The 72089-nt window shown below is 46.3% G+C and overlaps 2 protein-coding genes across 4 annotated transcripts in view; both read left to right on the top strand.

The window, feature by feature from the left end:
* The window catches only part of LOC142923166 (uncharacterized), a 5982-nt gene extending 621 nt beyond the window's left edge, over positions 1-5361 (top strand). The window contains exon 2 of the mRNA XM_076064102.1: positions 2814-5361. Coding sequence (XP_075920217.1) covers positions 2814-3469 — 656 coding nt within the window. The 3' untranslated portion in view covers positions 3470-5361. The remainder of the gene's footprint in view (positions 1-2813) is intronic.
* A 48490-nt stretch (positions 5362-53851) lies between these two features.
* LOC142923161 (ribonuclease inhibitor-like) lies at positions 53852-71542 on the top strand. 3 transcript variants are annotated; one of them, XR_012940566.1, is made up of 5 exons: positions 53852-54622; positions 57669-57755; positions 61872-61955; positions 62539-62781; positions 65543-71542. XR_012940566.1 is itself a non-coding variant. In XM_076064094.1 (5 exons), the coding sequence occupies exons 1-4, from the start codon at positions 54348-54350 to the stop codon at positions 61917-61919; spliced, it is 456 nt and encodes a 151-aa protein (XP_075920209.1). In that variant the 5' UTR covers positions 53852-54347; the 3' UTR covers positions 61920-61955; positions 62539-65181. The 3 variants fall into 3 exon arrangements, 2 of the variants coding, with proteins under 2 accessions (XP_075920209.1, XP_075920208.1); XM_076064094.1 differs by lacking the exon at positions 65543-71542 and adding an exon at positions 60130-60175 and having other exon boundaries at positions 62539-65181; XM_076064093.1 differs by lacking the exon at positions 65543-71542 and having other exon boundaries at positions 62539-65181.
* Positions 71543-72089: the final 547 nt, after the last annotated feature.

Here is a 72089-nt window from a genome sequence, read left to right as displayed (position 1 = left end):
AATAGCTGAGTGATTAGCTTGTACCTGGTCACAGAAATAGCTATGTTAAAGTCAGAGCATATACATTCACCGAGGCACCTAGTACAAATCAAACAGGAGAATTTAGCATTGAAATAACTAGGCGAATTTAGCATTGATATAACTGAGTGATGAGCTTGTGACTGGTCACAGAAATGGCTATGTTGAAGTTAAGGCCTACACATCTGAGCTATTCACAGTAACTGGGTATACAATACAATATATAATGAATACTATATACTGAACCAATAAAAAATACAAAAATTTAAATTACCTCAATGTTATCAATAAACTCTATATTCTCCAATCAGCTAAGCTACCAACAATAAGTCGTTATATATCACAATGCTATATGGCGAAAAATGGGTGGTTTCTTACCCTCAACTTTAGCACCACGGATAGCTACGGGTCCCGTTCAGACGGACGAGTTCATCGATGGTCGGAACAGAGGAGGGGGAGAGAGACAGCTGCGAGGCGCTGTTATACTCCATGTTGTAAACCATACCATTAACCACGGTTAAGCTATCCGTGTTGCTAAAGTTGAGGGTAAGAATCCACCCATTTTTCGCCATATAGCATTGTGATATATAACGACTTATTATTGGTAGCTTAGCTGATTGGAGAATATAGAGTTTATTGATAACATTGAGGTAATTTATATTTTAGTATTTTTTTTGGTTCATGATATAGTATTCATTATATATTGTATTGTATACCCAGTTACAGTGAATAGCTCAGATGTGTAGGCCTTAACTTCAACAGTCATTTCTGTGACCAGTCACAAGCTAATCACTCAGTTATTTCAATGCTAAATTCGCCTAGTTATTTCAATGCTAAATTCTTCTGTTTGATTTGTACTAGGTGCATCGGTGAATGTATATGCTCTGACTTTAACATAGCTATTTCTGTGACCAGTTACAAGCTAATCATTCAGCTATTTCAATGCTAAAATCTATGCTAATTCCTTTGTCAAGGAGTGCCTCTGCGGATGTGTATACTTTAACTTAGCTATTTCAATGCTAAATTCTATGCTAATTCCTTTGTCAAGGGGTGCCTTTGCGGATGTGTATGCTTTAACTTTAATATAGCCTTTTCTGTGACCAGTCACAAGCTAATCACTCAGCCATTTCAATGCTAAATTAAATGCTAATTCCTTTGTCAGGCGCTTTGTTTCTTCTCACACAGCTTAAAGGTCGTGATCTCAGCGTGGCTTTCTCACTCCAGCGCTGTCCTCCAGACAGTCTCGTCCCCTTCACCTGATGAAGGCCGCTTGTGTTGTGGCCGAAACGTCGTGAGAATATTATTGTGTTATTTTATTTTATCAATTTATTATTTTATTCTCATTCTACGTGACTTTACCGAAAGAACCAAAGAAGATGAATCCTTGCAGTCACGAAAACTTTAAATCGAAATTTAAGCTACCATTCTTAGATGTTCTGTTTGAGAGGAGACCTGATGGCTCATTGGGGCATTCTGTCTACAGGAAACCCACCCACACAGATTCCTACTTGAAACCTGATTCCCACCACCACCCAGCCCAAAAGAATTCTCTCATCAAAACTTCATACCATAGGGCTCATTGCATTTCAGACCAACACCACCTGACCAGTGAATTAAAACATGTACACCTGGCCCTCAAAAGGAATGGTTACTCTGACCGTACCATCTGCCAAGCTGTTTCTCCCTCCATACAGAAACAACCACTTGATACTCCGGCCAAAACCATCACACTACCATATATAGCAGGCGTTACTAAAAAGATTTCCAAAATTCTAAACAAACACAAGATCCAGGTCCGGTTCAATACAGTACACAAAATTCGTGATCTGATCCCATCCGTGAAGGATGGCATTCCTGACTTACAGTACCCCGGGGTTTACAAATTGAGTTGTACCTGCGGTGATTGCTATATCGGGGAGACAAAGCGACATGTCTCTGACCGAATTCGCGAGCACAAATCAGATTTGAAACACAGCAAAACGAATTCTTTGCTGATCACTGTTACAACGCTGTGGGTGATCACGATATAATTTTCTCCGATACCAAGGTTCTTTGCAAACCCACAGGTTTTTATCAGAGATTTGTTCACGAGGCAATTCAGATCTACAAACACAGACACAATTTCAACCGAGAAGTTGGTTTCAAATTAAGCAACCATTGGAAAGATGTTCTAAATCGAACTAAACATAAACTAATTTCTGTGGTACAGTATATTTTTCAAGTAGTGGTACCCCAAACTTTCGCAGCTCTCAGCTCCCCCCCCTCTCCCGCTCCTGGCCCCTCCCCCTCGTCCCTCCTGGCCCCTCCCCCTCGTCTCTCCTGGCCCCTCCCCCTCGTCCCTCCTCCCGACTCGCGACGTGGAGTGAACTCGCCCCCGCGCCCCGCGCCCCACCCTGAGCGGCCCCACCGCCCATTGCAAGAATGGCGGGAAGCGGACGCGGGGCCTACCGCGCGCCGCCTCTCGCGTGATTGGCTCGCTTTGCGTCACGTGGGGAAGGCGGAAGAAGAGTATGGGGGAGGAGCTGTGTGGTTAGGGGCAGGGCCGTGGAGTCACGTGGTGGGCAATGATTGACAATAAGTGGGCAGAGATGGCTGTTACGTCATAGTGTACGTCACATCCGGTAATGACGTCACGATAAATAACACGCCCCTTCGTGACGTGTCTCACACTTGCTTCTGTCCCGCGTGCCGTCAACTCGAACTGAGCATGGTGCTGCTGATCGTTGGCGTTCTGGTCTTGGCCATGCTTGGGATGGGGATCTTCATATATCTTCTTTTTACGCTTTCCATTTCAGACTTTGACCATGAGACCACGACGCTGTCTACGGAGAGGATGGGCCTGCAGAATGTGGAGCTCTGTCAGAAGAGCAAGATGCTCCGTCTGGAGCTACAGCATCAGCTGGAGGAGTTCATGGAGAACCGAGAGACTCTCCAGAGAGAGATCAGGAGCCTGGTTCAACAGCTTAAAGAGCGCCAGTTGGAGCTGGAGCCCACGAGAGTGCCTTGCAGGGAGAGCAAGTCTCTCCATGCGGATTTTCTCCGAGACTGCAATGCAGCACAGCGGCAAATGTCGCTGCGCTGTGAAAACGAAGATCTCCGGAGGTCGCTGCACGCCCACTTGAGGAAGTTGAACTTCCTGAATCTGCAGAGAGGGCAGGAACAGTTTAGGCTGCGCGGGAAGCTGGTGCGTCACGAGGACATGTGGCATGGGGAAAAGAGGCTGCAAGAAGAGAACCTGCATCTCCGTAGCCAGCTGAAAGAGCTAATATGGACCGTGTCTCAAATGTACAATGATGCCACCACCACCGACGCCACTTCCACCGCCGCTGCCACAGCTTCCACCACCGCAACCGTTTCCACCACCACTTCTGCCACCACCACCAAGCCCAAGAAGATGAAGAGATTTAGCCATTGGTTCCGAAAATTGCTGAAGCGCAAGTCGGCCATTTAAAAATATTGGGGAAATTGTGAAAATGACACCACCCTAATTAAAACATTACTCAGAAAGACAAAAATACCCCATAGAACATCAACAAAGTCATATATAAGACAAAATATCGTACATTTGCATGCAACACTCTAATAAATACTGTATTGTGAGCAAAACATAAAGTTACTTAAATGGAAAAAAAATCTGTTATTGTCACTTACCTTTAGTCCGGATGCCGGTCTGCTTGTCGGGAGGGGGCGTAATGAGTCCCTGCACACACGGGGGCGGTGGGAGGGGGGTGAACGTCCATACACACACACAACAGCGACAATCATCCGCTGTATAGCCTTACCAGAATGTTGGGGCAAGCGCCTATGAAGCTCTGAATGGCACACGGGGTGAATGGCCAGCACCCTGCCCGGCTGCCTCTCTTTATCTCTCCATACACGAGACTCACAGGCGTACATGCGTCCGTGCACACACGCACAACAACAACGCAACAACCGTCGTTCACCCCTAAGTGGCGGTGACATCACAGCACTTGTGCCATGCTCGGTGCATTTTGAGGCCACGTGAAGTGTCGAAGGCTGGCTGGCAGGAGGTCATGTAATAGACGCAGGTGCCATGGATTGACTCAGGAAGATGATGGGCAGATGCAACAGCCGTGCTCCCCACTGTGCCAACTTTATTTGTGTCAGTTGTTTGGCGCTCTGCTCGTTGTTTTGAGCCTCGCTCCTCTGCCCTATGCTGTTGCTGGAGGGCAACTGCCTCCACTTCCCCAGCAGCACCTTTCATGAACCTCCTCCACAGAAGCCGATCATGACACTGCTGATACCAGTCATCAATAAGTCCAATCAGCTCCACATCCTTCTGCACCACATCAGTCCATCTCTTCTCTACCCCATACCACGCCCATTTAGCACCATCTATCCAGCGAAATTGAAGCTGCTTGGGGATGCCGTGACTGCATACGGACTGCATGACACAACGCAGCCTCGCTTGCTGGAGGAGCCCACAGATGGGCATTTGTCCAGATATTCTAGGAATCTGTGAGCTTACAAAGTCCAGTCTGGTTAAACCCTGAATAGATCGTGGGCAAGCTAACCTTAATGTTCCTTTCGAGAGAGATAAGGAAGGGTATAACTGTGGCCGAGAAGACATGAAGATTTTTATGGAGTGACATGCCAGGTAGCTTCCACACTGTTGAGCAGTTGATGAAAATATAATGCTGCTCGAATTATTTTAAATGAGACCTCGGCTCCCAAAACGGACTTGATCATCAGCACACTGCCCACTCCACTCTCTCCTCAGGTGCCCCAAATACATGAGGAATTGAGGAAGGGAGCATTTTTATGATGTAAAATACCCAGGGTGGTGATTTGTTTTCGTGGGGCTGATGGTAACGGCCCATATTTTAGTAGCATGCTTCATGTTTAGCTGTAGTGTCTCCAACTTCTCCTTAGAGTGCAGTAATCACCAGATCATCCGCATTCATAATATGGTTTAACAATAGAGAGCCATACCATGACCGGCTCAGGCATCGATCAGCCTCCCATTATATCTATACCAGATAAATTCTACTGGTACATCCATGGAAATCGTCGCAAACGACGTAGTCAAAGAAAATGTTAAGTCGTGTAGGGGGCAGAGGACATCCATGTCGCACATTACTCACACATTCTATCATCCCTTAGCTCCATTACGTCGATTTTTCATGAGACAGCAGTTGTCTTTCTATTGTTTATATATGCTTTATCGAAAGAAGAAAATAGTATGTTTGCTTTAATTACTGTAACTCTGTGTTTTATTTAGCTTTGGTAATTTGGGTGATCCAGGTCTCTCTTGCAAATGAGACTCATCCTGGTCGCTTTAGTTCTCGCCTTGTTCAACTCAATAAACTGGTACTCACTCCATTATGAACTCACCCACTTCCTTAAATCTATGACTCACGTAAATACTCCCTCTCTCTCCTCATGAGTCATATATTTACCTGATCACACAATCACCCGATCATTCACTGTGTCAACCTCACGCACTTTTTCATGCTCTCAAGAATGACCCACCCATTCTATCACTACATTAATCATCCCCTTCCCTCATTGACCCAGTGGTAAAATTAACATACTCGACAGCAACAACACGTGAGATTGTACTCAGGCTTACACTCACATGTGTAAAGAAGCTCCTTTGCAGGTTCCATTTGATAGATGATTTATTTCACGATAACGTATTTACAACGCAAGAGTACGACTCACACGAACTTTCCCCCGTACAGTAACCTGTACCTGTTTCAACCCATCTCCACTGCCCCCACTATAAACTTTGCCATCCAAGAGAAGCGAAGTAGAAGACAATAGAGTCTGCTGAGAGAATCTACCGGGGAAAACTGCTGGAAGTTACCAGGGCGTGGCCGTGCGGGTATATAAGGGGGAGCGTGGCCCGCAAATGGGGTGATGCCTTGGGGACTGAAGAACAACTGCAGGTGGACGACATCGGGGCCGACTGTTGGAAATCAACATGGTGGAAACCATCAAGAAAGACTGTTCGAGATTAATCTACTCTATTAGAAACCACCGGGACTGCAGATAGTCATAGCCTTGTGCAACGTGTGAGTCGTACTCTCACCTTGTAAATATGTTATCGTCGGGAATAAATCATCTAGAAAATGAAACCTGCGAAGGAGCTTCTTTACACATGTAAGAATGCAGGACATGCTTTATCAGCAGGCCGTTGTTTTTGTCTACAACAGACCTATGCACACGATCTTGAAAATGGCATTTGATTGGGATTGTCACCTTCAACCCATTCTGAAATCGTCCAACTACCAAAACCCTTGTCTGCATTATACCTAAAACTTGACCAACGTGGCAATGTTATTTTCTCATTTTATTGACAGTAAACAAAAAACATGGCATAGTTTTAAAATTTCCCTGTTAACTTGTACATACGAGTGGAACGGTGTCACAATGGTTTGTGCATTGCACTATGAATCAGGCCACTTGAGTTTGATTCTCGGTTATAGTTAACATCAAACAAACTGGCCATGAGCCTTTTCGTTATCAACCCACGTTGAGAAGCATGATGGCGTATGGTGAAACAATCTCCATGACTGATCCAGTATGGGAAGACTTCACCCATGACAATGGTTATACATTTATTATTGTTTTTGTTGTATATTACCACCAAAGGAGTAACTTCATACCTGTTAGCCAGCCTATATATACTCATAGATAAACTTTCGCCTAAACACCACCATTGGGATGAAGCTGACTTGGTATCTTCCATACTCTTTGGATCTTTCGGTAAAGTCACGTAGGTATAAAATAAAATAAATCACGACGTTTTGGGTGCAACACAAGCGTCCGTCATGAGATGGCAAAGCATGATCTGCTGTTGAGGCAGAATGTTTAAAAGAGTTTGAAATGGGTGTAGCCCAAGGGCCATAAATAAGTGGGCGGGGCCAGTGATGTTAATGTGAGAAATTAGCATGTAAATGTAAGAACGGAGAGCGGCCTCCTCGTAGAGGGCATCAAAGTGGCCATGTTAATGTGAGAGATTAGCATGTTAAAGTAATATCGAAGAGTGGTGGAATCCAAAGGCATGAGAGTGCAATCCAAAGGACATGTAAGCATGAGAGATCTAAGAGAGAGGCATAGAGAGAGACACAAAGAGTCGGAAATAACAGCTGACATAGGCAGGTAGGATGGAAATATCAGAATCATAAAGAAGGTACACCACTCTGTGCTATCGTCTCCACCAAAGAGTATGAATCCCTGCATTCATGAAAGCTTTAATTTAAGATTATTCCAGCAAACTTTAGCGTCTTCTACCTCGAACCTTCCCTCGTACGGTACCATGCACCTGTTTCCACCCATCTCCACTGACACCACTATAACTTTTGCCATGTACAGTACCCTACATCACCCTCTTCTGCCCATAAAAATATCTGTCCCGGCTAAAACTCTAATTTAACAGGTCCCTGCAGGGTGGGCTGGTAGGAACATTGGAATTTTGCGCAATTTTATTTTTACACCCCAATAGCACGAGATTTCACTTCGTTAAAGTATTGAAAGGGGACGGACGGACGCATTAATCTATTGCAAGCTGGTACACTCATCTATTGCAGGCTGGTACACTCAGTTTACAACTTCGTTCCTACCAGTAATAGGGAACTCTATGTGGGAATCAATGGGATCGCACACGGGATTCAGTGATGTGGGCATGGAGTACAAAACATTTAACCTCTGGGTTAATGCTTAACATAGGCGCTTGAATCAAGGGCGGAAGGCATTACAACCCAACTTGACCATTCAGTATCATCACCAAACTCTTACGTGGGCTGCCCTATTGAAGGTGTACATTCTTAGGCAAACAATACGCAACATCATTAGCCCTACATTTACAACAAGCCATCAATATGTACTGTAGGTGTGGTCGAGCAGCACATTCGACCCGGTGACACTCCTTCTCGGCACCTCTCTAAATTAGTCCGTCAGCCTCCCTCATCGTGGCCATCTTCATTCCGGTCGATCCTGAGAGGAGAGTGCAGGGGCAGTATTTCTGTGAGGAGGATGCTCCCCTCCCTGGCATTCATCACGACGCCCCTGGACACGGCTTTGTGAGCCTGAACGATCCCTTGTGACGTCAGTTCTCTATATGGTTTAGGGCGACTCGGATTAACCACCCATCTCTGGCGTCCCATTTGGATGCGAACACTTTGCGGGCAGAGGATTTTAACAATTCCACTGGGCTTTGCCAAGGATGGTGTAGTTTGGCGGATTTTCTAACCCGGACCTCAGGACAGTGTAACCAGGCCCGATCACCCTGTTCAAAGGGTACAGGCGTCTCCGTTCTTTTCCGCAACCGTTTGTTTGCTATTTGCGATCTGCCTGACTCTGCTATCGCGGCTTCACGAGCTTCACAGAGCTTTTTTAGTGGCAGTCTGAGGGAGGCTGGTGACGACACAACTTTAGCAGGGAAAGCCACCAGTTGGTCCTCAATAGGTGGCTCCGGGTCTCTCCCATACATCAAAAAGAAGGGGAAGAGCCCGGCCGATGCATGTGGCACTCTACAATATGCCCCTAGGACCCCTGGGATGTGCAAGTCCCAGTCCATCTGATCACCATTTACAACATGGCACAACATTGCGGACAGCGTGCGGTTAAGCCTATCTACTTGTCCATCACACTGCAGGTGGTACGGTGGCGTTCGAATTTTTCTTAGTGCCCACGATATTACAAACCTCTCGAAACAGATTACTAGAAAAATTCTGACCCTGGCCTGCTAGACGTTTCTCAGTGGGGCCCTTGTCCAATACATAGCCATGGAGAAAGGCTTCTGCTATTATTGCAGCCGTTTGGTCATGTATCGGCCATGCAACGAGCCAGTGTGTGCAATACTCCATCCTCTCGAGCAAATATTTATTTTATCCTTGCTGTTTTAGGAAATGCACCCAGGATATCCAACGCTACTAGTTCGTTTACCCTCACCACTGCGATCGACTGCAGTGGAGGCTGTATAGGATGGGGAGCAGGTTTCCTTTTTGCACACTCCTGACAATGATTACCCGCTCGCGTACATCTTTTGACATCACTGGCCAAAAATATCGAGCCTGCAGTGTGAGCAATGTGTTTCGGTGGCCCAAGTGGATTTGTTGTTTGGCGTGCACTTCTAGTAGCAACTGTTTTTGCAAGGGTTTTTGCACCACTAGGCAACAACGCTGCATCTTCATGTCCCACCTCATCAGGAGTCCTCGCCATGGGATGAATGGCTCCCCATTTTGACCAGTTTGAGCACATTCAGCTGCCTGTGCAGCCAATGACTGTATAATTTCATCCTGTTTTTGCAATCGGATTCATTCGGTCCTTATCAGCCCAAGATCATGATCTGTGGGTGGTACATCATTTTCTATCGTTGCTGTGTTTATTGACATCACCTGTCTCGGCGAGTCAGGGAGGGTCGGTTTACACCATGCTGCTCCTGTCGCTGCTGCTACGACCGATCTCACTAACTTTTTCCACTTAGCCCGAGATGTTGGCCGAATTTTCCCTGTTGTTTCACTCCAGGTCGATGTGATCGAGTGGTGTGCTAGTGATGTTGGTGATGAGGGTTTTGGAAATGAGGTGCACGTGTGATCTGGCTGGGTGTACAGGCGACACGCCTGGGTGTTTCTTGGTTGTCTCGGGATGACTTCCCCTCGGCAACCTCTCGCGATGTGGCCCGACCTCCCGCAGTGGTAGCAGTACATCACCGCATGGTCCTGAATTCCTCCGTGGTTGTGCCATGGTCGCTGATGCTGTAGTTGACACCTTGAATCGTTGAACCCCTGGATGGCCACAGCCATCTCTTCCAAGGTCGCCTGCAGATCACCCTCCATGCTGGGCATTGCGGCGGTCCCTGTTGTTGCTGTCCCTGTTGGCTCCATTGGTCCTCCTGCTCCTCCATTCTCCATCACCCTTGTCACATGGGCTGCTACTTCACATGGTGCCCTGGGATCTGTGTGTGCCCAGAGGCATTTAGCAAACTACATTGAAGTTTGCTCACTCTCTGGCAAAATCGGCAATGTAATGCCACTTTGATAGAGGAGAGTTTGTAGCCGCTCCGCCACTAGCACGTCTCAGGTTGTCATGTCCATCCTTGGAAATGCCACATGTGCAACCGCATGCAAGGTACTTCTATAAGCCATCAGTGGCTCGCTATCTCCTCTTCTCCAGGATGAAAATTGCTGCCTTGCGCTGGACGCAGGACAGAAAACATCGGCCATCCCTTGACAGCCTTGTTGGGTTGTGGCAGGTTGATTTTCCGGGATCATAAAGAAGGCCAATAGTGCTCTGTCATCCAACACCGTAGGCAGCAGTCGTAGCACTTCATCGTCAATCAATCGGCTGACTCTGACAGCTGCTTCAAATCTTTTGATGAATGCAATACAATCGCCTCCCGTATTTTTCTGCATGGTGGTCAAGGTCTGTTGAACAGCTTCTAGTTGTGGTTGAGTCATTTGATTGGTTCCCGCCTGCTGCTCGACGGGGGGAAGCGATGGCTGCTGCCCTATGGCGCTTTCTCCTCGCCATTGCGGTCCATGGTGGAGATGGATCTGGCTTCAGCCGCGCACTACTTGTTCCTTCCTCTTCTCTTTTCTTCATCATCGAAATTATCAGTCGATCCACCACTGAGGTAAGGTGGTCCAACCTGTCCAACAGCTGCCGCCAATTTTCTTTGTTCGGCGATGCTGGTTCTTGGGTCTTTGGCGGAGCATCCACTTCCATCGGGAACTTGGCTGCCAACGGGGTCCTGCTCTCACTCCCGCCATTTGCCGAGTCTGAAAAACCTGGAGCGCTTAGGGTTGATAACTCGTTCTCTGCAGGAGCTCTTCGGCGGGTCTTCCTTCTTGAACTTGTAGACTGTATCCCACCACTGCCACCAGAAGCTTCTTTGCAGGTTCCATTTTTGAGAAGAGAGTGCAACTCACACGCTTCACAAGGGTATGACTATCTGCAGCTCCAGTGTTTTCCACTACATTCATCTCGAACAATCTTTCTTAATGGTTTCCACCATGTACAACAGTCGGCCCCGATGTCATCCACCTGCAGTCGTCCTTCAGTCTCCGAGCTAGCGCCCCAATTGCGGGCCTCGCCTCTCCCTTTTCTACCCACTCATCCTCGCCCTGGCAGCTTCCAGCAGTTTCCTTGGTACATTCTTCCAGCAGACTCAACCGTCTTCTACTTCCTTTCTCTTAGATGGCAAAGGATATAGTGGTGTCAGTGTTGATGGGTGGAAACAGATGCAGGGTACTGTACGAGGGAAGGTTCATGTGAGTCGTACTTTTGCGTTGTAAATACGTTATCGTGAAATAAATCATCTAGACAATCTAACCTGCGAAGGAGCTTCTTTAAACACGTGAGTGTTAGACTGCGTATTTCCATTTTACCAGTGGGTCAATGAGGGAAGCGGATGGTGAGTAAGGTAGTGAGTGATGGGATGAGTAGGTCATTGGTGAGATTGTGAAATAGTGCGTGAGTGATGTTGGCACAGTGAATGATTAGGTGGTTGCCTGGGTTATCAGGTCAATATATGACTCATGAGGAAGGAGAGGACGTATTTATGTGAGTCATAAAGTAAGGGAAGTGGGTGAGTTCATAATGGAGTAAGTAGTAATTTATTTAGTTAAAACAGGCGAGAACTAAAGAGACTAGGATGATTCTCATTTGCAAGAGAGTCCTGGATCACCAAAATAACAAAAGCTAAATAAAAACACAGAGTTACAGTAATGAAAAGCATATATAAACAATAGAAAAACAACTGCTGTGTCTCATGGGAAATCGATATAATGGAGTTAAGGGATGATAGAATATGTGAGTAATGTGCGACATGGATGTCCTCTGGCCCCTACACGACTTAACATTTTCTTTGACTACTTAGTAATGAGACGATTTCCATGGATGTACCAGTAGAATTTATATCTGGTATAGATATAATGGGAGGCTGATCGATGCACGAGTCCGGTCATGGTATGGCTCTCTATAGTTAAACCATATTATGAATGCGGATGATCTGGTGATTACTGCCCACTCTAAGGAGTTGGAGACACTCCATCTAAACATGGAACATGCTACTAAAATATGGGCCGTTACCATCAGCCCCACAAAATCAAATCACCTCCCTGGGTATTTTACATCATCAAAATGCTCCCCTCCCTCAATTCCCCATGTATTTTGGGGCAGTTGTGGAGAGAGTGGAGATATTTTCGTACTTGGGCAGTGTGCTCATGACCAACTCTGTTTTGGGAGCCGAGGTCTCACTTCGATTCATTCGAGCGGCATTATATTTTCATCAGCTGCGTAACATTGTATGGAAGCTACCTGATCTGTTACTCCATACAAACCTTCATGTCTTCTGGACCACAGTTATGCCTTCCCTTATTTCTCTCTATAGGATTATCTGCAATGGTTTGAAACATTTGGTTTAGCCTGCCTACGATCTATCCAGGGTTTAACCAGACTGGACTTTGTGAGGAGGCCAAAATTTCCTGAAATATCTGGACAAAGGCTCATCAGTGGGCTGCTCTATTGGCTGGGTCATGAAGTCTATATGCACTGTCACCGCATCCCCCAGCAGCTTCAATTTGGGCGGATAGATCATGCTAAACAGGCGCGGCATGGGCTACAGAAGAGATGGACTGATGTGGTACAGAAGGATGTGGAGCTGATTGAACTTGCTGATGACTGGTAGCAGCAGTGTCGCGATAGGCCTATGTGGAGGAGGTTCATGAAAGACTCTACTGGGGAGGTGGAGGCAGTTGCCCTCCAGCAATAGCGTAGGGCAGCGGAGCGACACTCATAACAATGAGCAGAGCGCTATACGACTGAAACACTGAAATTTGGCACAGTGGGGAGCACGGCTTTTGCATCTGCCCGTTATCACCTTAAGTCAACCCATGGTACCTGTGTCTATTCATGACTTCCTGCCAGCCATCCTTCGACACTTCAAGTGACCTCAAAATGCACCAAGCACCGCACAAAAGCGCTGTGGTGATGTCACTGCCACTTAGGGGCAAACGGCGATTATTGTCTTCTTGTTGTGCGTGTGTGCACGGACGCATATACCCCTGTGAGTGTGTGTGTGGGGAGAGATAGTGCAATGGTGAACACTGTCTACCATCCCACCGATCCCAGTTCGATTCCCACTCACGACCAACACCTTTAACGATTATATTAATGGTTGCTGGGCTTTCCGTCGATTGACTCAGCCTCAAATAAGTGCCTGGTGTGGTGTGTAAATATCACCACTGGCGAGACAAAGGCAGCCGGGCGTGGTGCTGTCCACGCACCCCCTCGTGTGACATTCCAGCCTTCATAGGCGCTGCTGGCTAACAGCACTTGCCCCAACACTCTGGTTAGGTTATTCGGGGGATGACTGTCGCTGTTGTGTGTGTGTGCTTGCGGGCGTTCACCCCCAACCCCCCCGTCTGCAGTTATGGGGACTCATGCCCCCTCCCGACAAACGGTCCCACATCCAGACTCAAGGTAAGTGACATTAAAAACATTTTTTGTCCTATTTACGTAACTTTATTTTTTGTTTACCATACAGTATTTATTACAGTATTATTTGCAAATGTATAATATTCCGTGTTATGACTTTAACAATGCTTCAAAATTTTTGTTAAACCGTAATACATTTTACAACACTTCCAGTATGTGAATTTAAATACAGTACACTATTTTATTCAGACTTATGAACTGTTTGACTCACTAACGATTCTTTGTAATGGAATCCAAAAGTTGTACTATTCATTAACAACATCTCCCATTGGTATGGTTGACTACATGTGATGCAAAATAAGTTAAACATAGATAAATATATATTGTACAACACTTTCCCCAACAGTGTGTTGAGGCTACATGGGGGACCTTTGTGTTTGTGCTTGTATTGTGGAGGCCTTCTTAGGTGCTGCTCCTTGCTAATAGCACTTGCCCCAATAGTCTCTTGAATCTATACGGGGAACGTTTGTCTTTGTGAATAATGTTTTAATTGGAGCGGTGTCATTTTCTAAATTGCCCCAATATTTTTAAATGGTCGACTTGCGTTTCAGCCATTTTCGGACCCAATTAATACATCTCATTTCTTGGGCTTGGTGGCGGTGGTGGCAGCTGTGGCAGCGGCGGTGGCAGTGGCGTTGGTGGTGGTGGCATCTTTGTAAATTTGAGAAATGGCACATTTCAGCTCTTTCAGCTGTCTACTGAGATGCCGGCACTCTTTGCGCATCTGCACGTCGCCGTGCCACTTTTCCTCGTGACGCGCCAGCTTCCCGCGCAGCCTAAACTGCTCCTGCCCTCTCTGTGGATTCAGGAAGTTCAACTCCCTCAGGTGGATGCGCAGCGACCTACGGAGACCTTCCTTTTTACAGCGCAGCGACATTTGCCGCTGTGCTGCATTGCAGTCTCGGAGAAAATCCGCACGGAGAGACGCACGCTCGCAGCCAGGCACTCTCGTGGACTCCAGCTCTAACTGGCGCTCTTTAAGCTGTTGAACCAGGCCCCTGTTCTCTCTCTGGAGAGTCTCTCGGTTATCCATCAACTCCTCCTGCTGATACTGTAGCTTCAGATGGGGCGTCTTGTTCCTCTGACAGAGCTCCACATTCTGCTGGCCCATCCTCTCCGTTTGCAGCGTCGTGGTCTCGCGGTGAAAGTCTGAGATGGAAAGCGTAAAACGAAGATAAATGAAGATCTCCATCCCAAGCAGGGCCAAGAGCAGAACGCCAACGATCAGCAGCGCCATGCTCAGCTCGTGTTGACGGCACGCGGGACAGAAGCAAGTGTGAGGCACGTCACGAAGGGGCGTTATTTAGATAACTTCATTACCGGATGTGACGTACGCTTTGACGTAACAGCCATCCCTGCCCACTTATTGTCAATCATTGCCAACCACGTGACTCCACGGCCCCGCCCCTAACCGCGCAGCTCCTCCCCCATACTCCTCTTCCGCCTTCCCCACGTGACGCGAAGCGAGCCAATCACGCGAGAGGCGGCGCGCGGTCGGCCCCGCGACCGCTTCCCGCCATTCTTGCAATGGGCGGTGGGGGGGCGAGATCACTCCACGTCGCGAGCGGGAGGAGGAGGGACGAGGGGGAGGGGCCAGCAGGGACGAGGGGGAGGGGCCAGGTGGAACGAGGGGGAGGGGCCAGGAGGGACGAGGGGGAGGGGCCAGGAGGAACGAGGGGGAGGGGCCAGGAGCGGGAGGGGGGGTGCCGTGGCGCCGCTCTTGGGCCGCGAGGCCTCCCCCTGGGCCCGCGGCGCCACGCGGAGACCGCGACAGCAGCAGCAGGAGGTGGTGGTGGTGGTGTTTGTGGTTGTAGGCACGGGAGAGGTGGTGGTGGTGTTTGTGGTTGTAGGCACGGGAGAGGTGGTCACGGACAGGCGGTGAGTGCCGGGTGATGGAGGGGGGGTGAGGGAGTGGATTGCAGGGTGAGTGAGTTAATGAGGAGAATTAATAGGTGAGGAGGGTGAGTGAGTTGAAGGGTGAGGTGAGTGAGTGGGTGAGTGGTGAGTTCACGACAGGGAGATTGGGGCTGAGTGAGTGAACGCAGCGCACGGTAAAGATCCCCTGAGAGCATTCGCAAGAGTTGGACATTGAGTGCCGCTGTCAGGGTCCACACGCAAATTACTCACTTGGCATGATATACAAATTAACCATTGTAAACGATAACTTTAAAAAGTCCGCTATTTGTCAGAGCTAATGCGATGTGCGTTCAGCATATTTGTAGCACGTTAACCAACGTCAACATCGTAATTTAGAGTAACCATTAGTCCATACGTGTCACTTGCTAATAGTCCCCGGGTCAATCACAACTTTGCCGTGCGTGCAGGCTTTGTCTCTGGCTGTTCGCTAGGGCTGCGATGCCTTTCCATGCCACAAGATGACGTTCATTGCTCCTTCCACACCGCGACAATATTTACTGCAGTGTTCTATAACGCGGTGGTTGCGTTGCTGAATAACACCGCGTTATGTAAACTCCCTCGTTACAATGACTAATACAGGGTAAAGCACAGTCCGTGATAACAGCGTGAGATGCGTGTGTCGGCTGAACAAAGACTGAGGCGCGTGGGGAGCATCAGGAAGCATCCAGCAGCATCCCAATGCCTCGTGTGACGCTGTGCCCAGGCAGCCGTACAACCGCACATTCCTACTCGCGCGACGTGGTTCTGTTGACTCAATCGCGTTATATCCACTTAGCATCCGTGTTATAAAACGTGTTCCCTATTACATCCATCGTGCTATATCCAAATGGCGTTATGAAAACACGCGTTAAGGTAGAACGAACTCTATAAACTATTTTTATTTTACCAGGTGAGACCCACTGAGCTATGTGGCTGTTTTTCAGAAGCGACCTGTTCACAAATGATAGATCAGCTAAATGGCTAATCACGTTAGAAATGTGTAGCACCAGCCACAAATACTCTAGACATGGGATCCCCTTTGACAGGGTCAGTGTCTACTTAGATTCACTCACTCCGCCTATTGTCATGTGGCGTGTGCAGCTGCGTCGTGATACTTGGTAGAGTGCTGTCTTTGAGGCAGAGAGCTTTACAACCGTGTGCAGTGGTTAATTTGCTTAACAGCTTTACACCGAACTCCTTCCTTGTGGTAAAACATGTTGGCGACTTTGCTGATTGAGAACTATGCAGATTTAGATTTATAGTAACATGTACTTAGTGTGAGATGAACTTCCAAACAATTTCCTTTGCTCAACATCTTGCAATTAATGTCTTTTTAAATGGTCAGCTTAAGTGATTCCGTGATGGTTATGTAACTTGACCATTAAGATAATCTATGGAGCACAATTATTTCAGTATTATTTGTCATAAGTAAACTTTAAACTGAACCCATATGTGATATTATATTGCCTGATTATTTTATTTTTTTAATGTAGTCTACATGCGCTTCTGGGGATATTACCCCACATTTACCATTCATTGATGTTCCCTTTGACATTGGTAATTGGCATTGTCACACCATAGTAATTCATGGGCAATTATGTAATTCTCTCTGTGTCTATCTCTCTCTGCATCTGTCTGTGTAGGTGTCTCTCTCTGCCGGTGTGTTTTTCTCTATATGTGTCTCTCGTGTGTCTCTTTGTGTGTGCCTCTCTCTGTGTGTGTATGTCTCTCGGTGTCTGTGTCTCTCTTTCCTTTTCCACGATGTGGTGTTGTATTTACATGCAAATTCTACCTCTAGCCCCGCCCACTTACCCTTGGGCTGAGCTTATCTCAAGCCAATATAACTTCGTGTTTCAGCAGCTTTCTCGCTATATTTTTTCATCTGATGATGGTTGCTTGTGTTGCGATCGAAACGTCGTGATCTATTATTTTTTCTAACTACGTGACTTTACAGAAAGAACCAAAGAGTATTGTGATTGTAATTTTGATTGTGATCGTTGTGGTGGAGGTGGTGATATTGATGGTGGTGTTAACTATAGCGGTGATTTTGGTGGTTGTAATGGTGGTATTGATGGTGGTAATGGTGGTTGACTATTACCCCTTTCGTGTCCTTACTTCCACCACCAGGTTTAAGAATCTGCTGGTGTCTGTGCTGGAGGTGGACGTCTGGATATTTGTGCGGCTCCGCCCCCCGCGTCCCCCCCACCGCCCCCCCCCACCCATTGCAAGAATGGCGGGAAGCGGACGCGGGGCCTACCGAGCTCCGCCTCTCGTGTGATTGGCTCGCTTCGCATCACGTGGGGAAGGCGGAAGAAGAGTATGGGGGAGGAGCTGCGCGGTTAGGGGCGGGGCTGTGGAGTCACGTGACGGGCAATGATTGCCAATAAGTGGGCAGGGATGGCTGTTACGTCATAGCGTACGTCACATCCGGTAATGACGTTTGTATAAATAACACGCCCCTTCGTGACGTGTCTCACACTTGCTTCTGTCCCGCGTGCCGTCAACACGAGCTGAGCATGGCGCTGCTGATCGTTGACGTTCTGGTCTTGGCCATGCTTGGGATGGGGATCTTCATTTATCTTCTTTTTACGCTTTCCATTTTAGACTTTGACCATGAGGTCACGACGCTGTCTACGGAGAGGATGAGCCTGCAGAATGTGGAGCTCTGTCAGAAGAACAAGATGCTCCGTCTGGAGCTACAGCAGCAGCAGGAGGAGTTGATGGAGAACCGAGAGACTCTCCAGAGAGAGAACAGGAGCCTGGTTCAACAGCTTAAAGAGTGCCAGTTGGAGCTGGAGTCCACGAGAGTGCCTTGCAGGGAGAGCAAGTCTCTCCATGCGGATTTTCTCCGAGACTGCAATGCAGCACAGCGGCAAATGTCGCTGCGCTGTGAAAACAAAGATCTCCGGAGGTCGCTGCACGCCCACCTGACGGAGTTGAACTTCCTAGATCCGCAGAGAGGCCAGGAACAGTTTAGGCTACGCGGGAAGCTGGTGCGTCACGAGGACATGTGGCATGGGGAAGAGAGGCTGCAAGAAGAGAACCTTCATCTCAGTAGCCAGCTGAAAGAATTGAAATGCGCCGTGTCTCAAATGTACCATGATGCCACCGATGCCCCTTCCACCGCCGCTGCCACAGCTTCCACCACCACTTCTGCCGCCACCAGGCCCAAGAAGAGGAAGAGATTTATCCATTGGGTGCGAAAATTGCTGACGCGCAAGTCGGCCATGTAAAAACATTGGGGAAATTGTGAAAATGACACCGCCCCAATTAAAACATTACTCAGCAAGACAAACATACCCCATAGAACATCAACATACTATTGGGGAAAGTGCTGTACAATATATATGTATCTATATTTAACTTTCTTTGCATCGTATGTAGTCAACCATACCAATGGAAGGTGCTGTTAGCGAATAGTACAACTTATCGGTTCCCTTCCTGAGAACTGTCCGTAAGTCGAACGGTTCATAAGTCTGAATACAATAGTGTACTGTATTGAAATCCACATACTGTAAGTTTTTTAAGATGTTATCACGGTTCAGCAAAACATGGAAACATTGTCAAAGTCATATGTAAGACAAAATATCGTACATTTGCATGCAACACTGTAATAAATACTGTATTGTGAGCAAAACATAAAGTTACTTAAATGGGAGAAAAAAAATCTGTTTTTATTGTCACTTACCTTTAGTTCGGATGTTGGCCTGCTTGTCGGGAGGGGGCGTAATGAGTCCCTAAAACTGCACACACGGGGGCGGTGGGAGGGGGGTGAACGTCCATACACACACACACAACAGCGACAATCATTCGCCGTATAGCCTTACCAGAATGTTGGGGCAAGCGCTGTTAGCGAGCAGCGCCTATGAAGCTCAGAATGGCACACTGGCCAGCACAACGCACGGCTGCCTCTCTTTCTCTCTCCATACACGAGACTCACAGGCGTACATGCGTCCGTGCACACACGCACAACAACAACGCAACAACCGTCGTTCACCCCTAAGTGGCGGTGACATCACCACAGCAGATTTAAAGCTTTCGCTGTCCTCCAGACAGTCTCGTCCCTTCACCTGATGAAGGCCGCTTGTCTTGTGGCCGAAACGTCGTGATTTTTGTTATTTTATTTTTTACCTACGTGACTTTATCCAATAGAACCAAAGAGTGTCACCACAGCACTTGTGCCATGCTCGGTGCATTTTGAGGCCACGTGAAGTGTCGAAGGCTGGCTGGCAGGAGGTCATGTAATAGACGCAGATGCCATGGATTGACTTAGGAAAATGATCGGCAGATGCAACAGCCGTGCTCCCCACTGTGCCAACTTTATTTGTGTCAGTTGTTTGGCGCTCTGCTCGTTGTTTTGAGCCTCGCTCCTCTGCCCTATGCTGTTGCTGGAGGGCGACTGCCTCCACCTCCCCAGCAGCGCTTTTCAGGAACCTCCTCCACAGAAGCCGATCATGACACTGCTGATACCAGTCATCAATAAGTCCAATCAGCTCCACATCCTTCTGTACCACATCAGTCCATCTCTTCTCTAGCCCGTACCACGCCCATTTAGCACCATCTATCCAGCCAAATTGAAGCTGCTTGGGGGATGCCGTGGCTGTGCATACGGAATGCATGACACAACCAACGCAGCCTCGCTTGCTGGAGGAGCCCACAGATGGGCATTTGTCCAGATATTCCAGGAATCTGAGCTCCTCACAAAGTCCAGTCTGGTTAAACCCTGGATAGATCGTGGGCTAACCAAAATGTTTCAAACCAGCGCAGATGTTACTTTCGAGAGAGATACGGGAGGGCATAACTGTGGTCCAGAAGACATGAAGGTTTGTATGGAGTGACATGCCAGGTAGCTTCCACACAGTGTTCAGCAGCTGATGGAAATATAATGCCGCTCGAATGATTCGAAGTGAGACCTCGGCTACTGAAACAGAGTTGGTCATCAGCACACTGCCCAAGTTCGGAAATATCTCCACTCTCTCCACAACTGCCCCAAAATACATGGGGAATTGAGGGAGAGGAGCATTTTGATGATGTAAAATACCCAGGGAGGTGATTTGTTTTTGTGAGGCTGATGGTAACGGCCCATAATTTAGGAGCATGCTCCATGTTTAGCTGTAGTGTCTCTAACTTCTCCATAGAGTGGGAAGTAATCACCAGATCATCCGCATTCATAATATGGTTTAACAATAGAGATCCATACCATGACCGGACTGGGGCATCGATCAGCCTCCCATTTATCTATACCAGATATAAATTCTACTGGTACATCCATGGAAATCGTCTCAAACTACGTAGTCAAAAAAAATGTTAAGTCGTGAAAGGGCCAGAGGACATCCGTGTCGCACCTTACTCACATATTCTATCATCCCTTAACTCCATTACGTCGATTTCCCATGTGACACATCAGTTGTTTTGTATTATTTATATTTGCTTTCATTTCTGTAACTCTGTGTTTTTATTTAGCTTTGGTCATTTGGGTGACCAACTGGTAAAATGAAAATACTCTACAGCAACAACACGTGAGATTGTACTCAGGCTTACACTCACATGTGTAAAGAAGCTTCTTTGCAGGTTCCAATTTATTGATGATTTATTTCACGATAAAGTATTTACAACGCAGGAGTACGACTTTTACGAGCCTTCCCCCGTAAAGTACCCTGTACCTGTCTCCATCCATCAACACTGACACCACTATAACCTTTGCCATCGAAGAGAAGGGAAGTAGATGACGATAGAGTTTGCTGATAGAATCTACCGGGGGCAAGTGCTGGAAGTTACCAGGGCGTGGCCGTAGGGGTATATAAGGGGGAACGAGGCCCGCAAATGGGTTGATTCCTTGGGGACTGAAGAACAACTGCAGGTGGACGACATCGAGGCCGACTGTTGGAGATCTACATGGTGGAAACCATCAACAAAGACTGTTCGATATTACTCTATTAGAAACCACCAGGACTGCGGTAGTTATAGCCTTGTGAAACGTGTGAGTCGTACTCTCGCCTGTAAATATGTTATCGTGAAAGAAATCATCATGAAAATGTATCCTGCGAATGAGCTTCTTTACACATGTCGGAATAGAGGACATGTTTCATCGCAGGCCGTTTTTTGTCTACAACAGACCTAAACACAAAAAATATGAAAAATGGCATTTGATTAGGATTGCCACCTGCTACCCATTCTGAGATCGCCCAACTAGCAAAACCCTTCTCTCCATTATACCTAAGACTTTAGATTTGTACATTCCGTAATTTCAAGACGACGAGTTGACCAAAGTGGCAATGTTATTTTGTCATTTTATTCACAGTAACAAAAATGGTATAGTTTTTTTCCCTGTTAACTTATGCATACGAGTGTAATGGTGGCACAATGGTTGGCCAATTGCAATATGAATCAGGCCACTTTAGTTTGATTCTCAATCATAGTTACCATCAAGCAAACTGGCCTTGAGCCTTCTCGTCATCAACCCACGTTGACAAGCATGATGGAGTATGGTCAAACAATCTCCACGACTTATCGAGTATGGAAAGACTTCACCCATAAGTGGTATGACAAAGGGTAACAATTATTATTATTATTGTTGTTGTTTATTACCACCGAAGGAATAACTTCATAGCTGTCAGCCAGCCTATATATACTAATAAATACATGCTCTCCTAAACACCACCATTGGGTTGAGGCTGATTTGGTATCTTCCACTTTGAGAGCCTCGCCACAAGGACCATCCTACTCGATCCAGCGGTGTATCAGCGCTTTGTCAGGAGCGAAGCAGTCGGCAGTTTTCCGGCTGTGAGACGTGAACAACGTTAGAGCGTTATATCATCCCCATTAATATTTCAGTCATGCTATCAGTCAAGAAGGCATGAAAACAGTAGCCAGGCAGCTCCAAGGGCAGAGCGCGATGCTGGTACTGCCAATATCCTTCATCTGAATCAAGCCAGCTTCCTGTTATTGAGCGACTTCTCTAGTGCAGATATTTCATGGCCTCAGCCAGGTCATCAATGACTGCACAAATAATGAAATTACATTTGCATCTGCACTTGATCTTACTAAATGTCACATATACCAATAAAACATTGGCTTGCCGATGGTATAATGTGCATTGCTCTCTGTAGCAGCCTGGTTGTGCGTGAAATTTTCAACGAGATTCAAGGCAAGACGCATGCTCTTTTGAGCTAAAATTGGACAAAGAATGGAACTGACCAACAGCAAAAAAAGTTTTTTCTGTAAAAAAAATCCTATAAATAATAGATAATAGATAATCACCTGCCAACTAGAGTTGGCAGGTGATTATCTAGCACATCAGATGTAAGGTGTACATTAACAATGCAATGGTGGCCAAATTATGGAAGGGAAATAAGAAGCAGATGAAAAAAATTAGTTGAGATGAGAAGATTTAGTGGAACACAGTGAATTAAGGTTGACAATAGATTTCTGCATTCTCTAAATTATTCATCTGTTGTCTTCAGAAATGCTTCCAGTGGGCAGTTATTCGTTTGAACCATGTCATATTGTTCAAAATGATTTTGATGGCCATTGTCAATAGTTTTTGGAAGGTGAGGGGTCCAATAGACAGAAAGCTAGCATTAAAGATCATAAGATAATATCTCGATAAGGTACTGAATCATCCTTTCATCCCTCTGGAGTTGATGAGTACCTCTTTGTGGGACATTAACATGAGCTATTCCTTGGAAAGTGCCAACTATGATAGGCATTCATAATTGCCATTGACCTGGTGCCACTGCCGCAGGCTCTTTTAAACAAAGACATTTCATTTTTAATATTTACGAGATGGTTACCCCTCCGATTGCCTTTTTTTCTCGTCGTCAGTCGGATGTCAGAAGTCCTCCAACATGATAATGTCAGATTAGACATGAGCCTGAGAACACCATGCATAGTACTGGCTTCCCTCTACTTTGGTAGAAAATGGACCAAGGATAACAAGAGCGACCAGCTCATTTATGCGGGAAACCTGAATGGATTGCAATGATGGACAGCAGAGTTTGGACGGGGGTTTCCGCCGTGCACACTGCACACACCCCTTGAATACAATAGCGACATCTTCCACCATGCCAGGCCAGAAGAAGTCGAGCTTAAGTGTGGCTAGCATCTTATGCACCCCAAGGTGCAACAGTCGCTCATGCACAGCCCAGATGACTTTACTCCGTAGGGCAGTAGGCACGACAATGTTGTAACGTGTCAACCCTCCATTCCAATGCATGAGCAATCTGCCTCTGAGGATGACAGAGGCTACACCCCATCGATTCCCACCCCCGTCCACCTCCTTGACACGGCGTTGTAACTTGAACAGGGAAGCGTCTTCCACCTGAAGGCGTCCGAAGTCTGCATGGTTCATGCCAATAACGGCGTCATGCGCAACAGGACCGTCGGCTTTCCTCAGAGATGTCAACCTCAGCCAATGCCTGAAGGGGTTGAGGCGAGTCCTCAGCAGGTGCCTTACAGCGCCCCGGCCCGAGAAACACGTTCACCCGTCGCTCGTTGGTAATCGCGACAGGGCATCCACGTCCGTGTGTTGGGTACCTTTACAAAAGGAAACAGTAAAGGAATAGTCCTGGAGGACTTCCAACCAACGTGAAAATTGGTCAGATGGTTGCTCAATATGCAGAACGTACTGTAGCGGTGCATGGTCAGAGAGCATCTCAAAGCGTCTGCCATAAAGATAGGCGCGATACTGTTGCATAAAAAAAACAGTTGCAAAAAGTTCCGCCGGAGACATCACTCTGCTGCCATATGCTACAACACTTTCCATGCCATAACGACTTGAGACAGAACAGCGCCAATTCCGGTGTTGCTAGCATACGTATCAAGGATGAACGGCAAGGAAAAGTCGGGGTAGTGGAGGGGAGGGGCGTTCACCAAGCCATCCCAGAGCACAACAAATGTGCCCTGCTCCTACTCCCCCCAATGGAACTTCTGACCTTTTGCCGTCAGGGCGTGGAGAGGTTTGGCGATCGTGGCAAACCCGGTGACAAACGGCGGTAATAGGATGTAAATCCAATGAAACTCTGCACCTCCTTCCCCACCGACGTGGGGGTCAGACAAGTACGGACACATGTGGTTTTGTTCAGGTCCATCGCTATCCCTGATTTACTGACTATGTGGCCAAGATACCGAACCCAGTTTTGGAGCAGGTTGACACTTCTGCAGTTCAAATTTGAGATTCGCTGCAGGCATGTTAAGAAAGACAGCACGTAACCATTCCAGATGTTTTTTAAACATACGGCTAAAAACGATAACATCGCCCAGATATATTAGGCATGAGTCCCCTGAAGGCCTGCCAGAACTAGTTCCTTCAATCGCTGGAACGTAGCCGAGTGGAGTGAAGACCCATCGGAAGCTGATTTAATTCAAATAAGCCTTGTGATGTGCAAAAAGCTGTCTTAGGTTTAGAGGATTCATCCAAGGGCAACTGCGAAAATCAAGATAGGTCAATAGTCGAAAAATAATATGCCCCTGCGAGAGCGTCCAGGGAATCGTCCATCCGAGGAAGAGGGTACGGGTCAGCTACAGAGATCTTATTAAGCTTACGGAAGTCAACACAGAAGTGCAAACTACCATCCTGCTTTTTAACAAGAGCAATCGTGGCTCCCCACGGGCTGGTGGACGGTGAGATAATATTGGCGGCCAACGTTTCATCAACTGCCAGCTGTACGTGTTCTTTTTCCTTAGGGCTCAGCCGATAGGGGTTCTGCTGGATGGGAGCGGCGTCGCCCATATCGATGTGGTGACTCTGGGACTCGATCAATTCCGAATTTTCGGAACAAAGCGTATCCATCCACTTTTTATAAGAAACCTGTTGCGGCTTCGTATTCAACGTGACCCCCACACCGCCAACGATGTTTCCCTCGTGAAGCATGGACGACACGTGAGCTAGCACGGTGCCCTCCTGAATGACAAAAATGTCCAACCCTGCATTCAGGACTTGAATGAGCGGTTCCTGGTAATTGGCAATGATAATTTGGGCCCCCACCAACGGCAAACCACGAATGTCTTTGTTTGAGGATCCTAGAAGAATTCCCCCCTCAGTCGCCTCCTGGTCTAGCGGCTTGCGCAATCGTAAAGGAACTAACATTTGTGTGCCGGGGGGAATCTTTACGGTCTTACTCGCAAGCGCTTGTACAGTAGCCTTGGCAAAGAACAATCGAGTGGAAGAAGGCAAAAGGCCATTCGATGGCCCAATGGTAACTCAAGGGAACCTTGATCGATCAAAATTTTCAGGGGCATCTTCCTCAAGAAGTCAGTCCTGAGCAAGCAAGGAACAGCAAGGGACGTTGATACAAGAACTGGCCCCGTCAATTTGATATCTCCAATACACACCTCCGCTGTTATTTTCCCAGTGAGGCCCAATGAGCATCCATTTGCATTAAAGCACGGAACTCTGACGGGACATAGGGTACGACATTTAGGGGGCAGAATGTTAAAAATCAACTTGGAAATGATAGTCGCGGATGCACCAGTATCGACGCACATTCTGATTTCAACCCCCTCTATCAATCCGATAATAGCGGATGAACCTGCGGTCACAGCAATCGCTCTATGGACCAACTCCGATCACCGACCCGGTCGGAGCGGCCAGTCAGCCTGAGCAAAATCTGAACCCTCATGCACCGACACACGACGGGAATGAAAACCGACCGAGTCGTTATGGCATGGAAAGTGTTGTAGCATATGGCAGCAGAGTGATGTCTCCGGCAGAACTTTTGGCAACTGTTTTTTTTGTGCAACAGTATCGCACCTATCTTTATGGCAGACGCTTTGAGATGCTCTCTGACCATGCCGCGCTACAGTACACGCTGCATATTGATCAACCATCTGACCAATTTTCATGTTGGTTGGAAGTCCTCCAGGACTATTCCTTTACTGTTTCCTTTTGTAAAGGTACCCAACACACGAACGCGGATGCCCTTTCGCGATTACCAACGAGCGACGGGTGAACGTGTTTCTCGGGCCGGGGCGCTGTAAGGCACCTGCTGAGGACTCGCCTCGTCCCCTTCCGGCATTGGTTGAGGTTGACATCTCTGAGGAAAGCCGACGCTCCTGTGGCGCATGACGCCGTTATTGGCATGAACCATGCAGACTTCGGACGCCTTCAGGTGGAAGACGCTTCCCTGTTCAAGTTACAGCGCCGTGTCAAGGAGGTGAACGGGGGTGGGAATCGATGGGTTGTAGCCTCTGTCATCCTCAGAGGCAGATTGCTCATGCATTGGAATGGAGGGTTGACACGTTACAACATTGTCGTGCCTACTGCCCTACGGAGTAAAGTCATCTGGGCTGTGCATGAGCGACTGTTGCACCTTGGGGTGCATAAGATGCTAGCCACACTTAAGCTCGACTTCTTCTGGCCTGGCATGGTGGAAGATGTCGCTATTGTATTCAAGGGGTGTGTGCAGTGTGCACGGCGGAAACCCCCGTCCAAACTCTGCTGTCCATCATTGCAATCCATTCAGGTTTCCCGCATAAATGAGCTGGTCGCTCTTGTTATCCTTGGTCCATTTTCTACCACCCCTCGTGGCAAAAAGTATTTATTGGTGGGCGTCGAATATTTTTGCTGATGGCTTGGCTGCCGCCCAACCAATCGGATGTGGCCATCACCGAGGCATTCCTTGATTGCTATGTGATGGACAAGGGGGGCCCTGAGCATCTTCTGACCGATCAGGGCAAGGAATTTTCTTCAAAATTGCTGCGGGAGGTGTACGACTTGTTGGGAACAAATAAAATACGCACGTCACCATACCACCCCCAGACGGATGGAATTGTAGAGCGGCTGCAGAGGACTCTGACCTCCATGTTGAGCCATCAGGTCAGCGAGTCCCAGCTTGACTGGGACTTGCATGTTACCGGGGTCCTTGCTGCCTATAGAATGGTCCCTCACCCATCCACCGGCTTCTCACCACTTTTTTAATGTATGGAAGAGAACACGACCCCCAGATTGATGTCCAATTATGAGCCGAGCCAAACAAGGCTAAATCAAAAATTTCGGAATCGATGCGCTTTACCCTTCAGAGGCTTTCAGAAGCATGCAAGGCTTCCAGAGAGAATTCCAATTCGTGCCAATTGTCAAATGAGCAGCTGAGGGGTCTCCATCTTTCCGGAGATGAGTGGGCTTCAGGCGACAGAGCCTGGCTACACTGTCCCCACATACTGGTGGGTACTTCACCCAAATTGTTTAAACCCTGGAGGGGGCCATTTGGCGTGATTCGGGTCGTTTGGCTCCAGTGTGAAAAAAATTTGCTTGGGTCGGCGGAGTTGGTTTGTACATCCCTCTCGCCTCAAGCCTTTCATCACGCTGCGTGAATTCATCCCATCTATACTACACAGGGGCCAAGTGTCAGATGTGTCTGGCGAGCTGAGGTGTGTACCCACTGAGGTTGGTCCTCAGGGGAGTCATGTGATCCCATCCTCAGATGCCGCACGTTTAACATCCCCCAAGCCGCCACCTGCGCCATCTTCACAAGCTTCGGGAGCGAAAGGCCCGTCTGCCTGGCCGACTGCTCTTTGCTCGATGGGATCTTTTGAAATTTCCCCTGCGACCCGCGAGGAGAGTACGCCCACCTCTCCTGGGAGCCTGGCCACAAGGAGTCGATCAAAGACTCTTCGGTTTTTGTATATATTGTATAGATGGGTTGAAGTATTTATTTGTTGGTGCACACTAACAGGTTGTTCGTTTTGTTCTTTTATTGAAGGGGGAGTTGAAAAAGGGGCTCCAAGTGAGGGCTAGGGGGGTCACGTGGTTGGGATCCAGATCCTGCTCGAGGATTCTGTAAGGTGGTCGTGACCAAGGGTGGAGCCAGCCACGCTGCAGAGAATATAAGCCGGGTCCCGAGAGAAACCAGGGTTGTTGTGGTTGTTGTTAATTGTTAATCCTGGACGAAACATTTGTCAACGGTCTACGTTCTATGATCTCCGTTCTCCGTTCAACGAGTCTCCAACACGCGTACCTGGACCCGAGCTGTTGGTCCCGGTCTGTAGTAGCTAGTTACGTTGTAATTAGTGTAGTTTGCCTGGTGGTCACCACCATAGGTTGTTATTCTAAGGGGAAGTTACCCTGTGTGTTAGAGTTAAATAAATGTGTTGCCTCCAAGTCTACGTCTGCGACTCCGTTGAACTTACTACACATTTACAACTTAGAGCGTTATTACTACGGCTATCAGTCAGCCCTGATGGTTTCCACCTTATCGCTCCACAATTAGTCTGTCCCAATCTCGTCCCTTGTTCTTTGTGCATCCCTGCTCCCCTAATATACCCCCTTGGCCCCGCCCCTATCAGACAGTGCCCCCACTCCACTGTGGCAATTGTATTGTTTATTGGATAATTTATTATCATCAATACAGTACCTTCCGGCCACCTGTTTCTAATTATCTCAACGTGTACGCTCTAGCACTTTCTCTTTACAGTCCCCTACACAAATACAATGTCACTGCTTATAGTCAACACATCTTCTATCCTCCCACATATATTCCTTCTGCATTCTCCAATCCGTACTCACCAGCAACGTGAATTATGATGAAAAAGCAACAATCGACAACTCACTTGGCATTGAAAAACCCTCTCCCAGCCTTGTTGTGATAAATTATTTTCCTGTTCCTGTTCACGTAATGCTATGAACAATTGTATATTTCTCTGTGCACTTGCACCAACCTGGATCCATGGTACCACCGTCAAATAATCATTGCAAATTCATCACCTTAATACAGCAGTGACATTTTTCCTACGGTGTTGAAGCAGACAGTGCCTCCAACTGATGAAGCAATTAAATTCTGAGTATTCCAGATGTTGGCTCTACAGATATCCATAGATTTACAGACGTTCGGATTACGGAATTTCGCGTTCATGCAATTTGACAAATTATGGACATTTTTCTATTTACGAAATCGAATTTCCATGTTAACGAAATTTTACACGGCACATGCCATGAAAACATCAAAGAAGAAGCACCCAGGAGGATGCGTCATCCATCCGCGACACAGTCACAGTATATCCCTACAGCTCACCAGTAACGCCTCACATCGCCTTTCTAGGCATTCCAACATGCAGATCGTTTGGTGAGTTCCCTTAAAAGTATGGATCCTTGCAGTCGCGAAAGCTTGAAATCTAGAATTAATTATTCGTCTTAAATTAGTTATTATTCAATCTTCTTAACCTTTATGTACTTTCTTATTATTTCTAATTTGTCAATATGTGAACAATTTTTGGTTAGGAGTGGGGTGGAATGATTGTCTGAAACTCATCCCTAATTTTTTGTGTTGAATATAATGGGAAAATATTTTCTGATCACGAAATTTTGTTTGACTCGTGTTTTTTCCAGAATTCATCCATTTCTAAAGTAGAGGGAAGCCAGTACTATGCATGGTGTTCTCAGGCTCATGTCTAATCTGACATTATCATGTTGGAGGACTTCTGACATCCGACTGACGACGTTCATGATGGTCATGGCCTTTCTTTTAGTGAACAGAAAAACACGTTGTATCAGTTTAATACTGTAAAATACAGTAATTGAGAAAAAAAGGCAATCAGAGGGGTAACCATCTCGTAAATATTAAAAATTAAATGTCTTTGTTTAAAAGAGCCTGCGGCAGTGGCACCAGGACAATGGCAATTATGAATGCCTATCATAGTTGGCACTTTCCAAGGAATAGCTCATGTTAATGTCCCACGAAGAGGTACTCATCAACTCCAGAGGGATGAAAGGATGATTCAGTACCTTATCGAGATATTATCTTATGATCTTTAATGCCAGCTTTCTGTTTATTGGACCCCTCACCCTCCAAAAACTATTGACAATGGCCATCAAAATAATTTGGAACAATATGACATGGTTCAAACGAATAACTGCCCACTGGAAGCATTTCTGAAGACAACAGATGAATAATTTAGAGAATGTAGAAATCTCTTGTCAACCTTAATTCACTGTGTTCCACTAAATCTTCTCATCTCAACTAATTTTTTTCATCTGCTTCCTTTTTCCCTTCCATAATTTGGCCACCATTGCATTGTTAATGTTGACCTTACATCTGATGTGCTAGATAATCACCTGACAACTCTAGTTGGCAGGTGATTATCTAGCTAGTTTTATTTATAGGATTTTTGTTACTGAAAAAACTTTTTTTGCTGTTGGTCAGTTCCATTCTTTGTCCAATTTTAGCTCAAAAGAGCATGCGTCTTGCCTTGAATCTCGTTGAAAATTTCACGCACAACCAGGCTGCTACAGAGAGCAATGCACATTATACCATCGGCAAGCCAATGTTTTATTCGTATATGTGACATTTAGTAAGATCTAGTGCAGATGCAAATGTAATTTCATTATTTGTGCAGTCATTGATGACCTGGCTGAGGCCATGAAATATCTGCACTAGAGAAGTCGCTCAATAACAGGAAGCTGGCTTGATTCAGATGAAGGATATTGGCAGTACCAGCATCGCGCTCTGCCCTTGGAGCTGCCTGGCTACTGTTTTCATGCCTTCTTGACTGATAGCATGACTGAAATATTAATGGGGATGATATAACGCTCTAACGTTGTTCACGTCTCACAGCCAGAATACTGCCGACTGCTTCGCTCCTGACAAAGCGCTGATACACCGCTGGATCGAGTAGGATGGTCCTTGTGGCGAGGCTCTCAAAGTGGAAGATACCAAATCAGCTTCAACCCAATGGTGGTGTTTAGGAGAGCATTTATCTATGAGTATATATAGGCTGGCTGACAGATGTGAAGTTATTCCTTCGGTGGTAATAAACAACAACAATAATAATAATTGTTACCCTTTGTCATACCACTTATGGGTGAAATCTTTCCATACTGGATAAGTCGTGGAGATTGTTTGACCATACTCCATCATGCTTCAAAACGTGGGTTGATGACGAGAAGGCTCAAGGCCAGTTTGCTTGATGATAACTATGACTGAGAATCAAACTAAAGTGGTCTGATTCATATTGCAATTGGCCAACCATTGTGCCACCGTTACACTCGTATGCATAAGTTAACAGGTAAAAAAACTATACCATTTTTGTTACTGTGAATAAAATGACAAAATAACATTGCCACTTTGGTCAACTCATCGTGAAATTACGGAATAAACAAATTTAAAGTCTTAGGTATAATGGAGAGAAGGGTTTTGCTAGTTGGGCGATCTCAGAATGGGTAGCAGGTGGCAATCCTAATCAAATGCCATTTTTCATATTTCGTGTGTTTAGGTCTGTTGTAGACAAAAAAACGGCCTGCGATGAAACATGTCCTCTATTCCGACATGTGTAAAGAAGCTCATTCGCAGGATACATTTTCATGATGATTTATTTCACGATAACATATTTACAGGCGAGAGTACGACTCACGTTTCACAAGGCTATAACTACCGCAGTCCTGGTGGTTTCTAATAGAGTAATATCGAACAGTCTATATTGATGGTTTCCACCATGTAGATCTCCAACAGTCGGCCTCGATGTCGTCCACCTGCAGTTGTTCTTCAGTCCCCAAGGAATCAACCCATTTGCGGGCCTCGCTCCCCCTTAAATACCCCTATGGCCACGCCCTGGTAACTTCCAGCACTTGCCCCCGGTAGATTCTATCAGCAAACTCTATCGTCATCTACTTCCCTTCTCTTCGATGGCAAAGGTTATAGTGGTGTCAGTGTTGATGGGTGGAGACAGGTACAGGGTACTTTACGGGGGAAGGCTCGTAAAAGTCGTACTCCTGCGTTGTAAATACTTTATCGTGAAATAAATCATCAATAAATTGGAACCTGCAAAGGAGCTTCTTTACACATGTGAGTGTAAGCCTGAGTACAATCTCACGTGTTGTTGCTGTAGAGTATTTTCATTTTACCAGTGGGTCAATGAGATAAGGGGATGGTGATTAAGGTAGTGAGTGATAGGATGGGTGGGTCATTCTTGAGAGCATGAAAAAGTGCGTGAGTGAGGTTGACACAGTGAATGATCAGGTGATTGTGTGAATGATCAGGTAAATATATGACTCATGAGGAGGGAGAGGGAGCATTTATGTAAGTCATAGAGTAAGGGAAGTGGGTGAGTTCATAATGGAGTGAGTGAGTACCAGTTTATTTAGTTGAACAAGGCGACAACTAAAGCGACCAGGATGAGTCTCATTTGAAGAGAGACCTGGATCACCCAAATGACCAAAGCTAAATAAAAACACAGAGTTACAGTAATGAAAGCAAATATAAATAATACAAAACAACTGATGCGTCACATGGGAAATCGACGTAATGGAGTTAAGGGATGATAGAATATGTGAGTAAGGTGCGACACGGATGTCCTCTGGCCCTTTCACGACTTAACATTTTTTTTTGACTACGTAGTTTGAGACGATTTCCATGGATGTACCAGTAGAATTTATATCTGGTATAGATATAATGGGAGGCTGATCGATGCCCCAGTCCGGTCATGGTATGGCTCTCTATTGTTAAACCATATTATGAATGCGGATGATCTGGTGATTACTTCCCACTCTAAGGAGAAGTTGGAGACACTACAGCTAAACATGGAGCATGCTCCTAAATTATGGGCCGTTACCATCAGCCTCACAAAAACAAATCACCTCCCTGGGTATTTTACATCATCAAAATGCTCCCCTCCCTCAATTCCCCATGTATTTTGGGGCAGTTGTGGAGAGAGTGGAGATATTTCCGTACTTGGGCAGTGTGCTGATGACCAACTCTGTTTCAGTAGCCGAGGTCTCACTTCGAATCATTCGAGCGGCATTATATTTTCATCAGCTGCTGAACACTGTGTGGAAGCTACCATGTCACTCCATACAAACCTTCATATCTTCTGGACCGCAGTTATGCCCTCCCGTATCTCTCTCGAAAGGAACATCTGCGCTGGTTTGAAACATTTTGGTTAGCCCACGATCTATCCAGGGTTTAACCAGACTGGACTTTGTGAGGAGCCCAGATTCCTGGAATATCTGGACAAATACCCATCTGTGGGCTCCTCCAGCAAGCGAGGCTGCGTTGGTTGTGTCATGCAGTCCGTATGCACAGCCACGGCATCCCCAAGCAGCTTCAATTTGGCTGGATAGATGGTGCTAAATGGGCGTGGTACGGGCTAGAGAAGAGATGGACTGATGTGGTACAGAAGGATGTGGAGCTGATTGGACTTATTGATGACTGGTATCAGCAGTGTCACGATCGGCTTCTGTGGAGGAGGTTCATGAAAAGCGCTGCTGGGGAGGTGGAGGCAGTCGCCCTCCAGCAACAGCATAGGGCAGAGGAGCGAGGCTCAAAACAACGAGCAGAGCGCCAAACAACTGACACAAATAAAGTTGGCACAGTGGGGAGCACGGCTGTTGCATCTGCCGATCATTTTCCTAAGTCAATCCATGGCACCTGCGTCTATTACATGACCTCCTGCCAGCCAGCCTTCGACACTTCACGTGGCCTCAAAATGCACCGAGCATGGCACAAGTGCTGTGGTGACACTCTTTGGTTTTATTGGATAAAGTCATGTAGGTAAAAAATAAAATAACAAAAATCATGACGTTTCGGCCACAACACAAGCGGCCTTCATCAGGTGAAGGGACGAGACTGTCTGGAGGATAGCGAAAGCTTTAAATCTGCTGTGGTGATTTCACCGCCACTTAGGGGTGAACGACGGTTGTTGCGTTGTTGTTGTGCGTGTGTGCACGGACGCATGTACGCCTGTGAGTCTCGTGTATGGAGAGAGAAAGAGAGGCAGCCGTGCGTTGTGCTGGCCCGTGTGCCATTCTGAGCTTCATAGGCGCTGCTCGCTAACAGCGCTTGCCCCAACATTCTGGTAAGGCTATACGGCGAATGATTGTCGCTGTTGTGTGTGTGTATGGACGTTCACCCCCCTCCCACCGCCCCCGTGTGTGCAGTTTTAGGGACTCATTGCGCCCCCTCCCGACAAGCAGGCCAGCATCCGGACTAAAGGTAAGTGACAATAAACACAGATATTTTTTTTTTCCCATTTAAGTAACTTTATGTTTTGCTCACAATACAGTATTTATTACAGTGTTGCATGCAAATGTACGATATTTTGTCTTACATATGACTTTGACAATGTTTCCATCTTTTGCTGAACCGTGATAACATCTTAAAAAACTTACAGTATGTGGATTTAAATACAGTACACTATTGTATTCAGACTTATGAACCATTCGACTTACGGACAGTTCTCAGGAATGGAACCGCTAAGTTGTACTATTCGCTAACAGCACCTTCCATTGGTATGGTTGACTACATACAATGCAAAGAAAGTTAAATATAGATACATATATATTGTACAGCACTTTCCCCAATAGTATGTTGATGTTCTATGGGGTATGTTTGTCTTGCTGAGTAATGTTTTAATTGGGGCAGTGTCATTTTCATAATTTCCCCAATGTTTTTACATGGCCGACTTGCGCGTCAGCAATTTTCGCACCCAATGGATAAATCTCTTCCTCTTCTTGGGCCTGGTGGCGGTGGTGGCAGAAGCGGCGGTGGAAGGGGCATCGGTGGCATCATGGTACATTTGAGACACGGCGCATTTCAATTCTTTCAGCTGGCTACTGAGATGAAGGTTCTCTTCATGCAGCCTCTTTTCCCCATGCCACATGTCCTCGTGACGCACCAGCTTCCCGCGTAGCCTAAACTGTTCCTGGCCTCTCTGCGGATCCAGGAAGTTCAACTCCGTCAGGTGGGCGTGCAGCGACCTCCGGAGATCTTTGTTTTCACAGCGCAGCGACATTTGCCGCTGTGCTGCATTGCAGTCTCGGAGAAAATTCGCATGGAGAGACTTGCTCTCCCTGCAAGGCACTCTCGTGGACTCCAGCTCCAACTGGCACTCTTTAAGCTGTTGAACCAGGCTCCTGTTCTCTCTCTGGAGAGTCTCTCGGTTCTCCATCAACTCCTCCTGCTGCTGCTGTAGCTCCAGACGGAGCATCTTGTTCTTCTGACAGAGCTCCACATTCTGCTGGCTCATCCTCTCCGTTTGCAGCGTCATGGTCTCGCGGTAAAAGTCTGAGATGGAAAGCGTAAAACGACGATAAATGAAGATCTCCATCCCAAGCATGGCCAAGACCAGAACGCCAACGATCAGCAGCACCATGCTCAGCTCGTGTTGACGGCACGCGGGACGGAAGGAAGTGTGAGACACGTCACGAAGGGGCGTGATATTTATACCAACGTCAATACCGGATGTAACGTACGCTATGACGTAACAGCCATCCCTGCCCACTTATTGTCAATCATTGCTCACCACGTGACTCTACGGCCCCGCCCCTAACCGTGGAGCTCCTCCCCCATACACTTCTTCCGCCTTCCCCACGTGACGCGAAGCGAGCCAATCAGGCGAGAGGCGGCGCGCGGTCGGCCCCGCGACCGCTTTCCGCCATTCTTGCAATGGGCGGCGGGGCCGCGCAGGGTGGTAGGGGGGCGGAGGGAGGCGGGGGGGGCCAGGATGGACGAGGGGGAGGGGCCAGGAGGTACGAGGGGGAGGAGCCAGGAGGGATGAGGGGGAGGAGCCAGGAGGGACGATGGGGAGGGGCCAGGAGCGGGAGGGGGGGAGCCGTGGCCCCGCTCTTGGGCCGCGAGGCCTCCCCCTGGGCCCGCGGCGCCACGCGGAGACCGCGACAGCAGCAGCAGGAGGTGGTGGTGGTGGTGGTGTTTGTGGTTGTAGGCACGGGAGAGGTGGTCACGGACAGGCGGTGAGTGCCGGGTGATGGAGGGGGGTGAGGGAGTGGATTGCAGGGTGAGTGAGTTAATGAGGAGAATTAATAGGTGAGGAGGGTGAGTGAGTTGAAGGGTGAGGTGAGTGAGTGGGTGAGTGGTGAGTTCACGACAGGGAGATTGGGGCTGAGTGAGTGAACGCAGCGCACGGTAAAGATCCCCTGAGAGCATTCGCAAGAGTTGGACATTGAGTGCCGCTGTCAGGGTCCACACGCAAATTACTCACTTGGCATGATATACAAATTAACCATTGTAAACGATAACTTTAAAAAAGTCCGCTATTTGTCAGAGCTAATGCGATGTGCGTTTAGCATATTTGTAGCACGTTATAACCATCGTCAACATCGTCATTTAGAGTAACCATTAGTCCATACGTGTCACTTGCTAATAGTCCCCGGGTCAATCACAACTTTGCCGTGCGTGCAGGCTTTGTCTCTGGCTGCTCGCTAGGGCTGCGATGCCTTTCCATGCCACAAGATGACGTTCATTGCTCCTTCCACACCGCGACAATATTTACTGCAGTGTTCTATAACGCGGCAGTTGCGCTGCTGAAGAACACCGCGTTGTGTAAACTCCCTCGTTACAATGACTAATACAGGGTAAAGCACAGTCCGTGATAACAGCGTGAGATGCGTGTGTCGGCTGAACAAAGACTGAGGCGCGTGGGGAGCATCAGGAAGCATCCAGCAGCATCCCAATGCCTCGTGTGACGCTGTGCCCAGGCAGCCGTACAACCGCACATTCCTACTCGCGCGACGTGGTTCTGTTGACTCAATCGCGTTATATCCACTTAGCATCCGCGTTATAAAACGTGTTCCCTAATACATCCATCGTGCCATATCCAATTGGCGTTATGAAAACACGCGTTGAGGCAGAACGAACTCTATAAACTATTTTTATTTTACCAGGTGAGACCCACTGAGCTATGTGGCTGTTTTCCAGAAGCGACCTGTCCACAAATGATAGATCAGCTAAATGGCTAATCACGTTAGAAATGTGTAGCACCAGCCACAAATACTCTAGACATGGGATCCCCTTTGACAGGGTCAGTGTCTCCTTAGATTCACTCACTCCGCCTATTGTCATGCGGCGTGTGCAGCTGCGTCGTGACACTTGGTAGAGTGCTGTCTTTGAGGCAGAGAACTTTAAAACCGTGTGCAGTGGTTAATTTGCTTAACAGCTTTAGACCAAACTCCTTGCTTGTGGTAAAACATGTTTGCGACTTTGCTGATCGAGAACTATGCAGATTTAGATTTATAGTAACATGTACTTAGTGTGAGATGAACTTCCATACAATTTCCTTTGCTCAACATCTTGCAATTAATGTCTTTTTAAATGGTCAGCTTAAGTGATTCCATGATGGTTATGTAACTTGGCCATTAAGATTATCTATGGAGCACAATTATTTCAGTATTATTTGTCATAAGTAAACTTTAAAATGAACCCATATGTGATATTATATTGCCTGATTTTGTTTTTATGTAGTCTACATGCTCTTCTGGGGATATTACCCCACATTTACCATTCATTGATGTTCCCTTTGACATTGGTAATTGGCATTGTCACACCATAGTAATTCATGGGCAATTATGTAATTCCCTCTGTGTCTATCTCTCTCTGCATCTGTCTGTGTGGGTGTCTCTCTCTGCCAGTGTGTTTTTCTCTATATGCGTCTCTCGTGTGTCTCTGTGTGTGCCTCTCTCTGTGTGTGGATGTCTCTCGGTGTCTGTCTCTTTCCTTTTCCACGATGTGGTGTTGTATTTACATGCAAATTCTACCTCTAGCCCCGCCCACTTACCCTTGGGCTGAGCTTATCTCAAGCCAATTTAACTTCGTGTTTCAGCAGCTTTCTCGCTATATTTTTTCACCTGATGATGGTTGCTTGTGTCGCGATCGAAACGTCGTGATCTATTATTTTTTCTACCTACGTGACTTTACAGAAAGAACCAAAGAGTATTGTGATTGTAATTTTGATTGTGATCGTTGTGGTGGAGGTGGTGATATTGATGGTGGTGTTAACGATAGCGGTGATTTTGGTGGTTGTAATGGTGGTATTGATGGTGGTAATGCTGGCTGACTATTACCCCTCTCGTGTCCTTCCACCACCAGGTTTAAGAATCTGCTGGTGTCTGTGCTGGAGGTGGACTTCGGATATCTGTGCGGTCTGGAGCGGTGGACAATAGACTTCTGCAGCTCAACCAGGGGGACGCACTGGGCAGGGGGCAAGATGGTGGTGGCCTTAGAGACCCACTTACTCCCACAGAGAGCCATAGACTCACTCACAGAGTACACTCACACAGAGAGCCAAAGTCTCACTGACACAGAGCCATAGGCTCGCTCACATGGAGACACATAGACTCACACACACAGAGAACCATTGATTAACTCATTGGTTTTTTCGGTAAAGTCATGTATGTAGAAATACCATAAAATTATATTAAAATAAATCAAGCACGACGTTTCGACCGCAACACAAGCGATCTTCATCAGGTGTAAAAACAAATAGCACATAGGGTGACATCAACGCAACACATAGAGAGAGTTAAACTGCACGGAGGTAAATACAACAACAAGATGAGAGACGAGAATTCAAAAAACCTAAGAAAAATTTACGTGATGCAATACCAGTCGGCCAACGACACAGTTAGACACTTGCCTGGCAGACCACGAATTTCAGAAGAATGCTAAATTTCGTGTTCATCCTCTGGGTTGAACATACCAGCATAGACAGAGTGAACAAATACGAGGTATAAGATAGCAGAAATACATATACAGGGACACAAGAGGTAAGAAGAGGAAAGACGGACAGAGAAGCAAGAAAAAAGGTGCCGGAGGAATGAACAGACAGAGGCTTAAAATAAGTAGCAGAGGTGGGGGGAGGGGCCGAAGAAAGCAATGGGCACCCCACCCACCCCACCCACCCCACCCCACCCACCCCACCCACCCCACCCATCTCACCCCACCCCACCCACCCCACCCACCCACTCACCCCACCCCACCCACCCCACCCCACCCACTCCACCCACCCCACCCCTCCCACCGATCCTCCCCCCAACCCTCCCCTCAACGCTCCTTTCACTCCTCCCGTCACCCCTCCACCCCTCTCCTTTCTGCTGCGTCAGGGCCAGAGGCTGAGAGCACGGCAGAGGAGGCTACACGGGGAGCTGGGCCGCGTCAGGGGCGAGAGACGCGGGGCGACTCGACACTTCACAGCGTGGGTGAGTGTGGGGAGTTCGTGGTGCATGTGGGACGGTGGGTGGTGTGGTCCAGAATATAAACCACCTGTGTAGGATACACGGGGGATTTTTGATTGGTGCTTAAATGTGTGTGGAAGACGGTGTAGTGTGTGAGTGTGTGTGCGGTGGGGGGTAGGGACGTAAATGTGTGTGTAACGCAAATGAGTATCTGGGGCGGTGTGTAAACATCACACATTGGGGAGACAAAGGCGGTCCGGCGTGGTTCTGACCACTTACCATTTCGTGTACTATGCCGGCCTTCATAGGAGCTCAATAACAGCACTTTCCCCACCAGTCTGTGGAGCTCCATGGGGGATGTTTGTGTCGGAGCTCGTGCTGTAGGCGTAGACGACGCGCGACCGTGGATCCTCTATAGGGAGCGCTCGTCTGCTGTGGGTCGCATGGAGCTGCACGAGCGGACACCGCCGCAGCGATTCCCATACCGAGTCACGAGATAGGCGCTGGGAAACAATTGCGCTGAAGTGTGTTGCTGGGTGGATGAAGCGAGCACCACCATGGTGTGCTTGCCTTGTATGGTCAGTCGTGTAACTGATTATTATAATATATTAATTCACACCTGTGCACCGTGTCATGGCAGTTTCTCTGTTTTTCCTTCATTGCATTTTTATTTCAGGAATATTTCACCTGCAAAATAGATTGAGTTTGAATATCTCATGCGAAAGGGTGCCCAGGGCATGTGGGGTCGTCCAATTGCACAGTGCTTAGCGCACATCACTACACACCCATGGACTAAATCCAGAGGAGAGTGACAAATGAATCAGTTCTGCCCCCCTCGCTTCACCAATCCGCACTAGTCGGCGTGGTGAAATATGGTAAAAAATCAACACGACCGACAGGGCATAGGGTGCCCATTATCCAGAAGGGCTTTACTTTATTATCACATCCACATCTAATTGTGGATTTGGTTATTTTTCTTTAGTTATCTTTGTTGCATAAATACAACTTGACAAGATATGTACTGCTTCATTCTGGTACATTTACTGTTTTTCAGTGCATTTCAGCACTGGGTGTGTTTGTTGGATTTATTGTTTGTCGATTTTTCATTGAACTGACAAATGGTGTAACCTGGTCCCTTGGGTACCCAGGCCTTCCTATAGTATAACTCCAGGAATCGGCAGATTTTTATTTTATTGTACCAAGTAAGGACCACTGAGCTATATAGCTGTTTTTCAAAAGCAACCTGGCCACAAATCATAGCTCAACGAAGTGGCTTATCACATGGAAATTTGTAGCAGCCAAATACTGTAAACGCATATTTCTAAATGTGGAGGGAAAAAAACTCGAGGATCCAGAGAAAAACCCACGCCACCACGGGGAGAATATGCAAACTCCAAATATCCAGGCGTTGGGGTTGGAATCGAACCCACGATCTCCTGCATTCCAGGCGAAGGGGATAACTTGTTGCCACCACTGAGCCCCTTGTTAATCTGATGTGGTATACTGGTACAGCCCCTGGTGGCCTCGGTCACTTTACTGACCTTTGCACCATTGTGTAGTCGGTTCAATTGAGTCGCAGACATACTCTTTGGAGGCAACAAATTTATTTATACCAACACGAAGGGGTAACTTCCCTTTTACCAGATAACCTATGGTGGTGGACCACCAGGCTATCTGCGCTAACACTCTGGGATAGCTACAATGAGCAGGACTCCAGCTTGAGTCCTGCCCATGTGTTGGTGACTCTTCACGGACGTTGAATGTAGATCTTTCAGAAGACAACAGCAAAGCTGAACCCCGGTCCCTCTGGGGACCCGGTTTATATGCTCAGCGCCATGACTCAGCGCTCACCAAGCCCCACTAGGGCTGGTACTACACCCACATATATGGGGTGTCGGTGATGTAATTACATCGCACGCCGTGCCTCTCAGGCCGGCACTACACAGTGGCATTCCCGATGTCACTACATTACCCCCCCCCCCCCCCATTCGTAGCATTCAGCCGTCCTGGCTGTCAACTCCCCCTTAAAACTAACCAAGTGAATAAGTTCTAGATTTGAAGCTTTCGTGACTGCAAGGATCCATACTCTTTGGTTCTATTCGGTAAAGTCACGTAGGTAAAAAATAAAACAACAAAAATCATGACGTTTCGGCCACAACACAAGTGGCCTTCATCAGGTGAAGGGGACCGTACTGTCATGAGGACAGCGTTGGAGTGAAGACAGTCCAGCCCAGGTCGCGTCCTTTTAAGCTGTGTGGGAGGAAACAAAATGCTTTGACAAAGGAATTAGCATAAAATAACCGTAACGCACAAGAGGACCGGCACGGAGGGGGGGAGGGGGTGTGAAGTGGAACGTAGAGGACCGGCACGGGGCGGGGGGGGGAGTTTACAAATGTAGGTGTGAAGTGAAATAAGCTTCTATGAAAGTTTGGTATATCACTATTTGGATAAATACCATTGAAAATTAGTTTAATGTTTGGTATGATTTAGAACATCTTTCCAATGGTTGAATTAGGTGATAAAAAGCGAGTAAAAATGACTAAACGCTATGTGTGCCTCAATAATTAACACTAACAAATAGCATATAAATACCCAAGCCCACCTATACAATATATACACTAGCTACAAATGTACAGAACAACACGAGAAAATATAAAACGCGAATGCACGGAATCCCCTCCATCACCAACAACTCCCATCCTCACCGTGTAACAATACCCATAAGCACAACAAAGGCTAGGTTCAGCCAATAACCGATATGGCCTACTGAGTGTGACAAGCAACTGATGGTGTGGGAGTGTGTGTGCATGGGTGTCACAAAATCCGAAGAGTTTTTGAGCAAGTCCTCGTGGCTGGGCCTCCAGTGAAAGTGGGCTCACTCTCCCTGGAGGTCCCAGGGGGAATATGTAACTGTCCAGTCCAATCCGGCTCCTCACGAAGAGCAGTAGGCCGGGTCGACGGGTTCTCCTCTCCCGAATCAAGTGACGACAGCGCCGGCGGCGGCTCGGGGGACATCAGGCGCGTGGCACCTGAGGGAGGAAGCACACGACTCCGCTGAGGACCAAGCTCAACACGCACACATGCCAGCTCGCCGGACACATCTGTCCCTCGGTGCCCACAGTGTGGAGATGGAACAAACTCACAGGGAGCAATAAAGGGCTTAGGGCAAGAGGAGTGTACAAAACAACTCCGCCGCCCCAAGCGGATCTGGACACACTGCAGTCGAATGACCCGAATCACATCAACCAGCCCTCTCCAGGGTTTGAGCAATTTGGCCGATGTACCCATTGGTACCTGTGGACAGTGCAACCAAGCTCTGTCCCCAGGTGCCCACTCATGTTTTGAAGTACGGAAGCTCCTCAGCCATTCATTGGCCAATTGGCACGAATCAGAATTTACCCTGGAAGTCTCCCGCACTTAGGAAAGATTTTGAAGGGTACAGCACACGGAGTCAGAGATTTAAGATTTAGCCTTGTTGGGTGCGGCTTGTAACTGAACATGAATCAGGGGGTCGTGTTCTCACTGACCTGATGACTCAACATGGAGGTCAGTCCTGTGCAGCCGCCTCAACCATACCATCCATCTGCGGATTGTGCGGTGACATGCGTACTTTCTTGGTTCACAACTAACGCACACCTCTTGCAATAATTTTGAAGAAAATGTTTTGCCCTGATTGTTCAGAAGACGTTCGGGAGCACTCTTGTCCATTATGTAGTGGGTAATAAACTGGAGGAAGCTTACTCTGAGGCAACACATTTATTATAACATTAACAGGTTATTACACAATGGGGCAATGGCCCCTTTCACCCGATACTCTATGGAGGTAGTCCCTCCAGACTAGCTTGCCTCTGACTGGCTATCATGACATCTATACTGCTGGGGCTTGAGTCTTCCCTTGAGTCTTCACTGGTTATCAGCTGGAGCTTTCACTGGTACAAGCTCGAGCCGACCCTAGCCAGGGGTTCGGATCTGCCCATTGGGCTCTTCTCTTCAGGGCTCCAGGATGCTCTTCAGTCTTCGGCCGGACAACAACTGCTGGGACCGCTCAGGGACCTGACTTATATATAGGCTCCTGGCTCACTCTGCCCCTGGCCACGCCTTCCTTCTAGGACCGTCTCCGAGGGTCTGGAGAATGACATCATCTCCCTAGCCCCCTTCCCGGGATCTGGGGTCCCGACCGTTGGTCACGATGCTCCCCCAGGGATTGCCTTGGCCAACGGCCCGTCATCATTAATCCAGCAGGTTCAGCCTCCCCTCTGCTCCCTACTGACACAAGCTAGTACTGCCGGCTATGATTAGTGGCGATCATGTTCAACCATGCCACTACAATTACGTAGCCATTGAGGAATGCCTCAGTGATCTTTGCCGCCAACTGTTTGGGAAGCGGCCAGGCCACAGGCCATCATGAGAAATACTCGACTCCCACCAGAAAATATTTATTCCCACGAGCGGCTTCTACCGCGTGCACTGCACACACCCCTTCAACAAATTAGCAGCATCCTCAGCCATGCCAGGCCAGGAGAAATCCGACTTACGTGTGGCCAATGCTAGTTTATGCACACCCAAGGGCAACAGACGCTCGTGCACCGCCCAAATGACCTTACCCCGCAGGGCGGTGGGCACAACAATGTTGGAACATCGCATCTCTCCGTCCCAATGCATGAGCAATCCGCCTCTGAGAATGAAAGAGGCGACACCCCATCGATCCTCGCCCCCATCAGTCTCTCTGACACGGCATCGCAATTTAAGCAGGGAAGCGTCCTCAACCTGGAGGCGCCCCCATTCTTCGTGGTTCAATCCAATGACAGCATCACGCGCCACTGGATCCCCAGCACCCTCAGATGTTACAACCTCGGCCGATGCCGTAAGGGTAGGGGGCGAGTGTTCGTTGCGCGGCTTACAGCGACCGGAGCCCGAAAAACTTGCGCAACTCTCGTTCGTGGGTAATCGCGACAAGGCGTCCGCGTTCGTGTGATGGGAGCCTTTGCGATAGGTAACCTGAAAAGAGTAGTCCTGGAGGACCTCCAACCAGCGTGAAAGTTCGCCAGATGGCTGATCAACCTGCAGCGCGTACTGCAGCGCCGCGTGGTCCGAGCGCACCTCAAAGTCTCTCCCATACAAATATGGAAGATACTGTTGCAAGAAAAACACGATAGCTAACAGTTATCAGCGTGTGACACAGTACCGCTGTTCAGCCGGAGACAGCACTCTGCTTCCTTATGCGATAACACTCTCGACGCCATTGACAACTTGAGACAGAACAGCTCCAATGCCAGTGTTACTAGCATCTGTATCAAGGACAAACGGCAAGGAAAAGTCTGGGTAGTGGAGGGGAGGGGCGTTCACCAAGCCATCTTGGAGTGCAACAAATGCGGCCTCCTCATGGGTGGTGCCGATGTCACAAGTCGAGGAGACTGAAGTGCTGTGACAAAAGGGCCATTGCCTGAATCGTCTCTTACTATAAACATTTCATTTCAAAGCGGTGTTATCGAAGAAGTTTTTTTGGAAGATAAATAGCATCGCGATGGGGGGAGGGGGAGATAGCGGGATTGAGGGGGAGCGATTAGGGGGGTTATAGAGGTGGGTGTTGAGTAAAATAGTATCAGTGTCTTGTGCTCGGGCTATGCCAAGGGGATAGGTCATTGAGAACACGGATTCGAATGAACGTCTCATCTTGCCACATGCTTTTTTTACTATCTCCATCAGTAACAAAATCAATCTACAAAGCAACGCTGCTTCTAAAATGGGTATAGTACTCTGAAGCATGTAAAAATGGTAATGTACTGTCAATCGTATTTTAACAGGAGCATTGTCTCTTTAAAGGTCACGTTTTTTGTTGTTGACATGAACTCTATTGGCTTCCACCTCCCTGTTCACAGAGATCGTCAATAGAGGCTGAAGTCTGTTACTCGCGCACAGTCAGTCGAGGGAGTGATAGCCCCCACTGTGCCCTTCAGCCTGTGGCGTTGCCTATGGGACTCATTGTCCCGTAACATCCCGAGTTCACAATGTCGATTAAAGCGACACCTTTGTTTAATAACGATCCATGAAATGAGTGGGACTTTATATAGTGTGACAGTCTTGTCTTTGGTAATACTGTACTCATGTTTGTTTCTGTTGCCTGGTTTTTAATTGGTAAAGCTGTGATCGTGTTTGATCCCTCCACTGGTATCCGATTAATTTCTGCATCAAGCACAATATCCCCTTTGCTGTCTTCAAGTTCCACCATGGACACGCTCCTGCTTGCCTCTCCCATCGTCTCATTCCCCTCCCAATGTTCTCCTATATCGTCCCTACCATCTCGCTTTACTCCCCTTCACTCATTCTCCGCCCAGCAACCAAGGCTTCCTGTTGGAACTTCTAATCAACCTTTACTCATTCGGAGGTCACTCATTCCCTTTTCTTTTGATGCAATTATTTGGGCCTGTCACTTACCATCCACAGATTTCTCCTGTGATCATCACTGTATGTTCTCTCCTTAGAAATGTAGGCTGAATGTACACCACCTTGTTCCCAATGATGATTGTATCTCACTGATGTGCACATCACCTTGACAGAGGCTCTTTTTAAAGGCACTCTAATTGATTATTTCTCATTTCACAGCCTCCACTACACTACTCAGCAGATTATACCCCACTTTGTTCGTCAAGACTTGCTTGAGGCAAATATAAGTATGGTCCAACAACTTCTATGACTGACACGGCACGAGTAAGACTGCCTGCAGTCCAACCAAAAAGGCTGCATCATTGAAAGCTGGTTTCAAGCCTGCCCTCCACGTGTGTTAAAAGATCTTACTCACCCATGTGATGATAGTTGAGCCTCTGGGTGTCAGCATTTCTGCTCTGACATTGCAAGTGTTGGATACTAGTGATTTCTTTCATTTTTCTTAGGGTACCTCTCACTTTATACTCAAATGGCTCAATACAGAAGGTGTAGGGTCTTTGGTTGCTGTGGCTTGCATGAGCTCTTCAAAGGGATATGACGAAGAGCGATTCTGCATTTGGGAGCATAATTACTTCTAGCATGCTAGTTTCTGCCTTCAACTGCTGAGGAGCTTGCCACTGGCATTTGTAATTGCACAGGAAATATTGAAGTAGGCTCCCCTGAGCTGACTGAAGTTTGCAAAGTCATCCTTTATTTGACTGAGAGTTATTATTCAACTGCTGCAGCTTTTCCATCAGGCCCCCTCTGTTCATGCCAGATCTGAGTTTTGCATTGCCTTCTTAGGCCCTTGTAGCAGTTTTTACGTTCTTTTTCAATTAAAGACCACGTTTAATCACTAATCCATTCATTTCCAATATTGCAACAGGTTGTTGGGCAGGTCTTGGCGGCGTTGTTTACATAATCTTGAAATTGTCCCAAACTGTTGGTTCCTCATTAGACAGGAGCGTGCATTACCACTGCCCACCTCCACATTACAACCATCCCCACCATAAGAATTATATCCAGTATGAGCTGGAGAAGCTTTTGTTGAACTTCGAGAGTACTACTAAGAAATGGGGTTTACGTTCATCCCCACATAAAACAAAGCACCTGCCTGGGTATTCTGTGTCACCGTATTCTCCCATCCCTCCACTCCCCATGAGCAGTGGGGCAGTTTTGGACAGAGCAGAACAATTTTCCATACCTGGAAATTGTGCATGTGACTAGCTCCAGTTTGGCAGCAGAGGTCATGCTCCGAATCGGTTGAACATAATTATCTCAGCTGTGTAACACACTGAATGCTGCATTGCCTGTCGCTCCATGTAAAGCTCTGGGTCTTCTCAGCCAGATATCCCCTCCCTTCTCTACATTTGAGAAATTTGGATCCCTTTTAAAGGAACATCCACACTGGTTTTGCATATTCAAGTTGTCTACGATCCACCGTGGGCTTAACAAACTAGATTATGTGAGCAGCTTAGATCCTTGAATGATCTGGACAAATGCCCATCAGTGAGATACTAAGGCAGGTGAGGCAGCATTGGCTGGGTCATGTAGCCCAAATGCCCAGTCACTGTGTACCCAAACAGCTTCTGGTTGTCCAGATATAAGGGGCTTATCGCTATAGGCAAGAGTTTGACTGCTGTGTAACAGAAGGATGGTGGAGCTGTTTGGGCTTGCCAACAGCTCGACCAGTGGTTTCAAGATCAGCGTCTCTGGAGGAGTTTTGTGAAGGATGTCTGCCTCCAGCAATAACGGAGGGCGGAGGAGTGATGCTCACAACAACGAGCGGAGTGCAGAATGAGTAAAATGCAGCAAGGTGGAACAGTAGGGAGCACAGGTGGTAGATCTGCCAGTCATCCCTGTCACTCAATCCATGACACCTTTATCTATCCTGTAACCTCCTGCCCATGAGCCTTCGACAGTCCACATGACCTCAATGTGCACTTAGCCTGGCACAAACACTTTGTTGACGTCAGATATTTTGAGTGGAGAATGGCTTTTATTGTTATTGTGTTTATGTACCCACCCCTTCATGTGCTGTACTGGCTTTCTTAGGTGCTCACTTGCAGAACTAATCCCAATAATGTAAAAAACGATATGGGAGATTTTTCTCATTTGTATCTTGTATGTTTGTGTACATCGCCTATGTGTGTTTGTGGCGAGCCATGCTGCACAACAAACTCAGCCACAGTTATCAATAGCACGTGATATTTACACTGGTTTTGGGTCCTCTAGGTTGTGTCTGCATTAAATGAGTGCCTGGTACAATGGGTAATCAGTATAACCTATGAGACAAACGTGGCCAGGTGTGGTGCTGGCCATTTCTACCCCACTTTGCGTGCGGGTCTTCAAAGGGGCTCACTAACAGCACTTGACCCACCAGTCTGTGGAGCTACATGGGGGATGTTTGTGTTGAAGCTCGTGCTGTCGGCGTAGAAGACGCTCGACAGTTTATCCTCTGTAGGGAGCACGCGTCTGCTGTGTGTAGCGTGGAGCTGTACGATAGTGAAACCAATAGAGTTGTTGCGCCTTGGGCGTAAACATCAATGTATGTCCATTTGCCAGGTGTTATTTTTTTCATTTCCTGTGGAGATGTGTGCTGTATGAGAGAAAATGCGACTGAGCCCACGCCCTCACCCCCTTCTCCCTATTGCATTATCTCCTCGTACTATTTACTACTCATAAAATCATACGTATATAGTGACACCCCAGGGATAAATTAATATTGCTTGTTATAGCACATTCTTGTAGAAAGAACGCTGGTTAAGTCAGACCGGCCTGTATATGTACAGTATAGATATTTAGTTTGCAGCAATGCAACACACACAGCTCAATACACAAAGAGTTAAATGTATAAATATCTCATACTAAAGAATGGATTACTTGGGTTTACAAACATGATGTACAAAACTCGTTATAGTCTCATGCTCTGCATGCTGTTGTAAATGCACGTGGTGAATACTCACTGACCAGATGCTTCGTTATTATTGATACTAATAAAAAATGTTAAATTAAGAATTTTTTTCATTAATTTCTCATGTTAAACAAATATAGGGCGTTCATCCAGCGGTAGAAAGACAATGGCTGCTGATGATGTAACGTGCCGCTCATTTTGAAGGATTCCTAAGAGACAGTGCAAGTGGAGATTCAAAGGCATAGGAAGGTGGTTGCACAGACACCTGGACCACTGCTGTCCTGTATAAGTGATTTATTTAACATAATGAACATTACAGTAACATTGACGCTGCCTCATGTGTGTACTTTAAGTTTTGGCTTCCCCACACAAACACACTACCTCCACAAAAGGTCATGTTTACTCATTTCTGTGAAGCGTATTCAAGTTTAATTTATTAGGTATAGCCCTGTGAGCCATGTGGCTCTTAAGTCGAGTGCAACCGCAACAAACAAAATATGAATCTACATTGCAGAAAACTATTAAACCACAACCAGACCAAAATAAAGCTACAAAAACAATGTAACAGCAGTAATCATAGGAACTGTGATTTTAAAATTAACAATAAACATAACATGTACGACAAAACCTGCAGCCATAGCTGGCAGCACGACACTCCCAGTGTATGATGTGTGAGTGAGTCAGCAGCAGCGTGAGTGTATGATGTGCGAGTCAACGTATGATGTGCGAGTTAGCGTATGATGATTGAGTCAGTATTAGGTTGAGTGAGTATATGATGTGTGAGTCAGCGCACGATGTGTTAGTCAGCGCATGATGAGTGAGTCAGTGTATGATGTGTGAGCGAGTCAGCGGCAGAGTGAGTGTATGATGTGCGAGTGAGCCAGCACACGATGAGTGAACCTGTGTATGATGAGTGAATGGGTCAGTGGTTGTGCGAGTGTATGATGTGTGAGTAAGCACATGATGAGCGAGTCAGTGCATGATGTGTGAGCGAGTGCATGGTGTGAGTGAGTCAGTGTATGATGTGTGAGTGAGTCAGTGTATGATGTATGAGAAAGTCAGTGTCGGCTCCCTCTGCTCGCGCTGTCGCCCCCTCCTCCCCCCGGCTCCGTCGCCCCCCCCCCCCCCCCCGGCTCCCCCGGGCCCCGTCGGCCCCCTGGCTCCATCGGCTCCCTCTGTCAGCTCCCCCGGCCCCCTCACAAACGGCCCCGCCAGCCGCTGCTGGGAGCGCGGTATGTGACGTCATACCACTGCTAGACAACCTCAGAGCACCCTCTACCCATACATTGAGAGCATGGGAGTGCCCACTACATAGGGACTACCCAAGATCAAACCTGGCTCCCACCCTCTAATCGTCACTCAACTAGAGGTGACGCTATCCCGATCATTGCACATTACAATGCAATTTGCCGTCTGCGTGGCATCACGATGGTCGAGGCAGTGAGCACGTGGTGTCACGCAGCTGCTTAATCTGCTAAAACTGTGTGGCGTTTTGAATTAGGTTCACATTTTACTTTTTTTATCGTAGTGTTGTGTTGATGTGAATGTTCAAATACTTGCACTGAAGAGTGTTTTGAGATGCCTAAAGTGTTTTGATGCAATTTTATGTATTTATATATATTCCAATAACAATTTTAAGCTTTCATTACAATTTAAATAAGTCAATGTATTCACAATCAAATACCTAAAGTCACAATTGTACCTAACCGAGACCTCTCAGATTTTAGTAGCAACATTTTATTTTTTTATAATTATTCTTCCCTGTACCTGGATAAAATTACACGACTATGCTTACAGGTGACACGTGGTTTGTTTTCATTTTCTTCAGGTGACTCGATGCATATATCGTGATGGCATCAAAAGATCCTGCATATGAGATCATTAAAACCAACAAAGTGAATCTGCAGAAATACCTCCAGGCGAAGTCTTCAGAAGTGCTTGACCATTCCTATCAAACAGGGATAGTCCTGGACAGTGAATACACATCTCTTAACAGCGAGAATGACCCCGTTGTGCAAACACGGCTTCTGGTTAACCTGGTGCTCATAAAGGGAGAACAAGTCTGCATGATATTTCTTGAAGATGTGCTCGTGCGACTGAGATCCGAGATCCCTCTCTTGGATCAGTGGATCTCACAGCATGAGCAGCAGCTCAACGTGATCGGTGTCGATCTGAGCAGAACTGCGGGTAAAGCCATCCCTGGAGCAGCTTCTCGTGAGTGATGCTAAACTTCACATAGCCATTCACATGTCTCTGGCAAGTTTAGGTGAAGGAATTGCTTTGAACTGAGATTGTCATTTAATATTAGCAAACTGCACCACCCTTGCATGACAACATTCCTCTCAGAAGGAGGACATTTATATTCCATTCCATAGCAGGGAAACTACAATTTATCAGCAATTGGGAGGAAAGGATAGATGGATAATGAAAATGTGTGTAAATATCAAAAACTTACATCCACACTGGACCCCAACATTCATTAATTCGTCATATCCCACACCTCCCTTTCCTTGGAAAAGACGTAAACATGGTGATTTTCTACCTCCTCTTCAGACACAGACATGGTATTTAAGCTGTAATAATGTAATGACCTATGAAGCTCTCTTTCAAGTGTCAAGCCCAAGATGTTTGGCAATGGCAGCAAACCCATCTGCTGCCATGGTCTCCATGACTTGGTACAATCTGGATTCCACCAAGGCCATGTCATTGAAACTGTTCCCCTATGCAGGGCAAATGACCATTTCTGTTAAACTATGGATGCTGCTTCTAGTTCTTGACCTTTGGGCTGCTTTTGACACCACTCCATCCTCTTGAATCTTCATGGCGATGCAGGTGTTTTCTGACAAACGTATTTCCTGGTTCTGCTTCAACCCCTGGAATTGATTCATATTTTTCCATGCAAGCACTGTCTTCTGTTCAGAAGCCCTAATTCTGTGGTGTTCCACATGGCGCAGTCCTGTGCCATCTTTTATTCTCAGTACAATCTCCTCGTTTTGAGAAAAAAATATGTTTTTATTATCGACTATCACTGCTATTTCTAATGACACCCAGCCTTATATTGCCATTGACTCATATAACGGAACCTACTTTCCTCTTACACCCTGACTTGAATTGGTTAAAACTTCCTCCAAATAAAATGTCAATATTTAAGCCCTCATCGTTTGTAAAAAGTCCACTCTAACTCATGACTCCCAAGTATTAAATTATGGAGAGATTACGGAGAGATTAAAATAACACCATCAAAGTTATGAGCCATCGAGTTAGATGTTAACTTGAAAAGCTGTGATGAAAGATGTCGAGCAAATCTGTCATTAGGGGAATCTCCACTCTCCCCAATCTAGGGGATGCCACAGTGCTTGCTGATGATGCAGTAGCCAGGTTAGTTGAAGTTCAAGTGAACCTACGATGCATCACGTGGGATGTTACGAGTTCTGTGATTTATGTGGCTGTTATTGTGAAGGTGCAAGCACAATGGTGGAGCCAGGATTTTCAGGTAGGGGGGTAACTCCTCCAGCAATAAACATTTTTTTATAGTTGTTATTACGTAAGGACTTGTCCCTTGCTTTTTATTCGACGCGTGTGCGGCGATGGCGCAGCCAACGATCGAGGGTCGAATTCGAACCGTGTGATCGGCATCGCGCTCGCTGAAGGTGTCCCTTCAGGGAAGTCGTGCACTGTATACGCAACTGCGCACACTTATGTGAATCACTTATAACTGCTTTGCCGTTACTTATTGCCAATTATGGACTCAGACTATTGTCCTATCATCTCATAGAGTCTCTGGCACATAGTAATATGCTACACAGTGGCGGTCGCAAAATGTTGATTTATCGATCGAAATTAAGGATTTCGATCGGATCAGGGGAGGCACGTGCCACCCCCCCCCCCCCCCCCATAACTGGCTCCGCCAGTTAGCAAACACTGCATCTTCTCTACCTGCAGAGAACCGTGCCTGGTGTACTGCACTCCTCCACCACAGTGTAGCCCCCGTGCTACGTGATATAGGCCAGCTTGAGATGGGAGAGGAAACACAGCCCCAATACTAGTGAAATATAAAAAGTTAAATTCAAGTGGTTGGAACATTTTTGTCATAATAAAAAATATATTTTACAAAGGTACAGTGTTTATAAAAATTGCATTTGTAGAATACGCTTCGTGAAAACTTCCACGCAATAATTCGTGATGTACATGATGTTGCTGCATTATCCATAGTGAACGAATTCGCTACGCTTTTTTTAATTACATAGTTTATTTAATCATATTTTTCTGCTATAGGAATGTTTTTTAGTATAAATGAAACTAATTTGTTTGCTAAATAATATCTGTTTAATTTAGATAACCCTGGTGAGGATTTCAGAGAATTCTTGCTGAAGCTGACATCATTAACACGAACCTACGACGCACGACCTGGAGAACCTGCAGTGTTTTTGCTGGAGAGGATGGTGAAGCCAATTCTGGTTCCCTACTACCGCCATCAAGAAACCAAGGAGCACGAGTTACTAGCGAGAGGCAAACAGCACAAGGAGCCGATGGAGAGAGCACATAGAGAAGGGATGACTTACAAGAAGCTCTTTGATCCCATCAGTTCCATTGGAAAAAAAAACACACCCTCGACTGGTTATTGTGGTGGGGACTCCAGGCAGCAGTAAAACCATGTTGAGCAAATTCATTGTGCACAGCCTTCTGTCAGGTGAGAGAGTGTTTGCACAACGCTTTGAGCACATTGTGCTCATCACGTTCAGGGAGATAAATGATGTTGGAGAGGTGTCACTCGCAGAGCTGTTTTCTGTGATGCACTCATGTTTGGGAAACAAAGCGGATGAGGTTTTCACAAACCAAGAGAGAACCCTTTTTGTTATGGATGGGTTGGACTAGTTTGGAAAGCGCCTTCACTATGCCAATACTTGCACTGATCCACGTAAGACGGCAACAGTAGAAGCCATCATTGCTGCCCTAGTGAATGGAAATCTCTTGCCCAAGGCCTCGGTCTTGATAACGACCAGACCCATTGCCATGGAGCAGCTGAGTGAAGTGAATGTTGATCGAGCTGTTGAAATCACTGGGTTTTCCAACGACGATAAACTATCATTCTTAAACAAATTTTACCAAGACAGGAGTCTAGCAGAAAGGGCACTCAAGCTCCTGCAGGAAAATGAAACGGTGAATACATTGTCCCAGAACCCTTCATTCTGCCATATAGCAGCCATTACACTGAAGGAACATTTACAAAAGTCTGATCATTCTTAGATTATCCTCAAATCAATGACTGACCTCTTCACGCAATACGTGTGTGGGCTCATAAAACACCATGGACGTGGCAGCCGCGGAACCAAGGAAGTCTCTTGCCAATATGGCTCTGAAGGGGGTTCAGCAAAACATCCAGATGTTCAGCCAAAAATATCTAGAAGAGTGTTTTGTTAGTTCTTCTGAACTAGGAAGTACATTCATCAACAAAGTGTTCACATGTGAGGGCATTCAACAAGGGAGTTGTTATTCATTTTCACACTTGACAATGCAGGAATTTTTTGCAGCGATAGCCGTGCATCTGTCACATTCAACACGGCCAGTGAGTGACGTCATCAAGGCTATTAAGGACAGCAAAGATGGGAGGTTTGATGTGTTTCAGAGGTTTTTTTTTGTGGACTAGCATCAAGCCCTCCATGGAAGTTCTTTGAGGGTATCTTGGATCCTCCATCTGCTGATTCTCAAAAGGAAATAATCGAGTGGCTCAATCACAGCATGGAGACTCAGAATGTTGACAGACACAGGCTCATCAGTCTCCTGCACTGCTTGCACGAGCTGCATGACCGCAAGTCCCTGAGTGATGCCACTCGGTCCATGACTGAGATAGACCTGTCACTCACAAGGCTGTCCCTGCCAGACTGCTCTGCCATCTCCTGGATCCTGCTGCAGCGAGAAGAACCTGTGGAGACACTCAACCTGTTCGGCTGTGGCATCGGCACCGAGGAAATGAAGAGGCTTCAGCCTGGACTGCACAGATGTAAAGAGCTACTGTAAGACTTGCACACCTCGCCTTCACTACTTCACAAATTGTGTGTGCATGTGTGTGTGTGTGTGTGATATCAACTTAGTTTCAATTGAGTACCAGGTGCGGTGTGTAAAGCATCGCTACTCGGGAGACAAAAGCAGCCGGGCGTGATACTGGCCACCCACTCCATCATATGCCATGCCGGCCTTCATAGGTGCTCCCTAACGGCACTTTCCCCAGCAGTCTGTTAAGGCTATACGGCAGATCTTTCTCTATAAGAATCCTCACTTATTAACTGTGCATACAGTACAATGTAACTCCATTCTCACGTAAACACTCGGTCTTGCGTAGCCCAAGCATGAATACAAATTTTGACAAATTATTCCCCTTGCCACTGCCATCATTGTCCTCACTCACTTCACTCCTCTCCCCGCACGCCACGCTCACCCCTCCCTTGATACCTCCCATTAACCCCCAATCTGCTCCTGCCTTCACTTTTTCCATAACCCATCCCCCACCCTTGCCCATACCTTCACTCTCCAGCCGCATACCCACTCCCACTCATCCACTGAGGGATGAGGTTCGGTGAGTGAGTGCGTGCCTGCTTGAGTTGGTGGGTGACTTGGTGGGTGGATCGATGAGTGAATATGTGGAGTTAAGTGAGGATGTGAGTGGCGTGTAAGTGGGTTGGTGAATGAGTGAATTAGTGTGTGAGTGGGTTGGTGAATGAGTGAATTATTGTGTGAGTGGGTTGGTGAATGAGTGAATTAGTGTGAGTGGGTGAGTAAATGTACAGTGAGTAGGTGGGTCCACAGTGAATGCTGCACTCACTGTATGTTAAAGTACAAAAGGAAAAAAAAAGTTATGCATATTCATGGATGCTGTAAAGTTTTCCATCATCTTCAGCAACATTTAATTAGCGATAATGATAGCCCTCACACTATATGCAGGGAGTGAGGTGACCTTAGGCCATACTGAGAAAATGTAGCCCTGATTGCGACTGCGGTGGAGAGTGAGGGTAACGGTTTGATCCACGTGGCCGATTCAAGCCCCTGGTTCACAGTGGATCATGGTCAGTGATTGTGCTCACCACTACAGAGACAGCTGATTGGTAATGGGTGTTAATCTTAGTTGTAAAGCATTAAAGAGACAAAGATCCCCCAAGTAGCCCATATAAACTGGTGGGGAAAGTGAAGCCAGTGACAGGGAACAAACACACACTATTACACTGCACTTTAGAGCACAAAGACAATCTCCCCGTGGAGCCTGCACACACTTTTGAGGCAAGTGCTGATCGCACTTCCCTGACCAGCACCGTCCTTGGCTGTCTTTTTCTCCCCATTGCTGATGTTTACACAACATACCAGGTACTCATTTAAGGCTGAGTCACCCTAGATTTTATTTTATCACTCACCACTGATGCTGTTTACAGATATTAAACCCAGGTCACTTAGTTCGTAATGTAATGTGCCAACAACTTTCCCACCATTCCCCTAAACACAATCAAAGACACTCGTATATACACACAGACATGTACACACACAAACGTACACAGTGCATGCAGCCTTTGGTCACTCCACTGCTGGATAAGGCACTCCCATACCATGCAGGTCTTGGGGGTTATTTGACCATACATCACCAATCTTGTCAGTGTGGGTTGGTGTAGAGCATAGAGATGAATGTTGTTCCATTGCCATAACGCAGCTCCGCAGGCTACAACACCTGTTGTAATGCATGTTAGTCATGGGTAGAAGCACCATCCAGGCTCGTGCCTATTTAGATTTTCAGATTTATTAGATCTTACATGTACACTAATGTACACACTCATATATGAATATACACACACTCACTCACATGTACATATACACTAATATGCATATACACGAATACGTGCACGTTACTACACACTCACACACTTTTACACACCCCTGTTTGAGTCTGCAGTTTTAATGTGACAGTATTTTTTTACATTAAAATGAATGCAAGCAATCTTCATATAATAAGGATTCACATTCATGAAGCGCAATTCGTCCAGTGATCTGAGTGCGCCATGGACAAATTAGTTAATATACGCATGTATGTGCAGGCAGTCCCAGGTTTACGGAAATCCGAATTTACAGAAATGCTCCCATGAATCGTGTAATAAAATTCAACGTGTGGAAATGGTAGCGTTAATTACATAAGAACAACTAGTGCAGCGCGTTGAGGTTGCGGTCGTCTCCTGCGGAGCGAGGCTTAAGCCCCGCCTCAACCAAAACGCCGCCTTCACCGAGCCCGAGCTTCACAGGATTAAGGTATTTTTTAAATATCATTACGTAATTATTTTCCTTAGGTAGCATTACGTAATTGCTTGTTTTCTATACTGAGAACTATATATTCCCATGTTTCTATTGCTGGTTTGAATTTTAAGTTTATTTCATGAGTCATTTACTTTAGTTACTGTGTGTGTATGTAGGTGTGTAGACGAGGAGCGGTAGTGTAGCGGGTAGCGCTACGCTGGGCTATGAACCCGGCGTCCTGGGTTCGATTCCCGCTCACGGCCAACACCGGTGACGATTATCTGAACCGGACGTGGGCCTCCCTCTAGGTCGACTCAGCCTCAAATGAGGACCTGGTGCGGTGTGTAAACATCATCACTGGGGAGACAAAGGCGGTCGGGCGTGGTGCTGGCCACCCACCCCCTCGTGTGCCGTTCTGGCCTTCATACAGTAGGTGCTCGCTAACAGCACTTGCCCCTACAGTCTGTTAAGGCTACACGGGGGATCTTTGTTTTTTTGTAGAGGAGGTCTTGCAAAACAAGACCCTTGTAAACACAAACACGTTTCAGATTATAAAGGTACAGTGCAGTATAAATGAATGGATGATTGTGAGTAAAATATTTGTGAATGCCACAAATATCATATGCTTCTGTGTTATACATGAAACAATGAGCAGCTTTGCTCATGAACGTGTGTGCTCTGGTCACGTGCACCGCCATTGTGAGTGTCCCTCAGTCACCGCGTGTTTGACTCCGCGGTTCCCGTGGGCTCAGTGAGTCAGCGCTGTCCCTTTTCTCGTCCACCCGGGTTTAGGTTGAGTCACAACGAGATCGGAGACAGCGGCCTCCGACTTTTAGCGGACGGGATGTTGGGAAGAGAAGGGAGTTTGGAGACGTTAGCGTGAGTGTCCTGATGCACACACACATATAAGCACACCTAAACAAATATACACACACAGACACAAAACACAAAGATACTCGTATAACATAATAATGTTGTATTTTAACGTCTATTATAACTTTGTTTTTATGCACTCGTCAAATAAGTTATTAGCCACACTTATTACAGCACTTTTAACCACTATTAACAATACAATTACAATTATCACATTACCTACTCTAATCAATGATATTGTTTCAAATTATATTATGGTAATACAGTAGATCGTCGATTATCCGGCAGTCGGAATTTCAAAAACACCAGATAATTGCATCATTATTTAAAATGGCTTATTTTTGCATATTCTTAAGTAAGATTATATTTTTAGGTGCTCTGTATATTTAGTGTTATTAAATAGCACAGCCAGTCAGGACAACAACACAGTTAGACACTTCCTGGCAGACCACGAATTTCAGAAGAGTGTTAAATTTCGTGTTCAACTTCTGGATTGCACAAACCAGCATAGACAGAGTGAAAATACGAGGTACACGGTCAGTAGGAAAGACGGACAGAGAGGCAAGGAGAGAGAGAGAGGGATGAACAGAAGCTTAAATAGGAAATAAGGTTGAGGGGGGGGGCGGCAGAGAGAGCGGCAGCTCAAAAAACATCTTGTGGCAGCTCAAAAAAGGCACATCTTGCACATACACAGAAGCGGGGGGGGGGGGGGGGGATGGGAACAGGCTTGGGGTGTACATTTAGGACAGAAATGCAACGGTAACATCCCCGTAGAAGTGTGTTAATAAATTATTAAAGCTTTCGTGACTGCATAAAATTACTCATTGTTTTTTTCGCTAAAGTCACGTATGTAGAAATACAATAAAATTATATTAAAACAAAACAATCACCTGATAAAGATCGCTTGTGTTGTGATCGAAACGTCGTGATTGTTTTGTTTTAATATAATTTTATTGTATTTCTACATACGTGACTTTACCGAAAAAAACAATGAGCAATTTTATGCAGTCACGAAAGCTTTTAATAATTTATTACCCCTTCGCCCTATCGCCTCCACCATTGACTCACCCACCTACAAACTGGCCCGATTTATGTCTGAGACCTTACAACAATTCACTGGTAAGACCACCTCAGCTGTACTCAACTCAGCTCAATTGGTATCGTTAATTAAGGACATCTCACTTTTTCAAGGTCATTTGCTCGTTAGTTTCGACGTGGTCTCTTGTTTACCAAAGTTCCTGTGCTTGACACCATTGCAATCATTGAAGATTTGGTCCAACAAGGACTGAATGCTGATGTACCGGCCTTGGTGTGACACTGCCTCACCAACATTTCACCTGGAATGGAACATTCTACAAACAAGTTGAAGGTACCCCAATGGGTTCTCTCTTATATCTAGTTGTAGCCAATGTTTTCATGGAAAAATAAGAGACAGATGCCATCCAGGCATCCACTCTAGTCTGTCCTTGTGGAAGAGGCACGTAGATGACACGTTCGTCACCTGGCCACATCGCAGACCAGCTCTGAATCAATTCCTCAACCACATCAATGCCATACAACCAGCCATCAATTTCACCATGGAGGTGGAAAAGGAATGGCAAGTTACCATTCTTGGATGTTTTAATAGAAAAGAGACCAGATGGCTCAATGGGACACTCTCTACAGGAAAGCCACCCATACGGATGCCTACCTACTCCCACTACCATCCATCCCAGAATAATTCCCTAATCAAAACTCTACACCATAGAGCTCGGTGTATTTGCGACCGTCAACACCTAGCCCATGAACTGTAACATGTACACCAAGCTCTGAAGATAAATGGATATTTGGACTACACAATCCGTAAAGCTATCACCCCAACCGTTGGAAAATACCCTTCTGAGGACCCAATCAAAACCATCACCTTGCAATACATAGCAGGGGTCACTGGCAGGGGTCACTGTGAAGGATGTGATCCCTGACATGCAATGCCCCGTTGTCTACAAACTAAGATGTGTCTGCAGCAGTAGTTACATTGGGGAAACTAAGCGACATGTCTCGGACTGTGTTCGTGAACTTTAGGCAGATCTGAAACACGGTAGGACCAATACCTCGGCCGTGGCTAATCATTGTTTTAATGCGGTGGGCTCACACGGAATTGATTTCTCCAAGACGAAGGTACTTTGCCCGCCCACTGGCTATCAACAAAGGTTCGTTCATGAAGCCATCCATGTATATAGACACAGACACATTTTCAACCGAGCAGGTGAGTACAAACTGAGCAATCATAGGAAGAACGTTATCGACCAGTTTTAAGTCATAATTGGCTATGATGTTTCCATCGTAGCACCTTTCGATGTTAGTGGTGCTTTACGCCCATTTAAAACTTGCGCTTTCACAGGGTTCACAAAAGCACAGCCACTTCGCGCGCCGACCACTTGGTTGCGGTAGGTTGGCTCTCCACCACTTACATTATCATTGGCTGCAGACATTTGGGCTATACCTATTTGAAACCGTTATAAACAGTTTGCCTTGGAAGCTAACCCCGAAGACGACTGCTTGTGTTGCGATTGAAACGTCATAGCTTATGGTTATTTTTTGTTATTTTTTTGAACCTATCTACGTGACTTTACTGAAAGACCAAAGAATATAATATACTCAGTATAGCATGATAATGTTGTATTTTAACGTCTATTATAACTTTATTTCTTATGCAATCATTAAGTTATTAGCCACACTTATTACAGCACTTTTAACCACTATTAAATAATACAATTGTCACATTACCTACTTTAACCCATGATTTAAACAATATTATGTTAATACAGTAGATCATCGATTATCCAGTGGCTAGGGAGGGAATGGGGTACTGGATTAAAAAAAAACCCAGATAATCGCATCATTATTTAAAATAGCTTATTTTTGCACATTCTTGAATAAGATGTTTATCGGTGTTCTGTATGTATATTTGGTGTTATAAGTAGTTTGCGGTGTGAACATATTTAAATAAATATACAATGACAAAATAAATATCCTGCTGTAAAAAGTGACGGTATTTACTGTACCGCTATTACCACTCCAATATCGAAGACTCTGCATGGGGTGATGTGCGTACTAGGCTCTTGTTCAACAACTTGTGTTTGACAACAACTTGTTTGACAACAACTTATGTTTGACAACAACAACTTGTATTTGACAACTTTTGTTTGACAATCGTCGCACTGATGCAGCCTTCAGACCGGTGATTTGGCAAATGCCGAATTGCACGCAATTTTCGCTGGATCGCACTGTATATTTTCAGTTTCTATGACTAGTTATTAGTCATGAAAAGTGTATATACGTGCAGAATTTTCATTTTTAAGTTGTTTGTAATGTGTAATGTACTGTATATATTATTTGGCACTGAAATAAAGCATAGCTACTTGTTTTGTCACGCACATGGTGCCGGTCGGTAAACTGGTAAAGCCTTTCCAGCAGTTTTTCCCGTTTCACCGGATGTTGGAAGCCAGATAATGACGCTCTGGATATAATCGATGGCCATGTGTATTTAACGTCGTAAATTAAAATTAATTAGTTTATATAACGAACGGCTGCAATCTTGACATTAATTGCCCACCCATGCGTTTACCTTCATAAGACCACAACCTGACCCTTATTACAGCCATAAAGTCACCAATGACCTATACGCCAAACCTATACATTGAAAACATTCTATCTTGATTTGAAGATTTCGTCACTGCAGGAATCCATACTCTTTGGTTCTTTCGGTAAAGTCAAGTAGCTTTTCTGATTCTCCAATATAAATAAATATTCACATTTTGATTCTGGCCATTCTGCCTGTATCTACATTGGCCTTTCATGGTCAAACAATATTGAATACAATATTTCATACAGGCAGACCTCGCCGGGGGGTTACGTTACTGGAAATGTCGTGTTGGACAAAGCCGCATTACACAAATAATAGACAAATAGGGTTGCTTTCCTGTGTCTGCAATGATCACTCCCTCCCTCTTTGTTTAACTGATTCTATAAGATTTCCACCATTGTCATTGTATTGAAGGATGTTGAGTTGCTCTCCATTTCTTGTGAGTGTACACTTTATTTTCCAATTTCACCTCACTCAGTGCCTCTTCTCTCCTGTAGTCTGCAGTACTGCTCACTGATGGACAAATCGATCCTATCTCTTCATGACATTATGATCACCAACAAATCATTGAGGGAGCTCTGGTAAGTTATGCTGCTCGTGTCTCATACGCACTCTAATTGTTGCTACAGACAAAACTCTGTAGCCTTAACATAACAAATATATGCAAAAGGCAATGTTTTGAGCAATGGACCTTCTCCACAGCACGGCTGTGTCCTATCAACACGAGCCATTGCCAGAACTGGGATTAGTCGTGGAGTGTATTCCAGTACATGTAATAAGCATTATCAGACCAAGGAGCATGACCAAACGACTGGGAATGCGCCTTATCTTAAATCTGCAAGATAAGCAGGTTTTAGCCTAGATAGTGCTTAGATGGATGACGCACATAACCACAGGGGTTATAGGCAGCAGAGCTAAGTTGTGGGCAACGGACCAGTGTGCAGCACAATTCTCCCTTGAACTATACTATCCTAGATCTGCAGTCCCTGCCATCACAGACCTGCAATGACCTGCGTGGTGAAGTATTGTAAAGCAGCTCTCATGGCATGGGGAGACCTTCATCCAGCGCGGTTGTTGTGGGGGCTGTGTGGGTCTCGAACTGTGAGGAGCTGCTCGAGTCTCCGTGTGAACCCGCGTCAGCGTGAACCTCTCTCTGTGCTGCAGGGTGGATGGCAATGACTTCAGTGAGGAAGTGAAGCAGGAGCTGAGGAGCAACTGGACTCACAGAGTAAACCTGCGTTTGTAGATTTAAGCTGAGAGGCGATGCTGACCCAGCAGCAGACGGAGCTGCCCCATGAGCGAATCGCACACCAGCCTGTAGCATTTCACCTCCACAGCTCCGATCGCCGGCACCGGCTCTGATACAATGAGCGGGGAACTCTTTGTGAGCTCCACACGGAGCCGGAGGTGAATGCGGCTCCAAGATTCTGATGAGCGTGGTGATTACGATGATGTTGAAGTGTATTTATGAATGTGTTGTGGAAGGAAGCGATGTTGGGGGTTGTGGGGGAGTGGTGCTGGGGGGCATGCGGAGGACATGCGGGGGAAGGGGATGCAAGTGGATTTGAAATGGTCTGGCACTGAGTAGGAATGTTTTTTAATGAATGTGCATACATTTGTCTCAACAGTCACCCTATATCTGTTTAATATTCATGTATTTTAACTTTCAACTGCGCATTGATCGGTCTAAAAGTAATCTTCCAAGTCGACGTCAGTTTGAAGGAATTTATTAATAACTAACGGGAAGTACCCAGCGTTGCCCGAGCGAAAAAGACACACACAACCGCTATTCGCCACTTGGTGGCGGTGACGTCACCACGACGCTTGTGCCAGGCTATTTGCACCTTGAGGCCTAGTGAAGTGTCGGACGCCCGCAGGCAGGAGGTCACGGGGCAGACCCAGGTGCCACGGGTCGACTGACTGAGATGGCTGAGCTGACTGGCTGATGCACCACCTGTGCCCCCTACTGTGCCAACTTGCTGTGCTTCAGCCACCCGGTGCACCACTCGTTATCGTGAGCATCGCTCGATCCACCCTCCGTTGTTGTTGGAGGGCGACTGCCTCCAACTGCCCAGTAGTGTCTTTCACGAGCCTCTTCCACAGAGGCCGATCTTGCTATCACTGGTACCAGTCATCAGCATGTCCACTCAGCTCCACATCCTCCTGTACCACATCACTTTATCTCTTCTCTAGCCTGTGCCACGCCCGTTTAGCCCCCTCGATCAGGCCAAACAAAAGCTGTTTGAGCATGCGGTGATTGGGCATGTGGGCTACATGGCCCAGCCAACGCAGCCTTGCCTGCCTTGAGGAGCTCACCGATGGGACTTTGTCCAGATCTTTCAAGGATTTGTGAGCTCCTCACACAATCCAGCCTGGTTAAACCCAGGATGGATCGTAGGCAGGCCGGCCTAAATGTTTCTAACCGGCGAAAATGTTCCATTAGGGGGTCCAAGTTTCGCAAGCATAGAGAAGGGAGGGAATGACCATGGCCGAGAAGACCTGAAGCTTAGTGCGGAGCGACAGACCAGGTAGCTTCCACACAGCATTACGCAACCAATGAAAAGATATTGCCACTCGACTGATTCGGAGTGAGACCTCTGCTGTTAAACTGGAGCCGGTCATAAGCACACTGCTCAGGTATGGGAAACTCTCCACTCGCTCCACAACTGCCCCATCACCGATTGGGAGTTGTGGGGGTGGAGTGTCCGATGGTACAAAATACCCAGGCAGGTGCTTAGTTTTGGTGGGGCTGATGGTAAGGCCCCACCTCTTAGTGGCACGCTCCAGTCTCAGCAGCAGCGTCTCCAACTCCTCCTCTGAATGAGCAGCTATTACCAAATCATCAGCATACATAACATGGTTGAGCAATAGGGAGCCATCCCTTGACCGCACCCGGGCATCGATCAGCCTCCCATTATATCTGTACCATATGGAGATTCCCCCGGTACAGCTATTGAAGGCTTCACGAACTACGTGGTCAAAATAGATGTTAAATAATGTGGAAGCCAGAGGACATCCCTGTCGCACCCCAAGGTATACAGGGAATGGCTCTGACTCCCGGCCACGTAGTTTTACCCGGGCACGCTCACCATTATGAAGGTCCTTAATGATCTGCACTCTCTCCACTCACTCGCACACATGGGCCTACAGACACGCAAAGAAATGCACTTACACACTCAGATGGAGCCATGCACACACATCAACTAACACACACACATGGACTAACACACACACGAGTGACTGATACGCACACAAATGGACTGACACGCATACTTGGACTGACACACACAAACACTTCGACGCACACACACATCGGGCGTTGTCCGTTCGAAAAAGACAGACACACACATGGACTTAAACACACGCATGGACCTACACGCACACACATATTGACTCAAACACACACATCGACTCACACACACACACATTGACTTACACACACATATGGACTAACACAAACATGGACTAACACACACACATATGGACTCACACACACGCACATCGACTGACACACATAGAGACACACACACTCACATGGAGCCATGCACACACATCGACTAACACACACACATCGACGTACACACACACATCTGGCGTTGCCCGGGCAAAAAATACGCAGACACACATGGACCTAAATGCACACACATATGGACTCAGCACACACACATCGACTGACACACACACATCGACTGACACTGCAATGCCCGATAATGCCACAGCTGGAGCAATGTTCTTTCTCTGGCGAGTCTTAGCTAGGAGCAGTTTGAAAACAAAGGTCTTTCGAGTACTGGCAGGTGCATCAAGGTAGTCTCAATGTGTTGCAAAATTTTCGTGTAGGCTTCAATTTGTGCATCCATCAGCTTTGGTTAATTTTCCTCAATAAGTGTACGAAGCTGTAAAGCATAATAGCATATTGAACGTAGGATCTCTTGAGCAAGGGCATGCAGGTTGTCCTGTAGGGCGTTGGTAGTCCCATAGACGCGAGGTGTTTAGCACCAATGGAGTGCAGTTTGTCCTGAAGGAGGATGAGGGCCTGTTTGAAGATGACAGAAGTCACGAAAACTTCAAATCTAGATTGACATCAGAAAAGTTGAGGTCGAGGTTTGTATTTTGTAATTGAGCTCCGTGGAGGATGTCCTCACTCATGCCCTCTTTGTATTTTTGCCAGAGTCCCATGGGGTTAGATGGGCTGCAAACTTGAAGATTCATGCAGAAGAGCAATGTCAGTTGTAAAGGGGACTGACCAACAGAAGCTTCTGTCATAGCTTTATGAAGATGGTGATAATGCGGAAGAATCGCACGAAGATTGAAAGCTTCCCTGTATGTTTGACAGACAACTCCTTCGACTGTTTAGAGGTCTTGGAAAGATTTGTGCCCTTTGGCAACATGGAGAAGCATTGGGAGAAAGTATCACTGCTGATTGTTGGGATGAACTGTGTAGACTTGTCCTAAGGCATCCGGTTAAATCGTCAGCAGCATGTCGCTTAAATGTTTTTTTTTTAGCAGCCCATGTATAGTAGGAGGGAACGTAATGGTAGAGCAGGTTGGTAGCAAATGGGTAAATTGTGCACAAAACAAAGAATGCCATCAGGGTGGTATCTTGTGGCGCCAGGGCCTGTTGTTGGGCATTTCCTTTGTGAACGTAGATGAGTTGACCATTTTGGAGGTGAAGTGGCAAATAGACAACTGTGGTTCCGGTCATGGATGGAGAAGATAATAATTCAGCAAATGGCCCCATTGTTGTTGATGTATGTTCCTTGGAAAAAAGTTTGAGCTCATGCACACTTTGTCCCTCTGTTTGGTAAAGCAAAGACAGGCATGTCAGAGCCTTTGTTGATGTATTGTCAAAGATAATTGATAGATTTTTTTAGAATAGCAGAATTTGACATTAAAGTGGGCCTGGAAGATCTTGCACAGGAGAGGGCAGTAGGGAACAATCCACCGGTTGTGAACCTTAATTAGCGAGTTAGTGGCAGGACTGAGCATAATTTGAAATCCATCATGCTCAGTAGTTCTGTGACGATATAAACGATAGCCATCATGGGCCGACTGAGTGTGTTTTAAGTAGTTGCATGGATACCTCTGGGAACACTTCTGGTCTTGCATACATGGCACATTTGGATAGAACTGGCCACATGGGCCATGGACCATTTGGTTGCAGACCACATAGGAAATGGGCAGGGTCTTGATGGGGGTGAGGTAGCTCAGCACTGATAAATGTGTCAATATGACTTGCATGAATTGTTTACGTCATCCATAGGGAAATGTGAGCATGAGGAAGATGACGTTTTTGCCACCCAATTGTGTGCAAGGTTCTGCTTGTCTATGCAAAGATGTCGCCTTCGTTGGTCGTAATAAGCATCATGAGGTCATAAACTTTGAGCTTTAAGACACTCGCTAAGATGTCATGTCTGTCTGGTGGCTTTTGGTTTGGATAAAAGTAAACCTGGATCTCCTTTCATTTCGGATTGCAAGTGAAGGTGATGAAGAGATGCAGCGTGGCATATTGGCTGATGTACATCATGGCATCCTGAGTCTTCTCATTCATGAATCTTGGTGGAGCTGTGAAGGATGAAGGCAAAATAACTAATGAGCCCACATTGTGACCATTTGCATCTCCTTCGGCATTGATGGCATCCCAGAGATGAGCATACTGTTCACACGCCGGTGGTTGTGATTCAGTTGAATGTAAAGAACGCGCTCACTCTCAATGTTGGCATCATCGATAACATACTGGTGAAAGAGGTTGGCGCACAATAATATGTGGTTTCCTCCTCTGTCCATGATCACGAAGGAATTTCCGTTTTTTAGAGGAGACAGTTTTGTGAGGATGTCTTTGTCCTGCAGCTTTGTAATTGGAGGAATCTTGACGTGGTACCCATCTTGGGCTTGCGACAGGAAAATGTGTTATTGTAGGGCATGGTATGCTCTGTTAGTGTCAGGAAATCGTGCGATGGTGTTTTCTTGGTATGTAAGAACAATCGAAGCAATAGAAATTCATTGAAGAAATAAGGTTAAATAAGTGTAAATTAAAGAGCAGCAGTACACACACGTAAGTTGAGAAGCAGGCTACAGTCTAGATTATAGACTGCCAGTATGCCGACTCAATGACATAAGCATTTCTACAGTCGACATGAAAAGCTGGCAATACGGGCAGCAGCTGAAAAAGCAGAATACAGTCGACATGAAAGGCTGGCAGTACACTGAGTGAGCTAAAGAAGCAGGCAACAGATTATAGACTGGCATACACTTTTAATGGGCAAAAGCAAAATTAGCAGTGTAGATAATAGAGTGGCAGTGCACTGACGTTAATTAATCAGCAGGCAGCAGGCCACATGACAGACTGCCAGTAGACGGTCGCAGCGTCATAAAAACAGCAGAAAAAGGAAATATTTAGCAGCCTAATAAGTAAGAATGAGTTTTGTGCACACAAACATTATTATTGTAATATTTGGAAACTTATTAGTTTGATAATAGTAAACAATAAATCTGAGTTGTTATCTGCACGCAAACATTATTATAGAAATATTTTCCAACTTATTAGTGTCATAATAGTAAACAATGAACTTGAGTTATCTGCACACAAACATTGCTGTAATATCTGCCAACTTATTTGATAATAGTAAACAATGAACCAGAGGTCGTATGTGGCACACAAATATTATTATTGTAATATCTGGCAACGTATTTGTTTCATAATATTACGTAATGAACCTGAGTTATTATCTGCACACAAACATAATTATTGTAATATCTGGCAACCAATTAGTTTCGTAATAGTAAACAATGAACCAGAGTTCTTATGTGCACACAAAGATTATTATTGTAATATCTGGGAACCAATTAGTTTCATAATAGTAAACAATGAACCAGAGTTCTTATGTGCACACAAAGATTATTATTGTAATATCTGGGAACGTATTTGTTTCATAATAGTAAGCAATGAATGTGAGTTATCATATACACACAAACATTGTTATTGTAATATTTGTCAACGTATTTGTTTAATAATAGTAAACAATGAACCTGAGTGCTTAGAGTAAGAAGCAAGGAAATTTGTACTTACCATAGGCTTGGTCAGGCCTAGGCCCGTGCGGAGCCCCCGTCCTGGCCTACATTGCAGAGGCGGGGGAGGTGGCACGTTGGCAGGCTGGGCCACTACCCCCACACCCAATCACCCGCCCGTGCAAGAATAATGGTATGTAAGCAATATAATATTATCTACGGACTCTGTAGTATAAACTGGACACATTGTGTTGGGGGGGGGGCGAATAGGACATCATACTGTGATGAAAAATCCGCAGTGTGATGTGTATATTGCATGTTACACGCTAAAACGAAATGTCCCCCGTGAGCTGGACCGAAAGCGCATCACTTGGCAGGGTCCACCTCCCCCAGGCAATTGTCGTCAGTTGGTACGGTCGATGTCGTTCAATAAGTAAATAATGAATATAAGAATGCCACAAATTTGTTAATTAAACTACTTTCAGGTTTATGGATGAGAAAACGGAATAGTCTGTTCCCACCGCGGGGCTTAGGGCGTGCTGCCTGGCAAATTTTTACCTACATAAAGCCCACCGTTCGAGAACCAAATCCCTTGCAAGCGCGCACGCGTGGAGGCTTATATATATAAGAATAATAATTAAAATTAATCGCAAAGCAATAATTAAATAATATATCAATCATCTTGAAAACATGCAAGGATGATTGCTATTGCCCTCATACTGCTGAGGGGGCTGGGGATTCCGTGGCGGCGGCTGTTGCTGTCGGCGTTCGCCAGACGATCGACGCTTACCACGTGCAAGGGACTCCAGTAGAGGACCAGCTGCTGTTGCTGCAGGGCGCGCGGCTCAGTGACCGGGACAGCAGCTGCATTGAGTTATTCAACGTGCGGCTGAAGGCGCCAGCCGAGTCCTCAGACTGTCGCCACGTGGAGTCTCTCAAGAGCGCTGTCGAGAGCGCAAGCTCCGTGACTGCAGCCGTGTCGAGCTCGACAAGGTGCTGTTGTTGGCGCCAGGCAGATCCCGAGACTGTAACTGCGTTGAGTTGCTCAGGGCGCTATTGAAGCCGCCAGCCAAGTCCTGAGACTGCCGTTAGCTACCCTGGACTTCTGCTGCGTTGTGTCGTCACACAAGAGTGGATCATGTGGAAGGTTTGGTACAAACAGTCGTTTGTTTTATTACCACTGTGCTTTGTTGTTAACACACGAGGGCGATGGGGAGCTGTGTTGTTCGAGTTGCGAGAAGTTTCGAGGAGTCGGTGGTACTCGGTGTTCTGTGATTGGTCGATGTGCGGGGCTCTATGCTAGAGTTGTGTAAAGTCGGTGGTACTCGGTGTTCTGTGATTGGTCGATGCGCAGGGGCTCTATGCTAGAGTTTTCTAAAGTCGGTGGTACTCGGTGTTCTGTGATTGGTCAATGCACGGGGGCTCTATACTAGAGTTGTGTAAAGTCGGTGGTACTCGGTGTTCTGTGATTGGTCGATGCGTGGGTGCTCTATGCTAGAGTTTTCTAAAGTCGGTGGTACTCGGTGTTCTGTGATTGGTCGATGTGCGGGGGCTCTATGCTAGACTGTTTGATTCGTGTCCTTGGACAAAGTGTCTCAAGGCATAGTTAATCAATTCTAGATCTCATTAAGACTGTATTTCCGATCGAGTTATTGTCCTTCTTCATGCCGCTTTTAAAGCGCGTTTAAAAGTCCGCATTGGTGCCCTTTCTTTTGAGGTATTCGCATGGGAGAGAAAATGGATCCGAACTCCTCTCTCTCCCATATTAATGTGGTTACGTCATAGTTATGGTTATGTTATGGTGGATGTGATTATGTTGAGTTTATTATGTGGATGTTGTCGTTGTAATGCGTTAATAATGTAGCAATTTGGGCGTTGTGCTAATAATGTGGTAATGATTGTGCTTACATTATCGTTTTAATTGTGGTCATAATTTGGTTTGTGGTTATATCGTGGCTTCCGTTGTGGTTGCAAAATTATTGTACGGCTGTTGATAAAATGTATACAAGTAGTGTTGATTATATTATCATTGCCATATTGTTGTTTCTATTATACAATATAACCTTATTTTTATCGATGTGTCATTAATGTTGATGGTATTTTCGATATGTAAAATCGCCGTTGATATATTATTAATGTTCTCTTGATTTGAAGCTTTCGTGACTGCATGAATCTATACTCTTTGGTTCTTTTGGTAAAGTCACTTAGGAAGAAAATTTATTGTTCTGATATTGTTGTTGATGATGTTACCAGGCATGAATTCAAGTATCAACTTACCTTCTTCGTGTGCAACATTTTCCTCTTCTGCACAGTGGATCAGTGAATGTTACCAGGCCATTATCATCGTTTCAACTTACCTTGTTCGAGTTCAACGCAACCTGTGCTCAAGCAAAGTTCAATGCAGTGACCATAATATTACAGTTAATCGAGTGCGTTACCCATTTTTAGGAAGCAAGATCTGTGCTTTCAAGAGGACAGTCGTACTATCGACATGTGGGAGTTGTTGATACAAATGCGTAAAGCAATGGTGGTGGTGAGCGTTGGATTTTGTGTCGCGCGTTTTGGTGTATTTGGTTTTAATTGATTTTTTTATTTGTGTTGTGGTTGGAAAGTGAGGAATGGTCTCCACTTTTGTAGGCTTAGGCTTTGCCTGAGTGGGGTGGTTCAGCTATGGGGCCTGGTGAGTGGACAGACCCTCCATTGTGGGAAGAGTCAGAGGGCTCAAATGGAGCAACCCTGACAAGTAGGCTGTGCTTTACCACGTGCAGACACGTGAGCTCACTCACACCAGGTGTCACCACTACTGCAGCTACAGCGCTGCATGAGCCATTGCTCCAGTCACGTGCCGGCACCTGGCAGTACACAGCGCCCTGGTGGGATTTGTTTGAAACGTTATTGAGGAGGTAATAATGTAAAGTTTATAGATTCACGTTGATCACTGACAGCCATAACATGTTCCTGAAAGTGAAGGGAATTTAGAATAAAAAATGAATAGCCTAATTTTTGCTAAGTTACGTTATTTTGAAACTTTAATACTTGTACCTACAAACACGTAAACCACCAGATTTTAAACACATGGTTTTTCGCCAAGGACTATCGAATATTGTGACGATTTTGCTATGTTAGTAATCCGAATAATAAACGATACAGATAGTCAGACATGTTCTAATTTTCTCAATGTTTTGTTTAAAGGGTATTAACATTGTTTCTGTGGGGTGTCCTTACCAGCATAGCACCCCAAATACAGCGCCCTTAAATTAAAACTCGCCACAAGTGTAAAATATTAAGGTCATCATGAAGTACCTTAATTCTACGTAAATATTTGCATTGTTTGAACTCTGTAAGATATCTTTAAGTCTATTTCGGGTAAACTAATGAAAATAATAATTATTGATTGCGGGGTAGTGCGCGACAGGGCTCGTGACAGTGGTGGCAATGAAGTTATACGAATGTTTAAAAAGACGTCACGAAGTATAAGATGTACCCGTCCCCCAACAGATGGTGGTGATGTTTCCAAGTCTTATGATAATCGTTGTAGTTTTACTTCTGATGGTGGTGTCGGGTATAATTATTATGGTGGTGATTATTATTCGAATGGTGGTGGTTGCTATAATTGTGATGGTAGTTTGTATTGATTGACATATTTAATTTGTTTACTGATCAATTCACATATTGAGTCTCGCTGCGCAACAATCTACAACTCACAGCTT

The sequence above is a fragment of the Petromyzon marinus genome, unplaced genomic scaffold (genome assembly GCF_048934315.1).
Source record: "Petromyzon marinus isolate PM22_M1 ecotype Great Lakes invasive population unplaced genomic scaffold, UKy_Petmar_22M1.pri1.0 PM_Scaffold_31, whole genome shotgun sequence".
NCBI classification, from domain to species: domain Eukaryota; kingdom Metazoa; phylum Chordata; class Hyperoartia; order Petromyzontiformes; family Petromyzontidae; genus Petromyzon; species Petromyzon marinus.
The sequence above is the reverse complement of the archived record's forward strand: the minus strand, read 5'-3'. Positions and strand labels throughout refer to the sequence as shown.

What these genes read in the sequence shown, in the direction of transcription:
- LOC142923161 (XM_076064093.1), top strand. Translation starts at nt 54,348, where the DNA reads ATGGAGACTCAGAATGTTGACAGACACAGGCTCATCAGTCTCCTGCAC. An exon ending in CACAGATGTAAAGAGCTACT is followed by an intron (nt 54,623 to 57,668) that starts GTAAGACTTGCA and finishes ACCCGGGTTTAG; the next exon opens with GTTGAGTCACAACGAGATCG. An exon ending in GGGAGTTTGGAGACGTTAGC is followed by an intron (nt 57,756 to 61,871) that starts GTGAGTGTCCTG and finishes TCTCTCCTGTAG; the next exon opens with TCTGCAGTACTGCTCACTGA.